A 72089-nucleotide genomic window follows, 5' to 3' on the forward strand; every position below is an offset into this window, starting at 1 on the left:
GGACGCTCAGTGTTGCCAGTCAAATCCCGACCTTTGCGGTACTCTGAAATTTTTTCAAGTGACTCTAGGGAGAAGCGCCGTTTTGCCACGCGCTCGCGCGCTTCGCAATATTTTGTGGGGGAGCGTACATGCCCTGTACATTTAACTTGGCCTGTATATACGCTGTTTTTCGTGTTCAACAACACACAAGCCCCATCTCTTTTACATTTCCCAGCAAATATATTTTTATATTATTGGATATGCCTTGCTTAAGCCAATCAGTTCATGATAACAGGGCTTTGTTGAAAAAAAGGTAACATTACTAGCATCACTAGCCAGTGAACACATCGCGTTAATTATTACTTGAACTTGAACTTGCTTCTTCATTATGATCCCCTAATCTTGCTTATTTAACCACTATGCTCTAATCAGTCCACAATGGAGGCGCTCGATTTATCTCACAAAATTGCAACTACAGCGGAAGCATTACGCAAACTAAAAAATATTTTTCAATTCTTTCTTTGAACACTTGTTATGATGTAGCACTCTTCTCGCTGTCTCACAAGTACGTTCACGGACGAAGGCCATCACCTATGACTCTGGCTAAAAGAATAGTCTGTGTGTCTCCAAGCGACAGCAAACAACATTACTTTTGTTCTGACCAGCTACGTGGCATTTTTATATATTTAAACTCTAGGTAAAAATAGCTGGGATACCCTGTATAAATCGGGTAACAGACTTTCACCACTAAAGTACAGACCCATTTTCTTAACTAGCATTCGCTGCAATGTAATGGATCATATATTATACCCGCAACCATTTACCATTCTTGAAAGTAATGCCTTTTTCACATTATCACAACATGGATTTCGGCGCTCGTTTTCCTTTCAAACGCAACTTCTTTTCACGCCTTCGCTGCATGCTCTACTATACCAGGGTTCCCGTGCTGATTGTACTTTTCTTGAATTTTTCATGGCAGTTGACAAAGTATATCATACATTACTAATGTATAAGCTGGCCTTGCTTAATTTGGATCTTAATCTACTGCTATGCCTGGAGTGTTTTTTTACTAATCGCGTTCAGTGTGTTACTACAAACGACCACGATTCACCACGATATGAGGTAACATCCGGTGTTCCTCGTGGTTCTGTTCTAGTTCCATTGCTTTTTAAATTTATGTTGATGACTTACCTAACCAAGTGCCTCCATTAATGCATTTATATGCAGACGAGTGCGTTTTTTTACCGCGAAGTCCATGACCTCAGTGACGAGCAGGTCTTACAAGCCTACCTTAATTTTGTCGCAATTCGGTGTAAAACTTGGAAAATGGAACATAACCTTACCAAGTCTAAAATAATGCGCGTTTCACGTCAGAACGTTTGTCCCTCCGTCTTATAACTTAAACAATATTTCACTAGAGACAGTATCTGCCAATAAGTACTTAGGAGTTCTCATATCTGCTACTCTGACTTGGATACCCCACATTCACTCGATAATCTCTAATTCTAACCGCACGTTAGGGTTTCTCTGGCGCAACTTCTGTAAAGCCCCTGTCCCTCTAAGAATACTCGCATATAAGACATTTGTTCCATCAAAACTGGAATACGCAGCTTCAATCTGGTACCCTTACCAAGGTAATCTATCTCAAACATTTGAACTTTTCCAGAATAACGCAACTCGCTTTATCTTTTCAAATTACAACCGCACAGCCAGCGTAACACTTATGAAAAATAGCTTCTTATTGGCATCGCTGCCATTACGGCGAAAGGCTTTCTGTCTCTGCCTTTTCCATAAAATTTACAATCACAGGTCTTTGAGAGACCAGCTCATTTCAACACCCACCTATTATTCGCCTCTGGTTGAGCACAAAAATAAAGTCGGCTGCATCCACTGCAATACGAAGACGTTATCTTATTTTTTCTCATTGACACTTTTAATCTAATTAAACTATTTGAGAAGTTGAATAATTAGATAAGACTAATTATCCAATTAGGCGGAATGAAAATAATATAATTAATCTCCAAGCGACGGCAAAGTAACGGAGCATATATTATACTCACAACTATTTACCTTTCGGGAAAGTAATGGCTTTTTCACATCATCACGGCATGGATTTCGGCGCTCGTTTTCGATCACAACGTCACGCGCAACTCACAATGTCACGAACAACTAAAGACTGGAACCCCCTGCCGGCTCTATCACCTGCCAGCTCTATTGCATCTATCATCGATAGTGAGCTTTTTCGCACATGCTTATTTGATTATTTTTCTTGTGATACTAACGCCTGATATTTTTTTTTTTCTTGTTCTAGTACGTATCATATACCTCTGCAGTAAAGATATACATATGTTCGCGTGATGCACTTTCACTGGGCATCTCACATTATGTACGCATCTGGCATATCGTTAACCACTGGTGTTTCTCTTCTTTTTTTCATATTTTTTTTCTTCTGGTTTACTAGATACGTACTTGTTTAATGTCAGGCCATTTTTACTGTTTGTTACAATTAATGTTTTTGAGTGTTCCTGTATTTCTTAACACTTGTACATTGTTGCCAATCTTTTTCTTTCTTTTCTAAATATTCATTTTTCAATTGTAACTTAACTCCCCTTTTTTGAAACTTCGGTCATTGAGGCTATTTATAATAAATAGATAAATAAATAAATAAATGAATAATTAAATAAATAAATAATTCCAGCAAATCACACTTCAACTGCCATCTATTGAATGAGGTTGGAATACGAGCAGTGACACCACTGGTACCCTATTATGCAGGAAAACGCACGAAACGGTCCAGAGTTATGACTTTAAATTGCAGAGGAATGAAGTATGGTTACTACATTTGCTGATGATCGTTATAGATTATAGAGGTACTACAAGCAGGTCACCTCTGTCTCAAGTCAACCATATCAGTGTTACACACGACGCCACTGTGTTCTGCGTAAAGACCGTCTTCATTCCTTTCTTATAACGCAAAAAAGCACATTCCACCAGGTATGGTATTATCTTTTTTTATCAATCTTTTCTACTTTGAGATACAGTCTTTCCAAGTAAATTCCAAGTAAAGAAAATAAGTATCTACTCTTTCACAGTTATCTCGTCGAAGATAATGAATCGTGGTGGAATGGCAACACTGCTACTACTGGTATTTTATAACGCAAAAAAAAAGGTTTATTGGACGGGCGAGAGTTATGATTTAAAAGTGCAGGCGGAGGGCCCTCACTGGGTTTTTAAGCTGCATAAGAGATAATCCACCAGGGATTTTGTTGCCTCAGTAAAGACGAAGTTTCCGTACTCTCACAAAAAAGACATCTGAAAACCTCATCAAAGCTTCCACTGAACAACGGCTGAATGGGAGGACTGCTTTCATCCTAAACAGCAAAATACGATCTAAAACCTATAGGGTTGTCTCGTAGTAGCAACTAATCTTACATATGCTGAACTATATTGTAGCCATGTAAGTGCCAGGTAAAGACAATGCGCACATGACACTTCTTCTGTAAGCATCTCGTTCAAAATACTACTGAAATATATTTGAATAGTTGCACATGTACCACCTGTTTTTTTTTTAATATGCAGGAAAATAATGAAATCGACCATAGTCGTATACATTTGCAGAAAGGAGTATAGTTGCTAAATCATTTGATGAAAGTTACACTTACGTGAGATACTAAATATAGCTCACCTTTGTGTCAACCATTTCAATATTTCCCACGTTGATACCGCCCTCAGTGGGAAGGGTGCCTTCACGGGGCACCTAAATTGTAGAAGAGACAATGCCTCACAGATGGCGTTATTTGCCGACGGTAACAATAAACTTTGCCTACTATCGCCAAACACAGACGTGGCTAATTATCTCATCAAAGAACAAGGGCTCAAAATGGAGGAAAGCTTCTATCTCAGAAAATACTGAAGACAATCAATGAGGTATGGCGTTGTTGCCTAGTAACAACCAACCTTGCATGTGCTGTGCTAGACTGGTGCGCCCCCCCCCCCCCCCCCCAAAAAAAAAGAAGGATGCCATGTGGAGACAACAAACATAAATGCTCATTGCCGGGCAAGTTGGTTTACGCTCAGTATGGGGAATCGTGCTGACGATGGCACCATGGAAACGGAGCACGCATACGTGTATGTCTTCTGTAATTTTACTGGCCATCTCTGCACTGTTTCTCGTGATGTCTAGCACGCACAGCTCCCTCCTTTCATAGATAAATTAAACAAAATCATGGGGTCTTGCGTGCCAAAACAACAATGTCATTACGAGGCGCGCCGTATGCCGTTGGACTCCGGATTAATTTTCACCACTTGGGGTCCTTTAACCTGCACGCAATACACGGTACGCGAGCGGCTTTTTTTTTCTCCCTTTTTTTTTGTGTACATTTTGGTCCCATCCAAATGCGGCCGCCGAGGCAGGGATTCGATCCCGCCACCTCGTGCTTAAAAGCGCATCGCCGAAGCCACTAAGTAACCATGGTGGATGCCCTTCTTTGATAATTATTATCAAATATACTATTGAATGAGTCATACTGGATAATACACGGCGCACACATTTGCCCGTTCTGGTTATTTATGTGCGCTGTTTATGTCTGACATGTGACATTACCAACTCACCCAAGTCGAAATTTTGCGGCAATTTATACACTGAGAATTGAAAAGAGTGCTAGCAACGTTTGGACCATTTCGCGATTTTTCTTGCATTTTTAACATAGCAGCGTTGCCATGTTAAATTGCAAGAATGATCATGAAACGGTACACATTATTCATTTTAAATTCCAAAATTAAGCATGGTTGGCATACATTTACTGATGTACATTAGCGAAGTACAGCAAAAGGCTCACTTCTCTGTGAACAGTGTCAACATTACATGCGATGCCATCGTGTTCTGCGAAAAGAACATGTTTATTCCGTTCCTGCAAAGTAACATCGAGAGTCCTCCAGGAAGGGCGTCATTTATCGTACTAAAAATAAAGGTTACCTACAGTCACGAAATCTAGAGGCAGGAAATAACCACATCAAAGGTGCCACTGACTAAAAGCCGAATGAAGAACTGCATCATCCATTAAATGCCAAATATAATCTATCAGGTACGATGTTGTCTCCATGTAACCACCAATCTTGCGTGTGCTGAAATGTAGTCGTACCAAGTAAATGTAAAGCAAAGAGAATGCACATATGCAACCTTTTATAAAGATCTCATCAAATATATCGGTGTTTGAATGGGGACATTGATGCCATTGGTATTATATAATGCGGGAAATTCTATGAAGCGGCCGAGAGATAAGCTTTCAAGTGATGGGAACATGGTCGGTACAGTCGATAATGTTATCCATATAAGTTACGCAGTAAAATCAGCTCGCCTTTGCGTCGATCTTGTCTGCAATATACACTGTGCCACAGTGCTCAGCGGTAAGTGGGCCTTCGCTGGGTTCCTCAATAGCAAGAGAGAGAATCCACCGGGAGTTTGGGTTTTTATCCTTGTAGAAACGAAGTTCGCATGGTGTCACCAAGCACAGATGACGCTAATTATCTGACAAAAGGCACTGCTACTGAACAAGGGCTGAATGGGGGGGGGGGGGGGGGGAGGGTACTGCTGTCATGCTAAATGCTTAAGACAATCCACCAGGTACACTGTCATTTTGTATTTACAACCAATCTTGTTTACGCCTAACTACAGTGGCACCAAGTAAATGCCAAGGAAAGGCAATGCACCTCAGCGCGCCTCTTTCATAATCATCTCACCGAAGAAACTATACTTAATGGCGGTTGTATAGGAATACTGCTGCCACTGGTATTTAAAAATGCAAAACAAGATTTAAAATAACTAAAATTTCGGGGTTCTACATGCGAAAACCACAATTGGGATCATGAGGCAGGCGGTAGTGGGAGGGCCCAAATTATCTTTGACCACGTGAGGTTCTTTAGCAGGGCACCCAATGCACGGCACGCAGCGTTGTTGGGGACGCCGCGGTCGGGATCGAACTGACCACCTAGAAATCACAGCGCAACGCCACAACCATAGGGGGTCACCGCGGCGAGTACGGAAAAAAAGTATAAAACCCTCCAGAGATATGATATTAAATTGGATAAAAAGGTATGCTAGCTATATTTGCCCGATAATCGCTGTACACAAAGGACGCAGTGTAAATTACAGCTCACCTCTGCCTCAATAATGTGCGCTTTTCCCACAGCGCCACAACGCTAAGCGGAAACATTGCTTTAGTGGGCTCCTACATTTACAAAAGAGGCAGTGCATTAGGACAGGCCTAATTTACCCAAGCGAAAAGAAAAAGAAAGAAAAAAGTACAAACTGTCGTCAAACGTAGACATGGCTGATTATCTCATCAAATGTGCCGCTAATGAAGAATGATTGAATGGAAGCACTGCATTCATCAAATGTGCCGCTAATGAAGAATGATTGAATGGAAGCATTGCATTCATCGTAAAATAAAAAAATAATCTACCGAGCCTGGTGTTATTTCATAGTCGCATCTGGTTCTTTCTATACTGAGATGTCTTGCAAATGATATGCCAAGCAAATATACATAGCAAATCTCTCTCATAATTACCCCATCAAAGATACTATTGAATGAGGATTTAGCGTAAACAATTATACTTCTGACATTTAAAAATGCAGAAAAGTATATGAACCGGCCCAGCGTTACAATCGACTTTAATTTGTAGAAAGTACTATGGTAGGTATATATTTGCTCATACATAATTGATGTGCTATAGATAGCGTACCTTTTCTTCGTCATGGCGTACGATGTCATCGGGCTGAGTGCAAAGGACACTTTCAGTCGGTTCCTATAACGCAAAGAGACAATTGACTGAAAATCGGATTGCTTACCCTAGTCAAAAAACGTCAGTTTCACACGAAAGACGAAGCATCGATTGCCGTTTCAAATTATTACAGCTATACAAACTAAGGAGAGCTGTTCTATCGGCCGCATAAACATGTAAATATTCCTTTACTAAATAAATTTTAAAGCATGGTGTCACGCACGCATAGGCAAGCAAGAACCCATCTCGCTCGATGACCGCGGAAGCTTCCTGCCAAAACGCTGGCGTGAGGAAGAGCGACCGCAGCAGTTAGCGCATTGCCCTTCGTGCTGCCTCTCACTTCAACGCGAACTAAGCGGCGAGAGCACAGCGCCCACGAAGTCATCAGCCTTAATTAAGCGCCCAGACTCTCTGTACCCACCGCAGATCGCTTTCAAGATGGTGCCCGCGTCGCCGCGCTCAGCCGCGCCATATGCGGCCGCCGCCGGAGTAGAATGCCCAACTTCTGCCTTGCGCGCGACGGTGTATGGCGCGCTTTCTCCCGAGTCTTACTCCCGTGCGCAGGCGAGATCGAGACACCATTCTTCTGGGCTCACTTTCGCAAGCTTTCACTCGCACCCTCAACATACTGCGCCCGGCCGCGATGTTACCACACTTGAACTTTATATGGAACATCCCGGCGACGGCGACGACGATGGTGGAAATACGCCTGGAGTGTCGATATATTTGCGCAATAAAACGAATTCAGTCTAGTGCCGCCAAAATAGACATATGTCACCCCTTTCAAAACTATTTCATCAAAGGTGCTTTATTTATTTATTTATTTATTTGTTTATTTATTTATTTAACATACCTACATTCGCCCCGAGGCATTGTTGTAGTCGGGTGTTATACATGAGCAAACGCAAAAAGTGCCAAGCACGGCATGTTTGGCGTGGTTACAGCAGTGGACACAGATAACAGTGGAACCAGCAGGTCACAGCGGCACACTCAATGAAAACAAATGAACACATGTTGCACTCATGCGCAAATGCTGCCAAAGCGCAGCAGAAAGCATTTCATTAGGGGTGGTGACAACAGTGTCGGGAAGGGCGTTCCACTCTTTAATAGTTTAGGCAAAAATGACGCCTTGAAAGCGGGCGTACGGCATGAATATTCGCTAATTTTATTGCTGTTGTCCCTTCGTCGCATACGTACGTGGGGGGCTGAAGGTACACATGTCGGTTTATTGCCATCTCTTCACGCACAATCTGTTTCACAAATAAACACTTAGAAAAGGTGCGCCGGAGTTTTAGAGTGTCCCACGAGACGAGACAGTGTGCTTTAGACCTCTAACGCTAACATCACGACAATACTTGTTAGTAACAAACCGCACAGCACAATTCTGTATTGCCTGCAACTTGTCCAAATTTTAGTGTTCGGGTCCCAGACCACTGCAGTGTATTCTAGAATTGACCGAACATTAGAAAAGTACAGAAGTTTTTTGAGATCTTGAGGGCCTTTTTTGAAACTCCTTTTAATGACATTAAGAACACGTCCGGCTTTTAAGGTGATGTAGTCGACATGTTTATTCCACGAAATGTCGGAAGAAAAAACACCAAGATATTTTGCCTGATCTACTTTTTCGGTTAAAACGTTGTCTAAACTCTAGTTGTGGAGAATGTTGGAGCGCTTTCTACTAAAGTTAATATAACTCCATTTACTGGGATTGAGGTTCATGTGCCACTTACGGCATCAAGCAACTATTCGGTCAAGGTCACCCTGCAGCGACAAAGCATCAACGTGACTGTCTATGTCCCTATAAACCACGCAATCGTCCGCGTATAACCGTATTTTCGATGTAATATTCGAGGTGATGTCATTGGTGTATATGAGGAATAAAAGCGGTCCTAAAACAGACCCTTGTGGTATCCCCGAAGTGAAAGCAGCATGTTTTGATTCATAGCCGCTTATAACCACCTTTTGTGAGCGACCCGACACATGATGCTGCACCCAGTGAAGCACGGAATCTGGGAGGCCAAGGTAAGACATCTTAAGGAGTAAGACAGTATGGGGAACAGTATGGAAGTCTTCATTAAAGTGTAATAAAATGCAGTGCACTTGCTTTCCAGCGTCAAATGACGAAAAATATCATGGGAAAATTCAAGCCGCTGGGTGACACACAAAAAGCCCGCACGGAATCCATACTGGGCCCTGTTGAAGAAGTTGTTCGCCGCTGAATGGTGAAAAATGGCCGAGTATAACACATATTCCAGTGTTTTGCAACACACACTAGTAAGAGATATGGGTCTGTAATTTTGTGCATGCTTACGGGTACCTGCTTTGTGAGCAGGTGTGACATTTGCAGTCTTCCAGTCCCAAGGAAGTTCACCGGAACTGAGGGACAATCTAAACAAAGGGACAAGGTACTTAGAAATAACGGATGCACCTGTTTTGGGGACATAGGACGGCATGAGGTCAGGTCCAGTAGCGGAGTTTGGCTATAGGTTACACAGAAGTTTATGCACGCCTTCATAGGACACTGAGATTTCGGGCTTTTCCTGGTTAAAGTTATGATCGGGCAAAGCATGGACGCCCTTAATAGGTGCAGAAAATACTGACTTAAAGTAGTTATTGAAATGATTAGCATTCTGAATTTCATCAATGATGTCACCCTGGGGATCAGATATTGTCGGTATTGAAACTTCCTCTTTGCCATTTGACTTAATAAAGTTCCACATTTCTTTGGGACATTGTTTGAGCTTGATTCCCAATGATGAAAAAAATACGAATATTTTGCTACCCTAATGTTTAGCCTAATTTCTTTTCCTAAGGTATCGAGAGTGCAGAATAACTCTTCACTCGTGTCAGTTTTATAACTGGAAAAAAGCCATCGTTTTTTATTTATTAGAGCTTTAATTTCTCTGGTGAGCCATGGGTTGTTGTTGTTTCTTTAGATGTATTAGGAGATCACTTTGGAAGGGATATAAGAATCAATGAGGTCAGCTAACTTGCCCTTGAACCATTTCCACAGCTTTTCAACGTTATATGTTAAGCTTAATTCAGAAAACACTTGAAAGTACTCCTCCAGGGTCCGTATCATTGGATTGTGGTTTCCTCTTTGGTACATGAACACTTTCCGAGGTCCTCAGATAACGGGTAACGGACGCTTGCAAAAAATTGTTTGGTTGCTACCGAAAAGCGGCTGAACTGTAGCAATGCGAATGGTCCGCATTTGTCCATACAATGAAAATATCGTTGAATAGGGATGAGGTTTATAAATTGTTACAGCGCAAACACATATTGCAACCACAAAGTAACAAAGACGAGACACAAGCGCTGTTACTTGTTACTCCCCGTTACTCCTTGTTACTTTGCGGATGTATGTGTTTGCGCAGTTACATTTTTTAAGTCAAATAAGCACCAACTCGCCCAGAAAGCAGTTTTAATGAGGAATGAGGTATGCACCCCTTATCTCTCCTATTTCATTGCCACCATATATGTCATTGTAAGGATGCTCAGCTACGGACCTGCTTTCATTAATCTCCTAAGATGCAAGAAGGAAGTAATCTTTACGGTTCGGCAAAAGCAGTTTTCATCTTAGATGTGCTATGGTCACTGTACTGTTGCATACGGCTGCCAAGCGCTGGAGATTATTATAACAATCTGCTCACCTCTACTATGATCATGTTATTATCAATGGTGCCACTGCTCAATGGGTCCCGGAAAACGCTAGTTTCGTTTTCTTCCTAGAATAAAAAAAAACGACAATGGAGTGAATCTGCCGATATGACTTCATTAATCCTGCTATCACTGGCAGGTAAAGAATGTACTTGTCTAACACTGAAGTATAGGGAAGCAAAGGCTACTCAGCTCTAATATAATCATATCATTGTTATCAATGGCATCACTTTCCCGCAATGAATCATGAAAAACTTCAGTATCACTTTCTTCCTAAAATAGAAAAAAATCAATATCGCACTTAGGTTTACTGCTATAATACCTGAAAATTGTGCTCTTTCTCATAAAGCTTTGAAGACAAACTAGGCGGTCAAAATAAAGAGAGAATAGGAAAACATTAAATTGTGTTTCGACTGATAAGAATAATTAAAAAATTACGGTCGATGTTCTATTTTTTTCCTTTCAAGCTGGAACCCGAGCACCGGTACATCAGTGTGACGTCACAGATGGCAAAGTATCTTTTCATTCTAAGGTCGTTATTTGTCAGTAAATGTTCGAGAAACTTGCGCAGCTTAGTCTGATTTCTTAAAAATGTACTGTAGTCCATTTTTGCCGATAAAAAAAAGTAACTGCGCCCGAAGCAGACACCATCAAAATCCATGACGTCATTGAAAGCTAGTTCAGGAATTTCAAGGAAGCGTCGCCACCGCCTTTCCATGACTCATTTTTTTCTGGCTTAGAAAGCATCTTCTCCCGGTATTACCAGTGTGTTGGCGCGCGCGTGTGGTATAATTCTTTTTTTACTGTAGCAGGGTAATTTACTAATTTCATTCAAATAATTTTTGTCTGTTGTATTTCTTAAATATACCGTTTAAGTGCCTCACAGCCTTAAGACGTGCCGAGTCTGCGTCATCCTTTGACGTGAGCGAAGCTACAGTGTGGAGAGGATCCACATATTCGAAAATATGTGCCAGTGCGCCTTTAAAGCCAGAATTTCCTTCCAGTTGTATTTTTTGCAGTATTTATCAAAAAATATTGACACGTGTACTTATCTTTATCGGGCAACCACGTTTCGCCGCCTAACAAATGTAATCGCACAGCGTGGGACGCGCCTGCATGTATCCGAAGTTTCTGGAAAGTTATCAATGCTTCTATCCGCTGTCTGTTGTCACCGAACCTTGTGTTATCTGATTTCATCACCTGACGCGAATGGTGTAGAACTTTGTGGAAGGCACGCGGGTCCTAACGATTAGTGTGGAACATTCGGCGACTGTTCTTTAAAAGCCGACGCGCTTGACCCGCTGATCAGATTTTCGACGATCGCCGACCGTGTTCGCCCCTATCGTTGTGCTATAAGTGTAGCCTGTTTTGTGGGCGCAGGTTCGCCCAATAAAAGTTAATTTTGTAGTTCACAGTATTGCTACTGTGTTATTCACCGTCACTACCACGTGACAATATTGAAGACCTCAATAAACATTTGCTCCCAATAAAACTATGTTTTAACCTCCTTGGTTAAATCAGTAAAACTCACCGAAGCTGCTTTTCAGCGACTGTCATGGAAACAGCAACACGATTCCTGCGTTTTAGATGTGGGCTGTTAGAGGGGAAAAACATCTAATCTTGGTCCGCATTTTGGAACGTTCCGCTTCCTTTTATTACTACAGCAGTAATGTGGACACTTCAGGTGGCTTTCTTTTGTCGGCGTCGCCGTCGCCGTGAACTTCCGTATCAAGTCCAAGGGCGATAAAATTGTTGCCGCGCGCCGTATCCTTATGTGCAAGTGAAAGCGCGCGACGGTGAGCCAGCGATCGCGGCGTAATCTCACGCTCGTGCGGCAGGGAAGCGGGGAGGAAGCACGCAGTCTTCCGTCGCGCGCAAGGCTCCGGGAGGAAGGTATGGAGGCGGGGCGCGCTTTATTCCGGATGGCCCGGGAGGGCGCGCGCGCACGGCCGGGCCGCTGTATTTTGAAAGCGATCTGCGACGGGTGCGGGGTCCGCGCTGCGCGGTGTTCTCGCGGCTCAAGTTCACGTTGATGCCAGCGGCAGCACTAAGGTCAATTTGTTCGCTGCTGCTGCCACGTTTCCTCAATGCAGCATTTGGACAGCGAGTTTGTGCGTTCATCGAGTGCGATGCCTCCACGTTTTCTTGTGCGCGCGTGACACCATGCTTGTTAATTTACTCAGAATGCCTGGGCTTACAAATTGATACGGCCGACAAAACTACTGTCCTTACTTCGCATAGTTGTCCACTAATTTGGTGTCGCAATCAATGCTTCGCCTTTCAGGCGAAACCAAAATTTTTTCAATCTCCTTTTCTTATCTTGCAGAGCGCTGAGTAGCCGGCTCCAGCAATAATGATGGGGAGATGGCATGCAATTTCAGGGCCAATGATGGAGGGCGAGAAGAACAAAAGGAAGCTGCTCTTTCGCCTTAAAGGCGACACATCGAGAGCGATAGCAATGTATTAGACAAACACACAAAGTAGGGTTCCTATTTTTTATTGGGCATATATAATGCAGCAAGCGTGTGCATACCAATTAAATTGGCAAGCGTGATGTCACGCGCACCTAGACAAACATGAACAGATCTGACTTGATGACTGCGAACACTCACTCTCAGTACACTGGCATGATGAAGGGCGCAAACAGAGGGGAGTGAACGCTTCTACTTCCTCTCGCTTTACCGCGTCTCCGAAGGTTGTAGTACCGCGACCTGCAGCGCTAGGCGCGCGGAAAGACAGCGCCCATACAGCTACCAGCCATCTCGGCTCGCCTAGAGTTTGTGCCCACCGGAGATTAGCTCCGAGATAGCGCACGGGCGGTGTACGTGCTCAACCGCGCGGACAACCACGTGCATCTATGACAGGGCTAGCCGAGACTTTCGCTAGCCCTGAGCCTCGCTAGTTAAGCAGGCGCACCGAGGAACGCCGCAGTCTGTTGACTGAGATCTTTGAATGATGTAAATACCTGCATAAATTTTTTCTTCCTTCCTTCAACTTGCTTTAATGACTGCCCCGGCACGACACCAGCTTGAGATCACATCGGCCACGCAACCCCTGCCCAAACAATATGCGCGCGCTTTGCACAATTGCGTATGCGCAACCGTACGATAGACGTGATGCCACAGGATATAGGTACGTTGGTTTGTCGACTGCAGTCTCACCGAGCCAATTGTAATAGACCGAAATACATATGCCTGTCTCCACACTCTTATCATTTTCAACTTGTCCTTGCTAAGTACACTTAGCTGCTGGCCGATTCTGTGCACTGCTGATTGATTCCCTGGACACACAGGCGTGCGCACACGGGCCAGAACTCCGCTACATGGAGTGTTATATGGTCCTGCCTGTGCGAGTGGTCTGGCCGCTCAATCGGATGACGTTAACTGGCATAAACATAGCGACAGTGAGCTGCGCTTGAGAGTTTTAGGCCAGTCAGTGCACAAATCATCGGCAGGATTCCGACATTGCCTAGGCCACTAGGCCTAACCTGTGCTGCGCTCCATCGGGAGTTGGCGGAAGCTGATGTGGTTTGTGGTGGCGGTGTGGTGCCGAGTTCGGCAACGCCAGCTTTTTTTCTGGTAAGGATTAAGTTTGCCTATGCTGTATATCAATAACCACCAAACATCAGCCGGGAGTGACCATGTACACAGCCTCACCTCGTTGACTTCGTAACCATGCTCCATGATGTGTCCATAACCGAAGATATCGCTGTATGCAGACTGGGTAAGAGCACCGCCCTCGTACGGCTTCTGGAATGCCAAATACAAGATCACTTGCCAGTTGTCCTAGTAAGGAATGAACATGTCCCGCCCCCTCCTTTTCTATGCTGTATAATAGAGAGTTATTCTCAGTGGGTTTATGGGTCAGCGGGCCCAGTGGGCAAGTGGAGATGCCACTGCACATGTGCGGTACACTAGGGCGGCCAGCGTGTTTACGCAGCGGGCATGCAGCTTGCTCGCTGGGATCCTCTCCCCAGTGGAGCGCGCGCAGCGTACGAGCATTTTTACAAAACAAACGTGCCGACCACCCGCAGGAACAGCGGCATGTCGTCGGCTTCGTCTTCAAACGCAGCAGTGGCTCGCCTGCAGACTGAAGAGGACCTCTGTATCCTGCGAGTGGTTCCAGCAACGAGACCGTTTGGCGACTATTTGAAGTGGGTGAGCGTGATCGAAAACCTGAAGCGAGCGTACTGATCTTTTGACTGTAACTCTAACCTTATTCGATAGATGGCGCAGCAAAGCGCTCTGCTTTAGTGTCCCTGTACATGTATATATAGAGGAGCACTACTCCGATCGACCGAGCGCGTGATCGCTGAGCTAAAGCATCCTTTCGCGCGGCGCTCCGCTGCCGTCTCCACGTGCACTTGCCTGCTGGCTCATAAAGCCGCTCAGCTATAACTCCCTAATATTTCTCACCAAACATTACACACGAGTGACGTGTATACAGCCTCACCTGTGTCATAGCGAATTCTTCATAATCAAAGACGTCATCGTACCAGCACTAGAATGCAAAAGATTACAGGGTCACTCATGCTGCCTTGCAATGGACTGTGGCTTCCACATGATCGATGTGCACAGAGCTTACCTCTTGCGGTGTTACTTCCCTTCCAAAGATCTTGCTCTGCGACAATTCATCATAAAGATAGCTGCATTCTGCCCCTTCTTCCTCGGACACGTCATTGGCATTGCTTGAACCATATTGTTTCTCGCTTATAGTGAGGAAGCTGTCACTGAAGCAGAAGAAAATGGATAAGCGAATGAGATTTAGATGCCCCGTGATGTAAAGAGTGAAATAGATTTTGGATAGTCCGGTGCTGTGCTGTTAAACCCTTAGAGTTGCTGTTTAACCCATAGAGCAAGAAGATTCACAGCCATAGGAACAAGTGATAGCTTGGATGGGGCCGCCGAGATTGTGCACATTACTGCATGACGTAGCGCACAGTTCCCATCATACCTGATTAGGGCTATGGAGCGCTTTGCTGCTAACCGTAAAATCCTATATGCGAAGCCAGCCTCGCAGGTTCAATTCGCAGGGCTCAAGGAGAGACCGCACGAATGTCGAAACCACATATTTTCGATCGCCACATTGCGGCTCTTCTGTGAGATCCTCAATACCTAAGAAACCAGTGTTGCAAATGAGGCGTGTGTGGTTAGATTGTAGGAGTCTTGCGAATAGCCGTTTGCCCTCTCGAATGAACATGGGCAGCAGCGATTACTTAAGAAGAAATAATGGGCGCTATAACGTAAAACTATTCCGAAATTTTATATTCCAATTCTGCAATCAGCCCTCCGCGATTGGACAAAAACTTTTTGGACCACCGCCACTTCACCTGTCTGTCACGCGACGTCACGAAAACCACGACAGGTCCCCATATAATATGACGTGTACACACTGGTTGTGCGTAACTTGACCGAACAAAACAAACATAGCTATTTCTGATTTGACGCCTTTTTGCCATTAGCCCGCAGCTATTGGTGAAAAGTTTTCGGGCTGCACCCACTTCACCTGCCTGTCACGCGACGTCACCAAACCGCGAAAACTTACAGCGTCAAAGTGACGCATACGCGTTGAAGATGCATTAATATGCCGAACAAAACTGAATTTTCTTCTGGGGCCCTCTAACGTAAAACTATTCCAATATGTTTCTATTCCAATCTCCTGACGTCAAATTTGCGCAACCACCGACGCAAGCACCGGGCGGTCACCCGCACGCTTGTCTGAACACACCAATAAAACGCTCTCCTCTTTCATAGGAGGTCACTTTTGTTTGCTTAAAGAACAAATAACATTGCCTACACTGAGCGGCTTGTCGTCCCTAATTGGCTGACAAGAGGCGAGGAGAACGCTCAAGTGGAGAGGGATTCGATGGGGCAGAGCCAGTGCACTGAAAATCGATAACCACATAAAGAGGGTGGTGCGGCGTCTGCGATTGGTCGGCTTTCCCTTGCTTAGCTTGCGGTGGCTGGTCGAAAATCGCGGCGGTGTGCAACGGAAGCTTAAGAATGACTCTAAAAGGGACACTCCGCAAAGAAGAGTTGGCAGAATGAGGTGGCAAACGTGCCGAAAGTGCTCGAAAACGTTGCAGGGCCACGCAAGAAGTTTTATTATGAGCAAATACACCCATGCTCTCCGGCAGGTGCGAGTATATCCAGCGCCTAAGCGATCGGCGGCAGCCATCTTTTATTCCTTTCAGAACGGAGCAGCCTGCGGCTATTCAGAAGAAAATTCAGTTTTGTTCGGCATAATAATGCATCTGTAATGCGTACACGTCACTTTGACGTGGTGAGTTTTCGCGGTTTTGTGACATCGCGTGACAGGCATGTAGCCCGACAGGCAGCCCGAAAACTTTTGACCAATAGCCGGAGGCTAATGGCGAAAAGGCGTCGAATAAAAAATAACACTTTTTCTTTTTTTCTGTCAAATCATGCATAATAAGTGGGTACGCATCATATCAGATGGGGAGGTATCGCGGTTTTCATGACGTCGCGTGACAGACAGGTGAACTGGGGGTGGTTGAAAAAAGTTTTTGACCAACCGTGGAGGGCTGATAGCAGAATTGGAATAGAAAAGTTTGGAATAGTTTTGCGTTATAGCGCCCCTGGATAGCCGCAGGCTGCTCTGTTACGAAAGGAATAAAATATGGCTGCCGCTGTTCGCTCTGGCACTGGCTACTCGCCCCTGCCCGAGTGCATGAGTTTATTTGCGTGTAATAAAACATTTTGCGCGGCAGTGCAACGTTTTCGAGAACTTTCGGCCCGTTTACGACCGCGTTCTGCCAACTCTTCTTTACTGAGGATCCATTTTAGCGCCATTGTTAAGCTTCCGCTGCATGCCGCCGCAATTGTCGACGAGCAACCGCAAGTTAAAAGCGGACCAACCGCCGACGCCGTCACCACCCTCTTCATCCGGTTATCGACATTCCGTGCAGTGGCTCTGCCCCATCGAATCCCTTTCCACTTTAGCATGCTCTTCGCCTCTTATGAGCCAATTAGATAAGACAAACCGCTAAGTGCAGGTAATGGTGTTCGTTTCTCAAGCAAACAGAAGTGTCTTCCTGTGAACGAGGTGAGCATATGATTGCTTTGTTCAGACAACCCTGCAGGTGACCGCCCGATGCTTGCGTCCGCGGTTACGCAAATTTGACGTCAGGAGATTGGAATAAAAACTTATTGGAATAGTTTTACGTTCTTCGGCCCAATAACATTATAACGGACGCGCTTGGCCTGAGAGTTGAGAATCGAAGACTGGCGATATTGCTCAGCGCTGTTGCACGTGACTTTTTGTGTTGCTCGTTTTTCTGGGCCTAAGTGCGCGTAATAAAGAGTTAAGTTCTCACCCCAGAGCATTGGCGTGACTTCGTTGTTTCGCGTCGCCGCAATGTCATCAAAGATTAAACGTAGAGATTGATTACAATCTCTACGTTTACACGTAGAGATTACAATTTGTTTACACGACAGATTACAATTTGTTTACAGCACAGGGTTACAGCGCTCTAGACCGCTATGATGGAGAAGACGGTACAGAGAACGTTGTTCTTCACTGCGTTGTACTGCATACGATGAAAATACTCTTGAGCAATATTACAACCAAAGTTATTTGTGCGATATACTTTTTTAAAGCTGCCGCTACTTAAAGTGAACACACACTTAAAAGTAGCGCTGCTCTCGGCGTTATGCGTCCAAACGATTTTGGTGGCATACGTGAAACCTGTCACGCTGCCTAAAACGTTACCTGTAGCCATCGCAACTACAAGAGAACAGTAGCCGTCAATGGCAAATCACTTTCCTAACTTTAGCACTTTTTTTATATTGCAAGGTGATTTCATGAAGGACAAAGTTATTTCATGATGAAGATAACTGGGATGAAGACCGGTGTTGGCATGTCAGCGATTATGCCTGCGCAAACATTCAATTAAGATCACTTGCCTGTTAGGCAGTTGCTTGCCCCATGACAAGACAAGGTGCGTCAGTGTGAGATTGGTGCAAAGACGCACCGCCATAGGATGCCAGTGAATACCGTCTTCAGCTCGGTATTCAATCATCATGCGAAGGTAGTAGTGAATGTCAACTACGTCAATTCCGTACTTCGCAGCGGTCTGTAATTACCCACAAAAGGAACTTATCAGGTTATGTAAACAATTTTGATATGAAGAAACAACTGTGATTTTTAAAGCGTGCTTGTGCTGAATGCCTGCTTTGGTATCAGAGTCATTATATATAACGGACATACAAGCTATAATGGAGCATCTCTAAAAATAGCAAAGCCTTCTTTGTGGATGAGACCAACTGTGTGTTGGCCGCCTACTGAAGAAGCCGCCAGTATTTCTTGTGCTTCTACTAAGTGCGAGTAGTAATTATATTTAAATCTTAATAACTTTATAGCTACCATTTCAATGCAGGCTTAGTGGAGTAATGTATTTAAAGATATATCACTTTGAATTCTTTACGACATGCAGCGTTTAGCATAGCTTTTTTTCCCGCAATAAGGAAAGCCGCTATGGCATACAACAAATGGGCCGCAATGGCTTTTTAATAGTATTGCCGGTTTCCTTTTAAGGAAGACGAGGCACTTTAAAAACTTTTTTTTATACAATTTGAGTAAAATTCGCACAGTGAATGCATTTTTACTAGCTGTTTTAAAAAATGCAACTTAATTGTTTTTATAATGAATATTTCTTACGATATTCAAAACAGTATGTTTTTTTTGTAACCTACCTAGCTAAACAACTTGCACGGTAACATACAGCACACATAATCGATTGTGAATGTACATAGTGTGACGTAAGCTATAAATGATTGTCGTAGGCCACTTTGAAGCGAAGTTATAGGTTGTCAAAGTTAGCCATAAAAAATGCCCACGTTGGTGATAGCAAAATATCAGTAAGGACATTGTTTATGACGAAGTTTGACAACCTAATAACTTTGATTGAAGATGGACTAAAACAAGACAAGACTTTATAGCTTACGATACACTACCACACTCACAATAGATTCCGTGCGTTGTACGTTGTCGTGCAAATTGCTGCTAATCAGCTAATTAGTCTCCAAACAAAGAACACACTGTGTTGGATATCATCAAAAATACTTATCATAGAAAAAAATAATTGCATTCTTGAAATCAGCTCGTAAAAATACATTACCTGCGAATTTCATTCCGATTCCTTGAAAAATAAAAAAAAAAAAAGCTTTTGAAGTGCCTCGTGCCCCCTTAAGCGTGATAAGAGAAGGTAACGCGCCGCAAGAAATAAAAAATAAAAAAAGGAACTGAGACGTCTTTTACATGTAGTCTGCCAAGCTTGCATCAATATTAAGACCATAATGTTGTGAAACAATGTTAATTACCCACTACTAATTATTCAATCAATGAGAACCACAGAAACACCGCAGGCTTCTCCAGGAGGTTGCTAAGAAAAAAACAATTAGTTTCGCTCATGCAAAATAAGTATAAATTTGCTTTCGTTGTTTCTTCGAAGCATGCTTCGAGTAAGTTGACGCACCTGGTACATTAAAACCATAAATACTTCAGCAATGTTAAGTGCCTCACAGCAGCTACATGTCATCAACAACAAACTATGCTGCCAGCTTTCCTGCCATAGCAGAGATGATCGTGGCAATGACGTGAGCACCCTCAACGAGTCGGAGAAATACGCTGTTAAGCACCAAGGACAAAGCCGAGTTAATTAAAGCTTACTGGTGCATGTAACTCCTATAATGTTTGCTATACAATTCAAAATTCTGTTAATTACGCATTATCGCTTCCTTCGCGACAACAATCTTCCAGCCATCTTTTTATTCAATTTACCCAGGTAAATACATTCTCATTTCGCCTGCTGACCTCAAAGACCTACCGCCTCGGTGAAGCCTACTGACTCCGCATTTACTGATGGACGGATACTCGCAGACAGTCTAACAATATATGCAAATTGATTTCTGCACCACTTCCTCACCCTATGCACCACTCTCCCACTGAACATCTTCGTTTACGCGTTCTCGAATACACTGATCTGGGGGCGTATTCGACGACAGTATCGCCTCGGCTGTCAGGCGCGCGCTGATTGGCTGGTTTACCAAAGTCGGATAAGCTGATTGGCTGCTAGACAACAACATCAAGCAAACTCGATAGTATTGCCGAAGTAATCGTATTGTATTGTATTGTATTGGGTTTTATGGCGCATAAGCAACTCAGGCTATCATGCGCCAAACACATGGTATAATATATTTCAAAAATTGGGTATCCTCAGCGAAGGTCCTTGTCCGGACAAGGACTCTGAGGAGCCCAACAAATCAAATGAAGACCTCAGCCTTCTTCTCAGGACTGAGAAAGTGGGTGAGGTGCATCATAAGATGCGTGGAAAAGCTGGGTAAGAATTTTTAGAATTAGTAGTTCTGTGATATATTATATTTCGTTTAGAATCGCTGCGTCTTTCAAAGAAAAAAAAAAAACTAAAAACAGATGATGTTCCTACAAGTGGTTTGTCTGCTAAAAGTTGACTGGGATGGAAGGGAATGCGTTCATTTTAAAATTCAGTAAAATATTTTTTCCTTAGCCGTTCGAGTTGTGTGCACGAGAATAAAATGTGATTTACAGTGAGTTCATCTCCACATTTCTGACATAAGGGTTTGTCTTGTTTTGTCAGTAGAAAGTTATGTGTTAGGTGTGTGTGTCCGATGCGCAGGCGGCATAAAATTACTTCTATAAAACGTTCCTGATTTCTGCATGATCTCCGTTCTCCTAGAATAGGTTTTACTAAATGTTTGTTATTTTCTTCGCTATTCCATGTACCCTGCCATTTCTCTTTAAGCTTGTTTTTTACTAACTTCATGCAATCTGCATAGGGTATATTTACAGTACTGACATCCTTATGGCAGGCTTGAGCGGCGCACACGTCAGCTCTCTCATTGCCTCTAATTCCATGATGGCTTGGTATCCAACAAAGCTTAATTTCCTGTCCTTGTGTTTGAGCAGTTATTATGTTATGGATTATATTTCCTATTAAAGGTTCCCTTACGTTTCTGGCTTTCATTGCTGTGATTGCACTCAGCGAGTCCGTGTAGATAATGCTCTTTTGAATGTTCTTCTCGACTATTTTTGATACAGCCACCGAAATGACATGACATTCGGCTGAGAAAATTGACGCGCATGAGGCAACCGGACTACCTTTTCCCATTTATCTTGCACTACAGCACTTCCGACGTAAAGTGATGTTTTAGAGCCGTCAGTATAAAATTCTGTGTGTTCTTTGTACTTTTCGTCTATCGCCAAAAATTCTTGTATTATATGTTCACGTGGAGTTTGCTTTTTACGAAATTGTGTCAATGTGTAGTCACCTACACAGGGAAAGGTGTGCCAAGGTGGCAGTGGTTCGGGTCTCTGGGCTACATCAGGCAGTGCGTCTAGAATACCTAATTCCTGGCAAATTTCTTGAAATGGGAGAAGAAGAGGTCTTATCGCATTCGATTTGTTGTTAAAAAGCTGCTTAGACGGGCACTTTGTAACTATGGAGTAGCAGAGATGTTTTGGCAGTGAACGGGTTTTTAGGACGTATGCACATGTGAGCATGGCTCTTCTACCTGCGAGGGCTGGTTCGTTACATTCGACATATACGCTGTTTATGCCTGTATGCCTCACTTGCAAGGCGCAGACCTGAGTTATGAACTGGATCTAATTGCTTCAGGTAGGACGGTCGAGCTGAGTTGTATACTATGCAACCATAATCGAGGCAAGAGCGAACTATACTGCGGTAGATGTGTAAAAGGCAGGTCCTATCAGCCCCCCAGCGTTTATGTGAAAGCACCTTCAATATGTTTAATGATTGGAAAGTTTTCTTCTTCAGGTTCTTTATGTGTGGCAGGAAGGTCAGTTTTCTGTTAAGAGTTATGCCCAGAAATTTGTGTTCACTTTTTACCGGCAATTCCGCTTCGTTCAGGTATAGTCTAGGATCTGTCTGTAGGCCACGTTTGGGCGAGAAAAGGATGGCCACTGTTTTCTGTCGGGAAAACCGGAAACCATTTCGGTCAGCCCACGTTGAAAGTTTATTTATTGTTAACTGCACTTGTCTTTCGCATGTTGCTATGTTTAAGGACGTGCAAGCTATCTGAAGATCGTCGGCATAGATTGAATACATAATTGACCTTGGAATTATTTTGCTGATTGAATTCATTTTAACAACAAAGAGGGTCGTGCTTAAAACACTCCCTTGGGGCACTCCATTTTCTTAAATGAAAATTCTCGACAGGGTTGAACCAAGGCGTACATGGAATGAACGGTTTGACAGGAAGCCTTTTAGGCAGTTTAGCATCCTGCCACGAATGCCAAGTTCAGCCAAATCGTGAAGAATTCCGTACCCCCAGGTTGTGTCATAAGCTTTCTCTAAATCGAAAAAAAAAAACAGCAAGACATTGTTGTTTATGTATAAATGCTTCACGGACAGTATTAATCGTCGCAGAAAACGTTGCCTAGCTTCAACATTGGAGAACTGCCCTTCAAATAACCATAAAGCTTTTCTCTTAAGTTGCAGAAGTTCTGCTTGAATAGCTGCTCGTTTTGCTTTAAGATCTCTTTTTTTTCTGACGTCCGATATTTCTGACGCCCGTACTTCCTCTCTGTTGCTGCAATCCGCTACTGCTTGTACGTCTGACTATGTAACTACCTTTTCTGTGGCCACTGCCCACCCCGTCAGCGTGTACCGTGTGTCCCAGCTAACATTAGTCAAGCTGTTCAATGAAAAAAAGACATTTAAAAATGGTCCAAAGTACAATTACAAGACCTACCGTGTTCGGTCGTCAGCGTTCTGAGAATCGAACGAGTTTTTAAAATGGTACCTTGCACTATGTTCCTTTAATCATTTTTTTTTTCTTCAGCAGCTTGGCTAACGTTATCTGGAACATCACGTATAGTATTTAACGTATAGTATTTTTGTTTCCTATTCTACGGTTTCATCTCTATTTAACAAGGAAGGATGAAAAGACAAACGATCCTGGTGGTATTTCTTTTCAATTCGTCTTCACAGCGCTGAGGGCATATTTACTCGCATTTCTTCAGAACAACGGTGCATTGGTTGAAGGGCTCCATCGGCGTAGAGAAGCAAACGCTTAACACAACTGCGTAGAGGCTTGGTGAGTGGGATTTGTCAGAAGAATGAACTATCGCAGACGGTTGGCACGAGAGGCATGGTTGGCGCCCAATGAAGCCAATTATTTATTTATTGCAACGTGAGAGCCCTGCGATGCATTACAGATGGGAGGGGCTCTGATAACATACACAAGCAAAATGCTGAAATGCATCATGGCGCGGGAGAACAAAACGAGCACAAACAATGTCACCTATTACCGTCATCGCAATTGGAGTTCACAACTTTGAGACGCAATTATATAAGCCGCAGTTGCAAGGAAAGGCCACGTGCGCAACCTAATAAAGCGGCGAATAAATGCAGGCGGTGATTTCGCTTGGGCAGCGCCAACAAAATTTGAACGAGACCACACACACCTGTTTGCAGAAGTAGTTGGCCTCGTTGACGTGAAATCTGAGTGAATACTTGAGGAAATCAAGCTCTGGCACCAGAAATCCACCGCGAATGTTTTTGGACAGCGGAGCTGCAGTGAGCCATATCACGAGGCAACTCTGGGGAAGGACGCACCTAAGTCTCCAGAAAAATCGGTGCAGATTTTTCTTGTAGTCGTCGACGCCCATGGGTCCCCACCTGTGAATAAGTGCGCTTCGCCATTAACTTTTCAACCGCAGGTTCTCCCGACTCTCCACGAACATAATTGCACACTACTTCCAATCCTCTTCAATATTATTTCGCGCGTGATAACTTGAAATATTCATTCCCGCTACAAAGTCGGATGTTTGCGGAACTAGATGGAAGTGGTGGATGGATGGATGGTATGAGCGTCCCCTTTGGAACGGGGCGGTGGGTTGCGCGACCAAGCTCTTGCTATTATACTGCCTAATGTCCCCCGTGTAATCGTATTTTGTGCGACACCTTTCGAGAAATTTGGCATTGATCCGATTCAGACCAGTGTGCGCATTCACGGGCCACGCAAAGCTTCCGTAAAGTGCGTTCCGAATAACACGAGTTGAGGTAAGATTCCAAGATGCAAGCGAAAGCTGTTTTTAGCATATCGAACATCAAAAGATTATTCTTTTGTTCCCGCAAATGGATGTGTTAATTCCACCATCTAGACGATGTATTTAAACAAGCAGTGTGTTTACCATGGGCCCTATAACGTAAATCTATTCCAATACGTTTTATTCCATTCTCCTGACGTCAAATTTTTGTAACCACCGAAGCAAGCACCGGGCGGTGACCCGCAGGGTTGTTTAAACAGACAAATAAAACGCTATCCTCGTTTATAGGAGGTCACTTTTGTTTGCTTTAAAAACGAATAACATTGCCTATACACTGAGCGGCGTGTCTTATCTAATTGGTTGATAAGAGGCGAGGAGCACGCTCAAGTGGAGAGGGATTATATGGGGCCGAGCCAGTGCACTGAAAATCGATAACCAGATGAAGAGGGTGATGCCAGCGTCTGCAATTGGTCCGCTTTCCCTTACTTAGCTTGCGGTGGCTGGTCGAAAATCGCGGCTGCATGCAACGGAAGGTTAAGAATGCCGCTTAATAGGATCCTATGCAAAGAAAAGTTGGCTGAGTGAGGTCGTAAACGTGCCGAAAGTGCCATTGGTGGCAACCATCTTTTATTCCATTCGGGACGGGCAGCCTGCGGCTATTCAGAGAAAAACTCAGTTTTGTTAGGCATATTAATGTATCTTTAACGCGTACGCGTCTCTTTGACGCGGTAAGTTTTCGCGGTTTGGGTGACAACGCGTGACTGCAGGTGAAGTGGGTGCAGCCCGAAAAGATTTGATCATTAGCCGAGGGCTAATGGCGATAAGGCATCGAACCAGAAATAACTATTTTCCTTTTGCTAGGTCCAACCATGTATAATTAGACTGTGCCCGTCATATCAGATGGGGAGCTATCGCGCTTTGTATGAGGTCGCGTGACTGACAGGTGAAGTGGGAGTGGCCCAAAAAAGTTTTTGACCAATTGCGGAGGGCTGATAGCAGAATTGGAATAGAAAAGTTTGTAACAGCTTTACGCTATAGCGGCCCATATTCGCGACCTATGAAATTCAAAATCATGTTTATTTTCCAAAGAAAATTTGGAACGAGGCCCGAACAAATAGTGGAAGCTAGTTCCCTTGACGAGGGTTCAGGCCCACTTTTACAAGGCACAGCGAACGTGACAAATCGACAAGCAAACAATAGAATCAAGTATCCAGAAGAAGATAATAACTAGTGCACAATAACACAGGCGTACAAATGAGAACATAATCTTGTCGGTGATAAGGGCACGCTTGAAAAGCTATTACGCACCTGTAGAGGTTTCATGTACAGCACACACTACAAAGGCTAGGGAGACCTCTTACAGTTAGCATTCGCTACCAAAGAGTAGCGCGTGGCATATGAACAAAATATATTAAGAATGCGCCATCTAATTAGAAATAAAATTAAGCCATGTCCTTCTTCGTCACAAAACATGACGTATTTGTCACGTAAAAGAAGTTGGAGATCTAAACCTGCCTACGACTACACGAGCAAAACAACTCATTTCCGAGACCCGCAACCACAACGCAACACATCACCTTGCGCCGCGACCATAGCGTAGTGCATCGCCCACTAGACGCACAAATATGCAAAATATCATAAAAAGCCAAGAAACACTGACACGAAGGACAACATAGGGGAAATTACTTCTGCTTAAAAAATGAAATAAAGAAACGATAAATTAATGGAAATGAAAGTGGATGAAAAAACAACTTGCCGCCGGTGGGGAACGATCGCCCAACCTTCGCAAGGTTATTCTGAAGCTACACATGGCATTAAAATACCTTCGTTATATGCCCATATCCACAAAGAACTTTATCTCTTTACTTCGTCATTTAAGATGATTAGTTAAAGAGAGGTGCGTTATAGAGATGTTAGATTTTATAGCTTCCTGGCTGTTCGCTTGGTGCGTGATAGTGGAGGTTTTGCCAAACGTTAGTGAATTTAACGAAAACACCAAAAGAACGGGTCAGCATGCTTGCGGCAGGCAGCTGTGTTTGCTGCATTAAGAACCTACTTTCTGTTTGTTTTCTCTTCTCCGTGATCAAAGACACCTCCTATCTCTCGCACTCAGGCCTCGCTGCATCATTGCGTGATGCCGCCGCAAACCATTAGTAACGTGAAAGGCTGTTATGCAATATTGGCAACTACGACTATTATAACCATTACTAATTGTTGTAATGACAATTCTGATTGTCTGCTGAGATAGCAATGATACTTCCTCATATACTTACTCAAAAATCCGAGGACACCTAAGTACTCCCTACGAGTTGTGAATGCGAAAGCGTCATTCTCCAATTGAACGCCGCTGATCGGTTACGAGCTCCTCGAGGGCGAGCGAGCGCGCTGACACGCTCGGCGCGTTTTGATTCGGCCTCACCGAGGCGCAGCTAGAAGGCAGACGAGAGCTTGCGTGGACAAGGAACGCGTGTGTAACACGGGCTACAGATAGCGAGGGTGATTTGGCGTGCGGCATCCTCTCGCGCAACACTTGGCGCGCTACTGCGGCAGCAGGTGTTCACATGGAGGAAGGAAAACGCCAGGGCAGAAGGCATTACGTCACGCATCCAGCCTTGGCAAGGAAACGCTCCGTGACGCCAGGCCCTTTGCTCAGCGTCGGCCCAGCACGCGACCTCTTGTGGGGTCCGCGTCCGGCGAGTGAAGTGATCGGACGCATGTCACCTCGGCTCCGTCATTTTTCGACAGGAGCCACGGACCAATTCGTCGAACCCTGCCAATTTTGCATCCATCGGACGCAGCAAGTTGCCCGGCACACAGGGACATCACTTTCATCCAGGTGGGCCAAATTTTTCGCCAATTTAGAGCGGACTTTCACTCGTGCTTGACGGCGCCGCCGCTAAGCCTAACGGCTGCACCGGCACCCGGCGTGGAAGAAGCCGCTCTCCGCACCAACATGGCGAATTCCCCACCTCAACGCGGCTACGACCCGGAGGCCATGGCCTGGTCGACGATTCCTCAAGCCAAGGAACCCAATTCGGCAACATCGGACCAGCTCCGGAACGAAAATCTCCTGCGTCTCGTTGAGAGCCGCTCTCAGCGCCGGAACGCCAAATTGACGGCAGACGCCACAACGACAACCGGCAAGTCGACCTCACCTCAGCACGGTCCCGTCTCGCGTGTGGCCAAGGACCGCCAACTTAAATCAACATGGAGGCCCAAACCTCTCCCCAAGTTCCAATCCGACGATTTCGTCGTGATCATCATGCCCTGAGCCGCTGTGGCCATCGGGAGTGCCTTCCAATATGGTGAGCTGGGCCTGGCCTTGCGTGCCTACCTCGGACCGCAAATGGCGGCGGAACTCAGCTTCGTCTTTTCCCGCGAGCAAAATCTACTCATTGCGAGCACCAAGAACGCCTACGTGGCGGACCGCCTGCTTGGTGATTTCATGATCAAAGCGGCTCAGGGAGACGTGCCACTGCGGGGCCATCTCAAGCAAAATGGCGAAGAAATTTGCTACGGCGTCATCACTGTGGCAAATCAAGAAACAGGGGAAACTCTGAAAGACGGCATCCAGTGGAGGCATGGCATCATCTTAGAAATTCGTAAATTTGGAACCTCCAATAAGGCTCGCCTGACTTTTGCCGGAAAAGTGAGGCCCCGGACAGTGAACTACAACTCGAAGATTGTCCAAGTGCAGCCCTACCTACGCACTATCCCTGCCTGTGGTGTGTGTGGCACCGTGGACCATAGAGCAGACTCGTGTCCAAATCCAATGAAAGACAAGTGCGGCCTGTGTGGACTGCAGGCTCCTTTCGTGGAAGGGTTGCGGGCCCCTCATGAGTGCAATCCGAAATGTGTGTTTGTGGTGGCGGCCATGCCACAAACTCCAGAGACTGTACTGGCAAGTACCGCCTCGACACCAAGATGGCCGCCCAAAAGGGCGGAAAACCTGGCGCGACGAGGAAGAAGCCAGGTCAGCAGCATCGCGCCACCGGCGGTGACTCAGCTCCCCGCGGTGACATCACCAACTCCAAGAAGCAAGCGTCCCCAAGCGGGCGTGACGCTAAGGGCGACCAAGCGCCACCACCGCCCCCACACGGCGGATCGGGGAAGCAAGCCCAAGACCAAGGCGAGACCGGTGCCTGGGCAACTGCGGTCAAAGAAGGAAAACAGGTGAGCGGCTCGGGCAGGGTTGCCTCCTCCTCCCAACCACGTTCTCCTTCCCCTAGCTCGACGACTGACGCCGAGCTTCACAACTTGGTAGCATCTCTCCGGGTCCAAAACGAGATGCTACTTGCCAAAATTGAAGCCTTAAAAGCTAAAACCGCTGCTCCCCCCCAATCTGCACCCCTAGCAGAAGTCATGGAGAGCGACGCGGCGGCGCTGGTGACGTCGGATGCCTTTGTGGCCAATCTTGAAGCCCGTCTTAACGCCAAATTCGAGACCCTTCTCGGGACGGCAATGCAACGCATCATTGCCAAGGTCATGGAGGCCCTTCCTACCATGATTGCCCAACATGTCGCGAATCTCCCCCGCACGTCTCGCAGGGCCGGTCCTCTTAAAGATGTATCCGGCCGGCCTGCCAAATCGTCGCGTCGAGCAATTGATCTGGAAGATGATGAGGACAGCTGCCCCCTATCAGGAGCTGAATTTCAGCCCCTGGTTGCTGGCTCCGGGACACCTACCTTCCCTCCTCTAACCCCTAAATCCGAACATGGCGGGACAACCTCGGTGTAGGCGTTCCCTCTTATCTAAATTGGCATATCCTGTCACTGTAACTCAATGGAACTGCCGAGGACTACGGTCTCGTACTAAGCGGGCCAACCTTCGGCTTTTCTTTTCAACTTTTGAGCATATGCCCGCCGTGGTGGCCCTTAAAGAGCCAGGAAGGGGCGCCACCTTAACAAACTATACGACGTTTCAGCAGGACCCCTCGTCTTGTATATGCGTTCATAAAAATTATACTGCAAATATGGTCGACTTAGACCTCCACCTTGAGTTTTCTCATGTAATGGTGACTCTCCTCCCCCTCCGCAAACAGGACTCACCATTGCACATTCTAAATGTCTACTGCACACCCAAATTGCCCAATGTATCATTCTCCGACCTCTTTAGTCGTGCGCTAAGAGTTGCGGGTCGGGACCCCCTCTTGATTGTTGGCGATTTCAACGCCCCCAGTCAAGTCTGGGGGTACCAGCGTGAAGAGAAACGGGGACGCAAGTTGGTGGAGCTTGCGTCAACGTTGGGCCTCACTCTTCACACGGACCTCGTCCACCCAACCCGTATAGGCAATTCCGTGACACGGGATACATGTCCGGATTTGACCTTTACCCGCAACATTCAGTGTGCTGACTGGGTCAACACAGAGGAAACCCTTGGTAGCGACCACTGCATCCTAAACACTACAATTCGGACCAAGCCATTAGCAAAACCCACAACACAGGCCCGACTCCCAGATTGGTCCAAGTTTAGGCAAAATTACAACACAGCGACATCTATACTCGAGCAAGGCTACCAGTCATGGTCCCAACAATTGGTTTCTAGCCTTCGCTCCACCGAAACCAAAATTCAGCTTTCCGAGGCGGTATCGGACGTGGATGACCACCTCCTCCACCTCTGGGAAGCGCGGCATTGCCTCGTCCGCCGGTGGCGCCGACAAAAGCATAACCGCAAACTTAAGGCTCGAATTGCCGAGCTCACCCAGCGGGCGGCCGAGTATGCGGCCCAGCTCGCAGACGCCAACTGGGTGGATCGTTGCAACATGGCGGCGCGGCAGATGTCCAGCAGGAATACCTGGCGGCTCTTCCGCGCCCTTATCGATCCAACGCAGACACGCACAGAAACTCATAAACATCTACAACGTGCCATACACAGTTTTCACGGCAACACAACTCAGCTAGCGCATAAGTTACGGGACCAATACTTGTGCACTACCCAGGACCCCTGCGGATCGGCGTACTCTTATGCAGGTTCGGAGAACGCTGAGCTGGATCAGCCGTTCCAGCTCCACGATTTGCGGGCAGCCCTGGCGAAAATGAAACGTGGCACAGCACCGGGTCGGGACAAAATTACAGTCAAAGTACTCGCTAACTTACCCGACCCGGCCTACCAGTCCTTATTGGATTACATCAATTCAATCTGGCTCGGGGACGCGCCACTCCCCAACGATTGGAAAACCGCTCTGGTCACTTTCATTCCCAAACCTGGCAAGGCCATCAACACGGACAACCTTCGCCCCATCTCTCTCACCTCGTGTGTGGGCAAACTAATGGAGACGATGGTGCGTGACAGGTTGTCCAAGTTCATGGAAAATCAACACATCTTCGCAGACTCCATGTTCGGATTTCGCCCGCACAGGTCCGCACAGGATGTTCTGCTACAACTCAATCGGGACATCCTTGACCCGGTCGAATGCCCCCACAACGATAAGGTCGTACTCGCCTTAGACTTGAAGGGGGCCTTCGACAACGTTACTCACGAGGTAATACTCACCCATCTTTCACAAACCGGCTGCGGACGCAACGCGTTCAGATACATTCGGCAATTTTTGACAGACCGTGACTCCTACATTAAAATCCAGGACACTGAACACGGTCCCTTCCGACTTGGAACCAGAGGAACACCACAGGGTGCAGTGCTGTCTCCTCTCCTATTCAATCTGGCTATGATGCACCTGCCGGCCCAACTGGGTGCTGTCGCTGGGGTGCAGCATGCGCTGTATGCCGACGACATCACCCTGTGGGCCACGCAGGGCTCACTCGGAGACATTGAGGCCAACCTGCAACAAGCGGCGACCATAGTGGACCGTTATGCTCGCCACTATGGCCTGCAATGCTCCCCTCAAAAGTCTGAATTTGTACACATACGCCCCTCACCAATGTGTACAGCCAAAATCGAGCTCTTTCTGGATACAGGACCAATTCCTGAACACACTGAAGTCCGGGTACTGGGGCTTTTCATTGATCAACATAGATGGTCGAACACTACCCTGGCCCAGCTCCGTAAGGTGGGGGACCAGGTGGGCCGCATGGTCCGCCGGGTTTCCAACAAACGCGGGGGGTTGCGGTGCAAAGACGCCTTGCGGCTGGCGCATGCATTCGTGACCAGTCGAATCTTATATTCGACTCCTTACCTCCACCTTCGGAAACAAGACGAGGATGCACTCGAAGTCATCCTCCGCAAAATTATTAAGAGAGCCCTCGATCTCCCCAAGAACACCTCCAACCAGCGACTCCTGGGTCTAGGCATGGTGAACACGTTCCGGGAGCTCCGAGAGGCTCACATAACTAACCAATACACACGCCTCTCTAAGACACTGTCGGGTCGCCGCCTCCTTGCCCGACTACACATCCAACACACCACCCTTATGGATGAGCGAGTACGACTCCCTTTCGAGTGGAGATGCGCCCTCCACGTACGCCCTCTTCCTAACAACATGACACGTGAGGACCATAATGGTCGGCGCCTGCCGCGGGCGGAAGCCCTGGGCCGCCATTGTGGGTCGAAACCCGGCACTTATTACGTGGACGCCTCCGGCCCCCACCATGGAGGATGGTACACGGCCGCAGTCGTCCACCAGTCCAAAACAGTTAACGGGCTTACATTTCGCGCCCGCGACATAACTCATGCGGAGGAGGTCGCCATTTCACTGGCTGCTACCCACTCTGATTCCAAAACAATTATCTCCAACTCGCGAGGGGCCTGTCGGAACGTCGAGCAAGGCTGGGCTCCATACTTAGCCTACCGACTACTTCAATGTTGCACCTACACCGGGGACCCCGCTCACCGGAACATAGTATGGGCTCCTGCTCATATGGGTCTCGAGGGTAATGAGGCAGCCGATGCCGCCGCCCGCGCGCTCTCTCTCCGGGCTTCCTTTCTCGACCCCCTAGATCAGGATCATGAATTCAATCCCGCGTATTCTTTTAAAGACATTGTCCTGCATTATCAATCTGGCCATAGCCTTTACCCTCGCCCGAGTAAAGGTCTATCTAAGACGGAGGAGCGGCTTCTACTCCGTCTCTATACGAACACTCTGATGTGCCCGGCAGCACTCAAACATTTTGATCGTTCTTTCACGGGCAGTTGTCCGCACTGTGCGGAGAAGTCTTCGGACATCTACCACATGGTGTGGGCCTGCCCATCTAACCCAGCTATTGCCCCTCACTCGGGAGGATTGGGGGGCGACCCTGCTCGGCTGCTATGACCTGCAGGCCCAAAGGGCCTTGGTCGAGCGCGCCCGGGCAGCGGCCGACGCCGCTGGGGTCCCGTATTAGGGATTCCACCCAGTATATTAAGGGCCGGGCCCTTAAGGACCGGCCCATGTGCGTGCCTCCATGTGCTTCTCGTCTGAGAGCAATAAAAGTTTTTCACCACCATCACCACCTCTAGTGTCGAGATCACGGTGTAAGAATAGGCTGTTCTATTCTTACACCGTGGTCGAGATCCCGGAGCAAGAATCCAGATTTGCCGAGACGTCTGGTTCCTAGTAGTTTTTATTCGGTGCGCACTTGTTTGGATGCCATGACATGGCTCTACCAAGCACTCCAGGGTAATATTAACCAATTAAAAAGCTAACGAATGTGTAGCGACAAACATAAGCACCATTCAAAATTGGAACGAATAGACTTGAACACTGGAGCCTGTTGTGTCTGTGATGTCTATCTCATCTTTATATCATAGCACATCATTGCACTTACTGTTATTCATCTTTCCGAGCCGTAATGACCAAAAAAAAAAAAATACGAGGAAAGCTAAGGACTTATTATAACGAAAGTTTGCTAACCGTGGCTTTTTTTCGTGTTTATATTTGCTATCATATAACTTCTTTGGTTGGTATTCAAGTGTTTCGCGCACATGTAATGTTTCCAACTTGTTTCCGTTGTGTCGTATCATGGTTCCGTCATGCTATTTTACGGTATCTTTTCTATTGCGCAGCTAATTTGTTCTCTAGGTTGTTCCTTTTGTTTGTCTATCCATCTTTGTTTGTTCAGTTGTGCATGCTATCTGCCCTCGCCTATGTAGTGGGCACCATGGCAGATCTTCAAATACACGTCATGCGACGCACTTGACAAGGGGCGATTGGACTTTTTGCCAGAAGCAAATCTTTAAAGATGTTTAAGCTAGGAAAGCGAAGCGGTGCATACAGTAAATTATTCCCTGCCATGTCGAGTAAGAGGCAGGTATTACCTCGGGGCTACTTACGATTTCCGAATTCAAATACACGCAACAAAAAACGTAGAAGGGCTTTTCCGAGACAACCACGGAGTAATAAAATTTGCTGCATTTGAGAGGAAATTTTACACTCTAGTAGCCTTATAGGCAACAAGGTTTTCATTAAGCTAGGGCATAACATTTTTTGTGAAAATTCACGAATTTGCAAGTTTAAAAAAACATCAAAGCGCGACGTTTGCCAATACGTCACGTAACACCAAAACAGACATCGCAGTTCTTTAAGCTGCATTCGTTGGAGCATTTAAAGCCGAAAAATTTTATATGTGAATTTACTGCTAGCATATATGTAAAACTTGTACAATGTGTAAGAGGGTTTCGGAAAAGTCCTACTAGAAAATAAGGTATAATTCATAGCGGTATATAATGCATCAATATTGTTCGCTTCAGAGGCGTTGTTTCGATGCAGGCGCAGTGTTCGCTGAGCAAAACAATTTCTCCATTCTCAAGCACTTAGATTGAAGCTGCCAAGCTAAAACTATTAAGTGCTGTCTGCAGAATCGTGCATCTGAACATCACGGTCATGTTCAGCAGTGCCTAACGCACACATTACTCATTAAAAAATTGGGGTCTTTGTATTCGGATGACTGAACTGTAAGAAATTCATCTCTCGCTCTTGCACTTGGTGTTGCTGAAATACAAGCTGACATACATTAATCGCCGAGTCTAGCACGCGATATACTGGCACTTGGTGTCCGTACTTTGTGCCTCGACCAGGCCTCTGCGTTCACTCCAACGCAGTATTGTGGCGCCACCTAGCAAGAACTCAATGAAAGAGTGCTGTTGACTCCACAATTACGATACATACTTTTCATGCCCCCTGTGCATTTTAGCTAGTGCATAAGTCAAACTTTTGTGTGATCTCCCATCTCAGAGTTACATATGACATAGAAGAAAAGGCTTCAGACAAGATGTTCTAACTAGCATGACAAGTAATCAAAAATGTATTGCGAAGACAGCGCACTCGTGCAAGTGCACACACTGCATAAATATCAAAGGGAACAGGCGTTCAAACCGTGGTTCGTCAAAATACACAAGACAGAACTGCTATTTATTTCGGCTTGAAAAATCTTCCTGATTACGTTTTTTTTTTCGATTACAGCCCAAGAAGAAAAAAATTGCCGGCTTTAATCGTAAATCTACTGTTCCCTTTCACATTGGCACTCAACATACGTGCAAATTACCTCGTGATATCCCAGAGGCACGAGCTGACGATGACAACGTCCGGCGGTGTATCAGCCATGCGTGCCATGATCGTCTCCACATACTGGCTATAGATCTTGGTCAGAAAGTAAAAGTATATCGTTACTTCTGAATCACAGAATATGCGCTCTTCGAGGTAACCTCTGCCGTTGTATTTCTTGCCATGGTTTACCAGGTAATCTCCATCATAACTTTCTTCCATCTGAAAGGTAGTTTTCTTGTCTCTTCTCGCATTTTTCAAACACATACCAGCAAAGCAAGCGCTTTCATCCCACTCATAAAAAAAGAAAGGACCAGTCACTCAACGTCCACGGCTGGTTATAATTCCAACGGAGCAGACCGAGAATGAGCCGTCGTGGTGGCTTAGCGGCTACGGTGTTGCGCTGCTATAAGCGTGGGATCGCAGGATCAAATGCCGGCCACGGCCGCTGCATTTCGGTGCGACGCGAAATTCAAGAACGCGCGTATACTGTGCACTGGGTGCAGGTTAACGAACCCCATGTGACCAAAATTAAGCCGGGGTCCCTCACTGCAGCGTGCCTCATAATCAGATCATGGCTTTGGCACATAAAACCCAAGCATTTAAGTAATCAAACTGAATACGTAGCCAGGGAATGCATGGGCTGAATGAAGTGTCGTATTAACTAAAATGTACATATAATATAGGAAAGCGAAATGACAAGCCAAACCCATATCTTCGGGTATCATTGCCTGTTTGCTTTGTATGGTTTTTCGTTTGCTCGTTTTTTTTATCCTAACAAAAAATCGAGTCCATCGGTTCTTATTCCCGCTGGAGCTACCGGCTGAACGCTGACAACATAACAATACGTCGACGTTCTGTGCATGCAACGGATAAAACTCCTTTTAAGGTATGACTGAAGATCCAAGTACAACCATTGTGTAAACCATATATCACTGCCTTTGAGAAAACAGTCCTGGCTGGGTGGGGCTGCTGTAACACACGATAATAATAATAATAATAATAATAATAATAATAATAATAATAATAATAATAATAATAATAATAATAATAATAATAATAATAATAATAATACCTTTATTTCCAATAATAAACTCAGTACATTCATGCAGGCCTGCCAAAGCCTTTGAAGGCTTGAGCGGCAGAGCCTGGCAGGCAGCAAATGCCTACACAGTACATTAATAGATTATTTATAAGCAGCGAACTCGAGTATAGCATATCAGAAAGAAAGTTATTTTAATTTATACAGTGTCTAATAAAAGACTTTCCATCGAGAATAATTAAACACAGAAACGCAGCAATGCGTGTGAATAAAGTGACCATGAGATAACATAATCAAACACCAATCTGACCTTCATGGTGCAAAGTAATTCCACAATCACATGCACGAACACAAGCAATAACGGTAAACAAAAGGAGCAAGCACGCCTTTACAAATAGATACGCCTTAGCAGGCTCTTTACCTTGTATTTCGTTTTTCCATCGGAGATGCTGGGGGGTAATTTATTGAAGTAGGTTGGAATATAATGGGCGCGAGGTCTAGTGCCGTACCTTGTGGAACAACGTGGCCTCCAAAAGAGACCCTGGGTCTTAAGCAACGGGAATAAGTGTACAGAACTAGGAATTCACTGGGGGGGGGGACCAGAAGTTTTTAAAACAACCGTTTGCATTAAAAGATCGTTGAAATTCGGCATAGAAAGTATTTTAGAACGGTCTGTGTCAGCATTCAGGCTGACACAGAGAGGGAGTGCAGTATTGCATTTATTCTGTTGTGCCAGCAAACAGCACAGTGCGCGTAAATTGTTAGTCCATACCGCAGCAGACTGTAGCCTAAAGCGTGCATTATTGTTTTCCTTACCGATAAGGACATGTCATATCTTATATTGTACAGTAGATATGATACAGTGCGAAGTTTTTTTGCAAACGTAAGCAAAAGTGGCTGTTCCAAGAAAGGTTGCTGTCAAGATATCGACCAAGATACTTTACAACAGATGAGTACTGTAATGGTCTACAAGAACAAGATAAACAATCTGAACAATGCAAAAGAAGAGGCTAATCAAGGGCTACCTTCCTCAAAGGATTATGGAAGCAGAATAATTGCGTCTTAGATACATTTATATCAATTAGGTTATTTCGAAACCAGTCCATAGCTTTTGTGGCAGCAGACTGTAAAGAAGCAATCGCATCGTAGTAGCTATGGGCAGAAGTTACGATCATCGTGTCATCGGCGTATTCATGAAGAGAGATGGGTATCATGCTATAGAGGTCATTTACAAAAATATTAAATAATAACTGGCTGAGTATGGATCCAAGCGGAACTCCAGCTATAATAATGGAAAAGGCGAACTTGCCCAACTGAGACGACCTGACGCCTACCGCGAAAGAAATTTGCTAACAACGACCAGAAAGCACCCCGAAATCCTAACAAGAAAAGCTTATTTAACAACAGACCATTATGAACACTGTCAAAAACCTTGCTACAATCAAGAAGGAGAGCACAAGCAATTTTATTATTATCGAAAGCTATATTCAACTGATCGGAGAAATCTTACAGAAGGGTCTGAGTGCTATTGCCGGGCCAAAAGCCATAGTGACTAGCCGACAAAATGCTGTGGGCGTCCAGAAAGCTTGTCATCGTTAATAATAAGTGTTTTTCTAGTATTTGGCCAATAGAAGGTAGAATTAAAATTGGGCGATAATATTCAATTTTATTACGCGCACCACATTTATAAAGAGGTATAACTATTGCTGTTTTCAGTTTTACTTCACCACTTGAAATTATGCGATTGAGTAGTGCTAGCAAAACCTCTTTGATATATTCATATGTTCTGCGCAAGTCATTATTGGAAATACCGTCAATTCAAGGAGATTTATTACATTTTCAACTGAACATAAGCGGTCTTAGCTCTTCCTGAAAAATTGAAGGCAGATATGCCGATTCGCTAATGCTGTGATGCAAAGTGCGCAGATCTACCTGTAAGTTTGTTTCTAATTATAGGAGAGAAGTGGTTGTTAAACTGATCAGAAATATTCTGTCTGCCGCTGGATAAACTGGACGGAAAGTAATTCATTATATTAGCTCGCGTATTAGCACCTCAAAAGCTCCTAATTAACGACCATGTAACTAGCAGCTTGAAATTTGTCTCCAAAATATATTCGCTTTGCGGAGCGGACTATGGCAGTAACTTTATTTCTCAACTGCTTAAATTTTACGTGTAGCTCTGCAGAATTTGGGGCACGCAAAGTAAGCCTTTTTCTTTTATTGCAGCAGTATGTCAGACCGACATCCACTTGTTATCCACCTTACGTTGTTTGACATGTATTGTTCGGGTAGCACTTTCTTTTACATTCTGGAACACTTCTACGAGGTTGTCATATAGGTCAGCCGGAAACACTATTGCTAAAAAAAGATTTCTAGTCATATTGAGCCACCAGCTTATCAAATAATCGATCCATCGATCTAGATTAAACCGTTTTGTGTGTAGTGACATGATAATAAGCCAGCAGATATGCATTTCATGGACGGCACGCCTTCCATCAGCGTTCTTTTTACATGTAAGCGAAGGCGATTAATCTAAAAAAGCTCCTGGAGGGGTATTCTGTAAGTTTGCACCTAATGGATATGTCCTCTTCGTCTGCTGCTGATGTTCTGATTGGCCGGGCTGGGGTACGCGTCAGAAGGACCCAGGTGTCCCTAGCCAATCAGCACTTCAGCAGCAGACGAAATGGACATGTCCACTACGTGGACATTTACAGAATACCTCCCCTTGTGCCATGCTGCGGTGAAGGAACGCTTTCAGTGACGTTAGCTTTAGAGCACGCCGACTTGATATATAATCAGCGACGCTACATGTTATGATTCCCAGGGCCTATACACTTCTTGCAAGGGGTATCGCGTTCCGTATAGGCGCAGTAACTCGCAAAATTTCACGCGTTTTCATTTCGTAGAGCGCCAGTTTGCCTGCGTCGACGAACCACTCGCCGGCTCTCGTCGCGAGGAGACCAAGACAGCTTTGACATGACGTCACGGACGCAGTTTCTCACCGCGCTGTTTTTCCAACGTGGCGGCTGGGATGACGTCAGTATAGCATGTTCACAGAAGCGCGTAACCTGCTTCAGTTTCACAGGGACGCGGTCGGAACACTACTGGCGTCTGCGCCAGATCCACGCAAGGACCGATAAAACCACCGCGCGAGACGCTTATAGACACAGCTTCCCATCGCGTGCTGGTGGTTGTCCAACACGGCGGCCAAGATGGCGTCAGTGCAGGCCCCCTTAGGTTGGTTTAGATTATCATTACGCTCCATGAACCGACTCTGAACTATCATAAATTGAAACTTGAAGAGCTATCCTGGAAAATTACACATAAAGTCTGCCATGTAGTCCTTCCGCAAATGCATGTCTTGCTGGAAAACTCGCATTTACGCGAGGCTTGCCTGCACCTGTAAGACTGGAGAAATGCAGCGTCTCTTGATCAATACTGGAAATTGAAGCACGAGTGCATATGAATTGAATGAGCTATCAAACTTGTTAACGAACGCAGGTGATCGTTGCATCTCACGTCGTACAGATCGTATGTGCAGAGCCAATTGAAGAAGTCACGAATGGACCGCTTCTCTTACTCCGATGCTTAGCGATCTCATTTAATCAATCACAATGCGCCCGAACTCAACGGTGGCAGCGGCTGCTTAACGGCTCAGTAGTAGGGTAGATGTCTCTGACAAAACCCTTTACGCAAATACGGCCCTAGAACTTGCTGCAAAAGCTGCGCTGCTAGGCTATGGGAAGATGGCCGGTAAGACGACGTCATTTGAAGGGCGCTGCAGTTACATGCGCTTCGTTAAGGCCAATTCGCGACTACGAAACCACAGATGATGCAAAAAAAAGGATACGCTGATGCGCTCTCAAAACGCAACGGTGGCGCACTAAATCATTTACGTTTACATCCGCTATAGCATCGGAACGTGCAACAACGCGTTGGGTTTGAATTAACGTGTAACTGAAACCGCATACCTTTTGCTTGAGCAAATCATTTGAGATGAGCGAATTCCTATGATACAAACAGATTAGATCCTTGTAAATGGCTCGAACGTCTGGAAGGTCGAAGAGAGAACAAGTTTAGCACATTTACAAGAAAATGAAGTAGAACGCCTGCACTTACTTGAGCATCCCAGAAATACAAGGCGCTTTGACCTTAGCAGCGAACGCACGCGTTCACAGGTGAATACGTGTGGCATTACGAGGCGCGAAATCACACAAATCAGAACTCAGACTGAGACATCGTACAAAAAATGCAGAGTTCGAAAAGCATACTACAGCTTCCAACGGTCTTCTTCTGCGGACGAGTGCGTGAGACTCATTCGAACGCTTTCGGAAGCGCATTGATGATGATGATGAAGCCTCAATCAATGGCACAAACCCACTATGGGGTATAGGCCACTAATGGGGTGGTAATATGATTGAATAAATAAAAGAATTTGGTTAATAAATAACTAACACAAAAAGTAAAATAAATATATAATCCAAGATGAAAAAAAAATTTTGTTGCGGGCGTGAGTATCACTCACACACACGAAAATCCGAAAAAAAACAACCCAATAAATAAGAACGTAAAATATTTCTTATGACGCTGATGATGATCGCGGCTTGGCCTTATACCAGTTGTCGTGCAACCTGAATATACGCGTATCAACTAATAATGGAGTTATTTACACGTTCAAGAAATCATTCTTTGATTCCTCCCTTACGGATGACGCGAATACAGTTACAGAATACAGAATGGGCGTTTCCTCACCACCATCGTCACGTACCACATGGGGCTGAGTAGCAAATTATTGATGCAGTGGAGAATTAGGCATTCGTAGTGTTCCGTATCGTCAACATATCACCGTATCGTCAGCGTATCGTCAACAATCCAACCACTCTTACAGCGGAGCGCTGCCTCTGTAGCGTGAAAACAAACCGCTGTTATCAATAATAGTGAGTTTCAGAATGAGGGCCACAAAGAGCTTTGCGGATATTAGCCTGGAGGCACGCAGGAGTGAAGAGCTTTCGAATAGGGATTTGCGTTTGCGGATAGTGTCTTGCGTTTGCAGCCCCACTACGGCGCCAGCGAAAAGATAGTAGAAATAGGCACGGCTGAGCTAGAGACGCGACGCGCACGCTTTTTCTTGCGGCCTGCGCGCCCGACGAGGTAACATAGGGTGAATTCTTGCTGGCTGGTTGCGGCGCTCGCCTACTGGGGGCGCGTTGAAACCATACCTCTGTGGCGAATGGACGTGCTTTTCGGGGTTCCGTGGCGGCGACGAAATCATAAGTTTTTGTGCATGCTTCGAACTTGCTTCTGTTTTTGATTGGCTGATTTTTTAGCCTTTAAATAGTAATTTAAATAGTGCGCGGGTGTGTTTCGTGTACAGTTGGTTTTGCAGGATGGTTAGAGCGTCCTTTCGCGCCACGTGCTTCAATACGTGAAGCCGGGTGGGACGTTGAGTGTTTGTACCCTTTAAATTGTAGCTTGGAGATGGCAACACTAATAGGTATTAATGGTTTTACTGTGTGTGTTTTTGGCAGGAAAGTGAGAGCATGGCCGCGTGATTGTGCGCGTGCGAGAGCGTGTCATACCTTGGATCTCCGCGGCATTGATTGCTTTTGAAACAGTGGTGAGAGTTGCTTTACGACATTTTGAGGACTTGGATCCTGTGCGTATGGGTTTTTGCTAAAAGGTACATGCTGTGCATTATTATAGTGTTATAGTATTTGCATTAGAAAATCCGGCCAAAACATGGCAACAAAGCCGGGAAAGCAGGCAGTGTGCGGGGGGTCCCTCAAGGCAGATGAGGGGATGGATGAGAATGGAGAGGAAACCGAGTCAATCAGCACACACAGTGATGTCGATGCGTGGCTGAAGAAAATGCAGACTTTCCAGGAAGAGCTTGTCAAACAGGTTGACGAGCCAAAGAATGAGCTAAATAGGGAGCGTGATGCACAGAAGGTAGTGGGAAAAAAAGGACTTGAAGCAGCCGAGGAAAAGCTGAACAGGGCCGCCATTGTGAACGAGAATGGTCGTGATAATAGAATACAGTCCCCCGACGTGAAAGGAGAGGGAGTGCCAGCAAATTACTTGAAATGCGTGCAACGTGGTGAGGGGTTAGCTGGAAAGAGCGGCACCTGCCTTGAGGCCGCCACGCGGAAAAATCAGGAGCGCACGGGTCAATGCCCCTTGTCAAGTCCGAATCACGCGGAAAAGGACAAAGGGAAGCCGGCAGAGGCAGGAGAGAGTGAAATGGTGATTATCGCCGGCGACTCAAATCTAGATAGGTGCTCAGAAGCAATTGTGGAGAGGGTGAAAGGCGATAAAAGAGTAGTGTTAGGGAGATCTCTGGGGCCGACGCTGGGTTCTGTCATGGAGCCAGCAAAAGCAAAGCTCGCGCAATATGCCCACGTGCGCAACCTCGTCATAATAGCAGGTTAGCTAAATGACGTTCTAAACACGAAAGGGACATGACTAGCCAAGCGCTTGGCCAAGAGGGCGGACGACTTGCGCGACCTGTCCACTCAGGTGAAGATCGCGGCGTTCACGGTGCAGGAGGTGCCTGTACGTGATAGTCACATACAAAGTGCCGTAGAGGCTGCTAATGAGGCGATATGGAAAATGAGCCGACATAAAGGCTTCGGGGCTGCCGAAGTAAACAGGGAAGTGAGAAGGTGTGGTGGTTTTCAACGAGACGGGATCCACTTCAATCCGTCTCTTTCATGGCGTGACAGCGCATGCGCCCAGCCCTAGTGGATGTTGCGAAACGTTTTGGAAGGGTCGCGCGCGTGGCCGCGGCCCGGAAGGTCCCCCGAGAAAAAAGCACTCGGATCGACGCACGCTGCTGCAAACACTCGAGCCGTGTACCGCGTTGAAACTCTACTGGTAGCTCGACGTCGGTGCGGTGCCGAAAACGTGCGTAGCGTAAGAACGCAACTCCACTTTAAAAGAGAAAGCGACCAGGGCATCGTCCGAGTTGTCCGGACTGCACCGTGAGCAAGGTAGTTGCCGCCTTTTCATGACGGGCTCGTTAATTTAACGAAAAACCCGTGCGTTACACTTGGGCAGCACTTAAGTAGATCACGTTGCTGACGAAGTCTTCTTTCAGCGTCAGTCCTCACTTGCTGGTGGTGGCAGCGCTTTCCTGACTGCACGTACTCGTAAGACACGGCAACACTGGGTCGATACGAGACCGACACGACGCTCACTCCAATGATTGACCGACTATTGTGCGTCACTGAAAGCTTTTTACCATGCCAGGGGCGCTATAACGTAAAACTGTTCCAAACTTTTCTATTCGAATTCTGGAATTAGCCCACCGCGATTGGTCGAAAACCTTTTTCGATTACCCCCACTTCACCTGTCTCTCACGCGACGTCACGAAAACCACGCTAGCTCTCCATCTGATATGACTTGTACACACTGATTATGCATAATTTGACCGAACAAAACAAAAATAGTTATTTCTGATTCGACGCCTTTTTGCCATTAGCCCTCGGTTATTGGTCAAAAGTTTTCGGGTTGCACCCACTTCACCTGCTTCTTACGCGACGTCACAAAACCGCAAATACTTACCGCGTAAAAGTGACGCGTACGCGTTAAAGATGCATTAATATGCCGAACAAAACTGAATTTTCTTCTGAATAGCCGGAGGCTGCCCCGTTCCGAAATGGATAAAAGATGGCTGCCGCCGATCGCTCCGGCACTGGCTAGTCGCTCCTGCCGGGCAGCATCGGTTTATTTGCGTGTAATAAAACTTTTTTACGTAGCCGTGTAACGTTTTCGAGAACTTTCGGCCCGTTTACGACCGCGTTCTGCCAACTCTGCTTTACTGAGTATGCGCTTTAGCGTCATTCTTAAGCTTCCGTTGCATGCCGGCACGATTGTCGACGAGCCACCGCAAGCTAAGCAAGAGAAAGCGGACTAGTCGCAGAGGCCGGCACAACCCTCTTCATCCGGTTATCGATATTAAGTGCTCGGCCCCGTTGAATCCCTCTCCACTTGAACATGTTGCTCGCCTCGTGTGAGCCAATTAGATAAGACAAGCCGCTCAGTGCAGGCAATGTTATTCGTTTTTCAAGCAAACAAAAGTGAACGAGGGGAGCATTTGATTGGTTTGTTCAGACAAAATCTGCGGGTGGCCGCCCGATGCTTGCGTCGGCGATTACGCAAATTTGACGTCAGGAGATTGGAATAAAAACATATTGGAATAGTATTATGTGATACTGCTCCAGGTCGACAACGACGCAATTGACGAGCGCGAGTTGTACTGTGACAGGCTTTCTTGTTGAAGGCACCGGCAGAATCAGCGTGCTGACCATCGTTCGACAGAACCCCGCGCGATCGGCCATCGAACCGACAACAGAATAGCGACAGCGTCTTCGCTTGTATATATAATAAATCGTGCTTAAAATGAGTCAAGCACGCCCACCAAGTTGAAGTGCACAAGCTCTAACCCTATCAAGCCATGCCCACGAAGTTTGAGCCAATATCGATCCTGTTCAGCGAAGGTTAACTGGCGGCGTCGAATTCGTGCACTCATTACCGGCGGACATGAACTTAAATGTCAGCAGTTAGGCCGAACGAAACTACTTTTATAGTTCAATTCTGGCCTTTTTGAAATCAGCTACACTTCGCACGGTGCGTGCACAATAAGCGGCAAGAGGCTACACAGCGCTGTGTCAACATCACCACGTCACTGTACCTGTAGGCTGTCGGCCGCATTCGCTACGGATATGGGTGGGCCTGTACCTGTTGCTTTGCCGACACATTTATCTCTTTCAGAGATGCACTGTTTGCCTCTGCGTCAAGCGGCAAAGAGACGGTGTATTCGGTATACAGCAGCATTAACAATCGCCTCGCTCATTTATACCAATGCCGTGTGAGCGATGGCATCCGCGCGTTTTCGTGAGAGATCATGGCCTACAAATGAGCACTTATGCGTGCACAGTTTTCTCTAATAATGCTCTATGCCACGCTAAAACTAAGTAGGGTGGAATTAAAGAAAAGCGAGAATGAGTTAATTAAGCGCACGTAATATATGTATCTCGATCACAGTTGGCGTTGTTTAAGTGGTTCCGCCGCTCATATTGATTCGTCTCAGGGTGTAACAACATGGCACGCATGCGCAGATATGCATGTTTTGCCACATTTTGACACTATTTCATATCAGTGATGAACCTTTTCTACAATATTTGACGATAACAACGACCTGCGGCTGTAGATGTCGATGTAAACAAGTGCACCGCTTTAATCGACGCAGAAGGCTGCGCTCGAATACTTTTGGAATATATGAAACGGTCTAAATAATGTGTAAAAAGAATACAAAAAGTGTTGTCCAAGTGCAGAAATCAGGGACGAATTCCAAGGCAGCCGTGCCGCCAAACAGAACTCAGCGTGCCTTTTTCCGCCGCACTGTTTGCAAAGCAACGCACTCAGGCCTGCTCACCCAGTCGTTATTGAGGGCTACATGGCTTCAGGAACGACATGCTGTCCCGAATAAGCCATTAATAAGGATTCGCGATCCACGTAACGCACAACTGACGCCCACTCAACGTGGACGCAGGCACACAAATCATCCGGCGAAAGCCCCGGGACCCTTATAAAACGTTTTCAGCGGCGTGCAGCCGAGGGCAGCACAGCAAAATAAAAGAGGCGGATTACGCGCTTGCCCGAGAAGTGGGCTGGCGATTCGCTGGTCGCGCTGTTGCTTATTTAGGGGGCCTACGGGTGTTCAGGAGGCCATAGAGAGTAGGTAGTAATAAAGAAAGTCCCCTAAGGGAACCTCAGTATAGCATTGCCGTCAATAACAGAAAAGGGAGGAAAGCAAGAAAAAGAGCCCGCCATGCAATAGGCTACATAAACATGCAGGGCGGCAGAAGAAAGGAAAAGTGGGCAGAGATTGAGGAGCAGTGAAATAGCGAACAAATAGGGTTGTATGCGGTTTCAGATACGTACCTTAGAGACTCGGAAAAGCCGCTAGCAATTGGGAATTATGTTTGGGAAGGGTGCAACAGAACTAAGTCGGAAAGAAAGGGAGGGGGAGTCGGAACGCTCATCCATCCGGGAGCCAAATGAAAAACAGCAAATTCAAAATGTCAAGAGCACCTTTGCTTATCAGGTACAATGAGTGGGAAAAAAGCTTGGCTGGGCGTTACGTATTTCTGGACCGGAAATAATTGCACAGAGAAGAGAAAAGAGTTAGTGGAATGCATAAGCGCTGATATTGAGGGTTTCGGGAATGGTGCTGTAATTGTCCCATTAGGTGACATGAATGCCCACATACAGGATTTAGATGGCTATACCGACAACAACGGGAAGTCAATGCTAGACCCTTGTGAGCAACATAACCACGTTATCGTGAACACAGGGCCTAAGTGTGAAGGGCAGATCACGTGGGAAGTGGGAAACCGGCAGTCGACCATTGATTACTGTCTGATGACAGAATGAATTCATGATAAGTTGAGAAAAATGGTCAGTGATGAGGAAGAGCATAGCAGCATAGGGAACATGTCCATAAACGCATCATTTTGAAAATGGGATATGTAGTTGGGAAAGAGAGCAAGGAGTGCAAGATGGTCAGTCCTAATTTGAAGTCTGACCAAATAGCAAATATAGTCACTAGAGTCGATGAAGAACTGGATGGCCAAGGAAAGAGTGGGAACATGGCGAGCTTCTAAGTACAATAACGACAGAAATACGGAAAGAGAAACAAGATGTTCGTTGGAGAGGAAGGAAGGAACCGAAAAGCTGGTGGAACAAGGAGATACGAGAAACCATCGCCCAACGACAGAAAGCATCTCTAGAGCACAGGCAGGCAAAGAAGGCGCAGTTGCCACAGGATGAAGTAACCAGTAAATGGGAAATATACCGGGAGAAAAACCTATGGTTGGAATACTGGTGCAAGCAAAATTAAAAGGTGAAAGTGAACCTTGGTTGTGTAAGGAAGATGAGGAACGTGCGCGCAGTCAGCAGCATCGGCAGCATCAAGCACGCAGCAGAGGCTCGAGCTCGGGGACTGTTCTCGGTGCATCGTAGAACCGGCGATCGCTACGAACCTCAATAAACCTCCTTTACAAGTGGTGGAGGTGCGGGGTAACGTTCCACTCTACTTCCTGCGCGCCATCGGCTTGCGGCTGTCGTCGACGAAATCCGAGGCTATCCTGATCCGCCCCTGCGGTGTTCGCCGCCGCACCGGCTGCATGCTCGTCGAAGGAGTGCCCCTGCCCTGGCGCCCGATAGTGCGGTACCAGGGGCTCACGATAGGTTCGCTGCTGTGCGCCGGCTGCGCGCTGAGATGCGTCGAGTGGATAGTGCGGTGCGCGGCCTTCTCGCCCGTGGCGACGGCTGCCCTGCCTCGTTCGCGGCGGCGCTCTACTCTGCGGTGGCACTGCCGAAAGTATTGTACGCGCTACCACTGTGTCGTGTCAGCGCCCGGCTGTGGAAGCTCATCGACAGCGACCACCGCCGAGTGCTTCGCATGTGCCACGGCCTCCCTCGCTCATCGCGGGTTGCGGAGACGCTCGCGGAAACCGGCGCGTGGCCCGTCTCTGACGGCTGACCTGCGTGCCCTCGGCCACCTCGAGCGCCTCTCCTGTGCCCCGGACGCAGGACCCATCCTGTCCCTCATCCGCTGCCTGCCCCAGTCACGAGTGGGAACAGTGTGCGAACTGTATGACAGCCTGGTGGTCGACCCCCCGCCCGTACCGCCGACCTGGCCACCGCCACACCAGCGCACGCCACTTCACGTGTGTCTCGACCTCCCGGGCGTCCGCTCCAAACATCGCACGCCTCTCTGCGCTGTACAGCAGGAGGCTGCTGCCAGGATTGAGGACGACCTGGGGGGAAGGACGCACTTGTATGCCGATGGCTCCGTCCTCAGCGACGGCTCGGCGGCTGCCGCCTGTGTTGCTCCCGAACTTGGCATCACGAAGCAGTGCCGGCTCTACTACCGGGCTTCCTCTACCACGGCGGAGCTAGCTGGACTTCACCTCGCAGCGGACATCCTCGAGGAGTCGCCGCACATCACCAGCGCGGCGATTCTCTGCGACTCGACGTCCGCGCTGCAGCAGCTGCTACTCGACGAGCGCGCGCCGCCCCTTGCACAGCGCCTTGCCGTCCGTCTGCACGCACTGCAGGGGCGATGCAACCTACGCCTGCAGTGGATCCCCTCGCACGTCGGAGTCGCGGGCAACGAGACGGCGGACCAGCTGGCCAGGCGCGCACACGCCCCGTAGACCGCGCTGACAGACCGGGTGAGCTCGCTGGATACAGCGCGTCTCCACTTCAGACGAGAGCTCGCACTCCGCCATCCCGACGACCGAGTTGCGCAGGGTAAAGTCCCTTGATAATTTTAAAGTAGCGACACTCTTTGAACTCTGCCGCCGCCGCGCGACCTCCTCGCCTCCTCCTCGCCCCTTGCGCGTTCCCCCGCGGCAACCAGTTTTGCCCCCGTTTTTCTGCACGACGATTGGTCTCCCTGCCGTTGCCCTTGGAAACGCGCGGATCTTGAGTTTTGCTTGTGTTTTAGAGCGCAGCTCTTTGGCGTCCGTTCCTGGGTTTCGCGTCGTCGTCGGCGTTGTCGTCGGCCTCGTAACCAGCTCCGCCCCCCTTTCATCGTCCCAGCGCTAGCAGCGACCGACTGATACCGCTGGATGCCGCTGACGCCGCTAGAGAGTCAAGATAACGTGACTGCATAGAACACCGTCGCCGCCATGCAGAAAGAGGAGGAAAGGGTCCCCCCCCCCCTGTTCTTGTGTGGCGGATAGGGTGCTCTTCAGTTGCCGACGCGCCGGTTATTTCACGTAGGCCCCGGCACGTCGACGAATACGTGACCACCTTCCCACGGCTAGACCTGGTTCTTAGCGCTGCGGAAGCGAGGGTATCATATTGTTTGTGTCGGCATCGGCGGCGTTGTCCCTGAAACCAACTCCGCAGCTGGGGTTGACTCACTATCGGCGTCAGCGGCATCAGTCAGTCGCTGCTATCTCTTCCCTCCTCCCTTTATCGTGTTGTCCGCTTGCTGCGCGCGCTTCTGCCCCCATCGTTTGCCGCTGGGTGTACACGCCGCCCCCCTCCCCCCTCTTCCTGCGAGTCTCCGGTTGTCAAAGCGCCGGCTCGAACTTAATTCCTTTCTTCGCTCCTCCTCCTCCAATGCAACCCCTGTGCGGTGGCAATCAGAGAGCCAGATCGGTGGCGGCGGATGTGTATATGTGCACCGCCCGAGCCGAAATTGCCGCTGCCGTTCGCCACTGCGAAATTATCTTGCTGGTAGTAGCTGCCTACTTCGCCCCTACCGCACTCACGAAAGACGTCGTGCACTTCCTGCAACTCGCATTAACCGTCCATCGATCCACACCGATGTTAGTAGTGGGGGACTTTAATGTTGACATAAAGACAAACAGCAATTTCCTAACACTTATGCGGGAGAACATCCCGTTCCTCTCGCTCGTAACGCGTCCCACGGCTGTGACAACCTCGCGAGGCACTTGTATAGATCTCGTCTTTGAGAATCAAGCATTGGTGTACCAAGTCGAACATATATCAGTCTATTTCTCCGACCACAAAGCTTCCTTCATGACTGTCAAGAACTGTTAGTGGAGTCTTTGTTAAAGGAATACGTGTGAAAAATAAAAAAAAAATTCTGTGATAGCGCATACATGTGTTGCTCGATTTCTTTGCCTCAATCTATCGAAAAGGTGAAACAGCTTATTTGCTGCGCTCAAATTTCGCATTAGGAAGTAACGTAATCGTCGGTAACTTTTTCTTTTTCGTTCGCGCCATTTTCCTCCTGAGCACGGCTGGTTCGGCGCTTTAGCTCGGCGTAGCGAACGTTGTACGCTGTGTTTCTGGTCTATGTGCTAGCGCTATGCCGGGCTGTTGCGCATATAACTGCAGCAAGAAGCCTGAAGATGGTTATGCCGTTTTTATGATACCACAATGAAAGCGCGACGGCTTGCGTAGGAAGCAGTGGCTGCATGACATTGGCCGAAAGAACTTTGTTCCGACAAAGAACAGCGTTGTTTGCGAGCTGATGAGTCTTTCTTATAGCTCGTAGCAAAGCATACCGTAATGCGGCATTATTTTTTCATTCTTCCGGCCTGCTCACCAGCGTTCTTGTTGCGGTTGTCCTCAGTATGCTTAATATTCTGGGGCGGCTCCATCACTTCGCACGTCGCTAACTGTTGTTATTCAGTCGGAAGTGCAGTATTATTGATTCCGCTTTGCGCCCTGAAAAAATTAGTGGCAAGCATGCCCGTAGTATTGCAGGTGATGAGCGTTAACTAGTCAAAATGGAGCTTTTTTTAAGTTTTAAGGCGAAAGCCTTTAGATCTTTATGTTTCAAGGTCGCGTTGTAAACGAAGTACCACGCCAAGGAAGGCCAGAGGGGACCCAAAGCATGTCCACCCCTGTATAAAAGAATGATTACCCAAGTTAATTAATGAATCATTAGTGGTTGACATAAGGTGGATTAGGGAGGATTAAGGTTGATTAGAGTGTATTAAAGTAGATTAAGGTGGATTAGAGTGCATTACGTTGGATTAAGATGCATGAATAAAGGTTAAGGTGCGTGGAGGAGGATTAAGTCGGATAATGGTGGATAAAGGTGAAGTGTTGATGAAAGGGTATTAAGACCGATTGGGGTGGGTTAGGGTGCATGAACAAGGATTAGGGAGGATTAAGGTGGATAAAGGAAGATTAAGTCGATTAAGGTGAATTGGGGTTGATAAAGGAGGATTAAGACCGATTTCGAAGGACTATGGTAGATTAATGTGGATCAGGGACCATGGAGCTGGATTAGGCTTGATAGAGGCGGATTAGGGTGTATTATGGTAGATGTGGACCATTAAGCAGGATTGAGCGGGATTAAAGTGCGTGAATAGGGATTAAGGTGGATTAAGGAGGATTAAGGAGGATTATGATGGATAACGGCTGATAAAGAAGGATTAAGACCGCATGGGGTAGGCTAAGTTGCATTGGGGGCGATGTAGGTTGATTAAGGTGGATTGGGAGTATTAAGGTGGATGAAGGAGCATTAAGGTGGACTAAGGTGAATTGGGGTTCATTGAGTATTAAGACCGCTTAGTCTACCACAATCCTCCTAATGCACATTCATTGACCTCAATCCTCCTTCATTCACTTTAATCCACCGTAATCCATGAAAGTACTCCTTAATGCACCCTAATCCACCTTCGTCGACCTTAATATACTCTAACCCTCCTTAATGCACTTTAATCCTCCTTGATCAACCGTAATGCTCCCTCATTAACTTTGATACACCCTAGCCCACCATAATCCTCTTTAATACACCTTAATACCTCTTAATCCACCCTTATCCTTCTTTATGCATTTTAATCCACCATAATCCACTATGATCGTCCTCAATGCACATCAACGCACCTTCATCCACCCTAATTAACCTCATCGACCTTAATCCAACCTAGTCCTCCTTTATGCACCTTAATCCACCTTCATTCACCCTAATGCACCTTCATCGACTTTAATCCACCTTAATCATCCTTAATACACGCGAATTCATCTTAATGCAATCACTAATCAATAATTACTTTGCTAATCATTAATCATCTCTCATACGCGGCTGCATATGCTTTGGTTCGCTTCCCGCCTTCCTTCGGTCACGTGATATTTTTTGTAGCTCACAACGGGACCTTGAAACAGAGGTCTAAGGCTTTCGCTTAATAAGCCACACACAAAGGGATGTGTCACAAGCAATACTAGATCAAACGCACGAAGTAAAGCGTCTGATCGTGTGGCAGAAAACTTGTCTGGAGTATAGAACTCGCCCCAAAACTCCCTTTAAACCAGTATACCCCGCTCATACGGCTTTAAGAAAAAACCAACCTTCTCATAAACGTTGCCTCCAGCATTATCGATGCTGTTATTAGCGTTTCTGAAAATTTTCGACCCCACTGGGGCGCGCAACTGGCCCGAAATAACACACCTCCATAGAATCCTGCGGCCCGTCCGCGGGAGCCGAGGAGGAATAGCGTGCCGTGCGCAGCCGGCGGGCAAGGAGAATCGAGGAGGAAAGCGCCGTGAGGAGGAGAGTGTCGCTACTTTCAAATTATCAAGGGGTTTTAGCGCAGAACCGCCCACCGCGCCATCTCCCGCAGACCAGATTCACTAGGCGCGAGCGCGCCTTCCTCCTCGCCCTTCGGACCGGTTCTGTGTGGCCCGCCGAGCGGCGACATCGACTGCGTGAAGCCCCCTCTCCCCTTTGCGGCGACTGCGGCGCGATCGAGACACTCCAGCACCTGCTCTGTGAGTGCCCCACATTTTCGCTCGCGCGCGCGTCTCTCGCCCGTGTTTACCGTGGGCACGGCCTGCCGTGCGACACCGTGACTGAACTCCTGCACCCCTCGGGCTGCCCTTCACGACACAGGACTCTACTACGTGCACTCCTGGCATTCGCCGAGGCTGTCGACCTCGCCGACCGCCTTTAGCTCCATCACATTTCCGCGGCGTGCTGCTGTTTCTGCTGCTCTTTCTCTCCCTCTACTTTCATTCCCTACCCCCTCTGCAGCGCGGTTGAGGTGTCCTCTGCTGAGAGACAGTTACTGCGCTGCACTTTACCCCAACCTTTCCTTCCCATCATCAAGAATCTCCTTCTCTCTCTCCACTCTATCATCCTGGAACTCCGTTCTCGCACGCTACCCTCTGCCATGCCGGACGCCGACCAGCAGACTCTTCCATCGCCACCCGTCCCTTGCGCTGGCACCGTTCGCCCGCGGGAGCCTCCCATCTTCAGCGGAACCGACGACAACGACGTTGAAGAGTGGCTGTCGTCCTACGAACGGGTGAGCGTTCACAACAAATGGAATGACTCGGACAAGCTGGCTTACGTGTCATTCTACCTCGCGGGCGTGGTCAGTCTCTGGTTCAGAAATCATGACAGGGATATCCGAACGTGGTCGGCGCTCAAGACGTCGATTACAGAAGTATTTGACCGACCCGCCGTCAGGAAACTCCGAGCCGAGCAGCGTTTGCGTACACGCGCACAGGACACGAGTGAGACATTCACCAGCTATATAGAAGACGTTCTCGATTTGTGCAGGCGCGTGAACGCTGCCATGACGGAAGCGGAAAAGATCAAGCACGTCATGAAGCGAATCGACGATGACGCGTTCCAAATGCTTCTGGCCAAGGACCCGCGCACTGTTGGCGACGTCATCAGCTTGTGCCAGAGCTATAATGAAATGCGTAAGCAGCGAACTCTGACAAGGCGACATGCCACACCAAATGCGGCATCACTCTGCAGCCTTACCACCGGCCCAGAACAAGCCTCCCTGATAACGCAAATCAAGGATTTCGTCCGCGAAGAAGTCGCACGACAGCTATCTCTGGTGTCCGTCACTCAGGAGTCTGCCAGCACTTTGCCGTCTCATTTCCGTAACGTGATCCATGAAGAGGTCGCGGAAGCGCTGCCGGCTGTTCACCAGCAGGATGTCGTGGCTACACCAGTCACTTATGCTACGGTTGCTGCAATGGCCCCTCGCACTGTTCCCGTGTGTCGCTTCCAGCAGCCTGTGCACCGCCCTCCACCTCCCGTCCCCTGGACCACCACTGCCGTCGCTAACCCGTGGCGTACGCCGGACAATCGCCCTATATGCTTCGCATGTAGGTGTCCCGGTCATGTTGCAAGGTTCTGCCGCCGCCACTCGCAGGCGTTCGATGACGATCGCCGAGCGCCCTATGTGCCGCCTGATTCAAATGCGCCTTGCGGACCTTTCGACTCATCACCAGCTCGCTCCCAGACTGATCGCCGTCCTCGCTTCGAACGCCTCCGGTCACCCGCCCCACGTCGTCGATCGCTTTCCCCTATGCGTCGACGACCCGTCTCTAACGAAGAGGGAAACTAGACGACGCAGTACCTGAGGCAAGAGCTGCGCAAGTGTCGACATGCCGAAGTTCTCCTTTACCTGCCATTGTCATTGATGTGCTTATCGAAGATGTCGCTAGTCACCTTAGTCGATACCGGTGCCGCTATTTCAGTTATGGATGCCAGGTTTTGCCGATCGCTTCGTAAAGTGACGACGTCTCTCTCTGAATTGTCGCTCCGAACGGCGAGTGCTCAACCCATTCACCCCTACCGCTGCTTGTACTGCCCGTGTGATCATACAGGACGTTTTGTACACGATTGAATTCATAGTTCTTTCATCGTGCTCCCACGCCGTTATTCAAGGATGGGATTTTCTGTCACGTCACAATGCCATCATCAATTGCGCTCGGGCTGAGATTGAACTTTTCCACCTTGGTGACCTGGCCTCGGTCGATGCTCATCCTGCCGCTAAAATTGTCGTGAAAGAAGACACCTGTATCCCCCCGTGCTCGTCAGCATTCGTACCAGTCTTCTTTAGTACCATATCCGATGGGACGGTCTTCTTCATGCCCTCTCATCACTTTGTTACCCGAAAAGCGCTTCCTTTGCCCTTTGCAGCTCTTGACCTTGCCGCCGGTGTGAGCACGATGCCCATTAACAATCATCTTTCATCGCCGCTATCACTGCTCCGCCGCGAATGCCTTGGTTACGTCGAGTCGTTCGATTCAACACGAATTGTCTCCGTCCTCGACGAAGTGTCTTCTACTGCCACCCATGAACTGAGTGCCCTCTCCGTACCAGACTCAACATCGACTGGTGTGTTCAGCCCATTCATCGCTGAAGATCTGACGCCTTCGCAGCGATCTCAACTTGTCGCAATCCTTCAGCACTTCTGCCTTTCTTTCGACGTTGCGCAAACCTCTCTGGGCCGTGCATCGACAGTCAAGCATTACATCGACACTGGCACTCACTCACCCCTGCGACAAAGACTATATCGCGTGTCCGCTACGGAACGTCGCGTCATTGCAGACCAGGTCGATGACATGCTCCGTCGAGGCGTCATTCAACCTTCCCAAAGCCCATGGGCCTCTCCCGTGGTCCTCGGCACAAAGAAAGACGGTTCCATCCGCTTCTGTGTTGACTTTCGGCGGTTGAACAAGATCACGCTGAAGGACGTCAACCCATTACCACGCATCGATGATGCTCTGGACTGTTTGCAGGGAGCCGAGTTCTTTTCTTCGCTGGATTTGCGGTCAGGCTACTGCCAGGTTCCGATGGCAGAGGCCGATCACCCGAAAACTGCCTTTGTTACACCAGACGGCTTGTATGAATTCACCGTCATGCCTGTCGGACTTTGCAACGCACCTGCTACGTTCGAAAGAATGATGGATAATGTTCTGCGTGGCCTCAAATGGAAAATATGTCTTTGCTATCTTGACGACATTGTGGTGTTCGCCCCTGATTTCGCAACACACCTGCTCCGCCTCCAGCACGTACTCACTTGATTGACCAACGCCGAGTTGCAACTTAACTTGAAGAAGTGTAAATTTGCTGTTCGTCAGCTAACAATTTTAGGTCATGTCGTGTCAAAGGAGGGCATTCGCCCGGATCCCGAGAAGCTACGTGCTGTTACTACGTTCCCAAAACCTACTACTATGAAAGAGCTGCGCAGTTTTATCGGCCTCTGCTCTTACTTCCGGCGATTCGTTCGAAACTTTGCGTCAATTATATCGCCTCTCACGCAGCTCCTTGGCGGCGCTAGAGATCTCTCATCATGGTCTCCAGAGTGTGACGACGCCTTCACAACCTTGCGCCGTCTTCTCACGACGCCACCCATTCTTCGCCATTTTGACCCACAAGCGCCAACCGAAATCCATACCGATCCAAGCGGTGTAGGCCTTGGCGCTGTGTTGGCACAGCGTCAACCTGGCCACCCAGAATACGTCGTCGCATACGCGAGTCGCACGTTAACCAAGGCGGAGACCAATCGCAGCGTTACAGAAAAGGAGTGTTTGGCCATTGTGTGGGCGCTTGGCAAGTTTCGCCCATATTTATACGGCCGATCTTTTGACGTAGTGACCGACCACCACGCAGTATGTTGGCTGTCGACGCTCAAAGATCCATCGGGCCGCCTTGCCCGCTGGGCATTGCGAATCCAAGAATACGACATCCGCGTGGTGTACCGTTCCGGGCGAAAGCACTCCGACGCTGACGCGCTATCCCGATCACCGCTTCCCCCGAAGGCCAGTGACGACTCCCCCTGCGAGTGCACATTACGCTCTCTGGACGTTGACACTATCGCTGCTGCACAGCGTAATGATCCCTGGACTGCATCTCTGCTCGACCTTCTCTCGGATATGTCGAAAGTTCCAGCGTCACGTACGCTTCGGCGCCAAGTGCCTCATTTTGCGATTCGCGACCAGCTACTGTACCGACGCAACTATGCCCCAGAGGGACGCACCTGGTTACTCGTCATTCCGAGAATCTTGCGAGCAGAGCTGTGCTCCTCGTTCCACGTCAACCCTCAGTGTGGCAATGCGGGAGTCTTCAAGACCTACGAAAGACTTCGCCACCGCTATTACTGGCGGGGAATGTATAATTTCGTTCGAAAGTTCGTCCGCTCTTGTCATGAGTGCCAACGCCGGAAAGCGCCACCGCACAATACCGCCGGTCAACTCCAGCCTTTACAATGCCCATCCCGACCCTTTGATCACGTGGGCATAGATCTCTACCGGCCGCTTCCGTTGACTCCTGCAGGCAACAGGTGGATAATCGTTGCGGTAGACCACTTAACCCGTTATTCGGAGACTGCTGCTCTACCAAATGCTACAGCGCAGGAGGTCGCCAATTTCCTACTTCGTCGTTTTCTCCTTCGTCATGGAGGTCCACGTGAACTTTTAAGCGATCGAGGCCGTGCCTTCTTATCTGAAGTCATCGAACAACTGCTTGCTGAATGCGCTATTCATCGTAAATGCACTGCTTATCATCCACAGACTAACGGTACCACGGAACGCTTTAATCGAACTCTTGGTGACATGCTCGCCATGTATGTCTCACCTGATCACTCTAATTGGGACCTAGTTCTTCCGTCTGTCACCTACGCCTACAACACCGCGACTCAGGCCACTACCGGATTCTCACCCTTTTACCTTCTTTACGGCCGTCATCATTCGCACACCATCGACACCATTCTGCCCTACCGGCCGGACCCATCTGAATGCCTGCCGATCTCGGAAGCCGCCAGACAAGCAGAGGAATGTCGCCAGCTTGCCCGCCGATTCACCTCGGACGACCAGAACCGCCAAAAAGCCGTTCACGATGCCCAGAACTCGACTCCCACTTTTCTCCCGGGCCCTCTCGTCTGGTTGTCAGTGCCACACCGCACGCCTGGGCTCGCTTCAAAACTCCTTCCGAAGTACGACGGTCCATACCGCGTTCTCGAGAAAACATCACCCGTTAATTATCTGGTTTAGCCGCTAACGCCACCGTCCGACATGCGACGTCGTAACCGCGAAGGGGTTCACGTTCAGCGTGAGAAATACGTGAGAAAAAGAAGGCCGCACCTAGAATATTTCGGATTCACATAAAATTATTAGGCAGGAAGTCAACAACAATACAACAACATATCCTAGACGAAGATGTAAACAGAGTGGTAGGAGAAGCGGCAATAAACTACATCCGAAAAATAACAGCCGAATCTTTACAAGCCGATGACGAGGTTGTATTCAAAGAAAAAAAGAGCATGAAAAAGACCCAAGTGGAAAAGGAGCTGGTGCTGACAAATTTCAACTGGAAGAAAGCGGAAGAGAAAATTCCTAAGCGCACAACCACTGGGCTAGACGAGGTTCCCGTTTGGCTGATAATGAACTAGGACCAAAAAGTAAGGAAACTGGTGAAAGCAATGGAAAAAACTTTACAAGATGGACGAATACCAGACAGTTGGCGAGAAAGTAGAACGAATTTTATCTATAAAGGTAAGGGGGAGAAAGATAGAATTAACTCGTACAGACCGTTGACCATTACATACTTCAGAATGGCTTCAGAATAGGTAGGCGTTTAGATGATAACTTATTTGTTTTTACTCAGTGTATTGAAATATCAAAAGGGGAAAGCATATCGCTATATGTGACCTTTTTAGACATTACAGGAGCCTGTGAAAACGGAGACCGCAAATTTTGTGCGATATTCTGGAAGGGGAAGGCTTAGGTGACGATTGTCTACAGCTTTTGAGAGAGATTTAACTAAAAAATACCGTTTGCGTTGTATGGGAAATATTGAGGAGCGACGAGAAAGTTCATATCAACAAGGGATTGCGGCAAGGGTGCCCTTTATCCCTGCTGCTGTTTATTATGTAAACGGTGAGGATGGAGAGGGCGCTAGCAGGAAGTAATATCGGGTTGAATCTCTCATACAAAGAGGCGGGTACAGTAATAGAGCAGCAGCTCCCAGGTTTATATTAAGCGCACGAGTTTGTGTTGCTAGCTAAGAAGCAAAGTGATTTGTAACGTCTGGCTAATATTTGTGGACAGGCAGGCAACAATTTATGTTTGAAACTTAGTGTTAGAAAATCACGTATTATGGTATTCAATGAAAACAGTGAACAGACAGTGGAGATACAGGGCGAGGAAATACCTCGGGTAACAGAATATAGATATCTTGATATATGGATAAATGAAGGCAATAGATACATGGAAAGACAAGAAAAAATAATAACAGTGCAGGGGAAGAGAAATGGCAGACATAATGAAGCACAGAGCGCTATGGTGATACAATAGGTACGATACGAGGTCCTCCGAGGTATTTGGAAAGGTGTATCGGTTCCATAACTTACTTTTGGAAATGCGGTTGTTTGCTTTAAATCAGGTGTAAAATCAGGACTCTACGGGAATCAAAGATCAGTGGGTCGCCTCCCATTGGGCGCTCACGGGAAGACTACAAATGAAGCTGTGCAAGCTGATATGGTCTGCACTATTTTTGAAGTGAGGGAAGCTCGCAGTAAAATTCAGTATGAAGAACGACTGAGAAATATGGAAGAAAGTAAATGGGCTGGGAGAGTGTTGAGGTATCTGTACAAGAAATAGATTGATTCACAGCGGAGGAAAAGAACTAGGAACTTTACCAGCAAGTACGCGGCCTGTAGGGTGGGCAACACAGCAACCAAGAAAGTCAAGTGGAAAGTCAGAAAGGCTGAAATAATCTCATGGGTGGCGGCAATAGAAAAGATGCCTGCCATGAGTCACCACTTAAGAGGAAAAAAATGAGAGCAGGAAAGAAACAATTTATGGAAACTCAAGGGGAAGCTCATTACATTTCGAAGCGAGATAGGGACGCCGTAGAACACACACCTATATAAAGCGATATATAAGAAAGAAGCATGTGCTTGCTCTGGTAAAGCTAGGGAAACGATGGAGCATGTTTTATTAGAATGTGAAGACGCTTGCCCAGCGGTCGGTTGAGGCACCACTGGCCTCCTTGAAGCCCTTGGTTTCAGCGAGAGCAGTGCAAAAATAAACATGTCCGCAATAGTCATGAGTATGAGGCGATTGGAGGACTGGTGGAAGAAAAGTAGGGAAACGTCAAAAAACGGAGACGTACAAAGGCACAGTTCGAAATAGGGGATGAGAAAATGTGGGTTGGGTAGTTCATAGCGTTTTTTTTTTTTTATTGTTTAACCTAGGCAGGACAGTAGGCAGTATAATAGCAAGAGCTTGATGGCGCAACCAACCGCCCCGTTCCAAAGGGGACGCTCATAACTTCCATCGATCCATCTGATCTAAAGAGCGGCTAGACAAAGCTGTGCTGCGCATGTGTAGTGAACCGGCTTTCCGCGTTTCATGTTGTAAAAATAGTTAGCTTATCGTAAATATGTCTTGATTTGTACTCAAAAGTGGAGCAAGGCCCCAAGGAAGAGAGATTGACGCATCGTGAGCGAAGAACAGAAGCGATGGATGCTTACGCTGCTCGAATCTCGGCATGTTCGTACTTTCAAACTTCTGAATTTTTCGCTGCGTGGTGCGCGCTTGTGTGCTCGTCATGTGCCGTCATAGCGCGGAGATATTCGCGCTGAATGTGTTTGATTTCGTCTACGAAACTCTGCATGCTGCGGCACCAAAGAAGTTGTCCTGTGTTAGGGTGCACGTATGCGCTTCGGCACGCGATAATCTTGCTGCTCTCAACGGATGTTCAACAGTCTGCGCGCGCTCGTAACTTGCTCACGAGGCAAGCCCATTTTAATTTAATTTGGTTTGCAGCACGTAGGTGTTAAAATGATGTATGGTAAGTCGGCGTCGCTAACAGAAATATTGTTTCGAAAGGCCACTAAGTAGCCTCTTAAGAGGAAGCTTTAGTTCGGGCCCAACTCCGACGCGGCCTATTCAAATACATGTAAAAACGCAAAAACGTTTTTATGAGATAACCCTTGGACCGATTTTGATGAAATTTGTTGCATTTGAAAGAGAAAGTTAAATTCTAGTGACTGTTGGAAGCGGAATTTCGATTTATGGCTTGAATTTTTTTAAAACGATTTTCAAATATTGGACCGTTTGAAAAAAATAGAAGCACGAAGTTTACAAATTCATAGCTCTGCATCAAGAGCTGATATCGCGGTTCTGTAAACGGCATCCATTAGATCATTCAAAGCGGACAAATGCAATATGTCATTTTACATCTTACGTGAATTTGTTACGTTGGTTACAACGGTTTTGCAAAAGTTGTATTTCCCTACGATTAAGTTTTTTTTATATTCATGTGTAACATATCAATTTTGTCCGCTTTAGATGTACTATTAGATGCAATTCACAGAATTGTATTATCGTTTTTAGTAGTTGAGTTACAGAGTTGTAAACTTGATAGTATCGTTTTTTGAAAATTTTCAATTTTGCCAATTTTTAATAAAAAATTGACGACCTAACTCAAACATTCGAAACCAACAGTCACTAGATTTTAAGTTTTTCTTTTAAATGCAGCAAACTCCGTCAAATTTGGTGGAGTGGTTGCCGAGGAAAACGAATTCTCCTTTTACATGTATTTAGATAGGAGCACCCGAGCTAAAGCTTCCTCTTAAGGGCAAAAATGACGCAGGAATGGGGAAAAGGACCACTTATCTTTTCAGATCGATTTCAATGGTAGCGCGATCGACTCGATCGTGATCGCAATTTTCCGTGTGACACTTCTAACCTCTTGCTCACTTGCGGTAAAAAGCATAGAATAAAACTGGATTCATTTGCGCAGTTCTATTGGCGCTTGTACCGGCTTGAGAGCATGCTGTGTCCGATATGGCAAGAACTTCTGTTAGAATACGGAACTAAACGTTCGAGATAATAACAGTGGCTCGCTACGTGTCCGTCCCTGTGGCCATCGGAATTTAACCCAAGGGAACACAGAAAAGCTTTGCACAAGGAGCGCACATCACTTCTAAAGGAAGTACTCGCCAATGCCTTCGCCTTTACCCCTCTTGCTAACCTCTCGCGAGAAGACAGCGCTATTCTCCGAAGGCTTCAAACAAACTCAATAGTGACTCTTCTTCTCCGTCAATATACTCAAGACCTACCTGGGCCATGAAATGCCCGAACCGCATGGAATATGAGTCCCTAGAGCATTGCCCTTTCACTCAACCCAAACTGCTCTCCACCATTCCCACTAACATCCAGCCACGGTCATGGACGGACTGGCTCACTTCCCTCCATGGAACTAACATTCTCCTGCCGGTGCTTGTCCCGCACGTCAGAGAGCTGTTGGGTCAGGACTGGTAGCTGACCAACGAGAGGTGAGCGCCGGATGCTGGCGTAAAAATAAAAGTTTTTTCTTTCTCTCTCTCTGTTTGGCTACGTATGATCGTAACTTTCTTGCTTGCATGCACATTTTTTATTGTCGTGACCAAAAAAAGTTATTCGTTCTGGCTGCTATATCGGCCTTCCGCTCCCTCAGCTCGGGATCTTCTTTCTCGTTCCTGTCGGACTGCCTGGGCTCTGGCGATGCTAAACGCGCTTTTATAGTGAGACACGCCCGGCGTCGTCATACGCCGGGCGTGTAGGAGTGAATTCGCTGCGTCTGGTTAGGTTGGCATCGCCAGTGCATCAAATCATCGAAGTATAGACGCTCTTGTTCTCACCAAAGTGACGTGTTTTGTGCGCGCGTTCTCGCTAAGTCGGGCCTTACAGGGTGGGCCGGCGCGCCGACGGCGAGCCCTTTCACAAGCGAGCTCTCGCCGCGGCTCGTCGAACGCTGCCAGACCCTCAGGAGAACGCACAACACGTGGCCGTGCCATCAGCTTTCCGAAAATTACCTGAAGAGAGAAGTGGTTCTTGCGGGGCGGAAAGGAGGAAATGCTGGCACTCTCTTGTGCAACGCTTGAGGGAGCACGGCTCAGAATGAACTGAACGGAAATTGAATCCAGCGTATCGCGCGCGGGCTCCTTTTCTACACTTTCCCTCCCCGGAGGGAACGAAACGGCTTTGACTGGACGCTTCGACGCGACTTCTGAGGCAATACAAGCTTCGCTTGAAAAACACGCTAAAGGACGCGCGCAGCTTTGAGCGCCTATATTTGGCGGGAATTAGTGCAAAGAGCTGCAAACACGTGCATAGTTCACCCCATTTTCGGAATGAGCATCCTGCAGCCTTCCTTTTGTTTTACCTGTCTCTTCCTGAAGATACGATTCTATCACAGGAACATGGCAGGGTTGCAGCTTTTCTAAGCTATGTTGGAAATCCGACTTCAGCTTCTCACACACAATAAATATCTCACTGTCTTTCCTGGAAGCGCTTTCAAACGGTCTTCCTAAATGGTAAGAACTGCGGCTTCTCATTTATTTACCGCTAAATACATTCAATGGCGACTCTAATGTTGACAGATGCCTTTGCATTTGAACGCAAATGTTTGTATCTGTCTTATATATACGTGACGCATATATGCCTATTTATGCGATTGAAACGTACAGACAGTATTTTATGAGTTAATATTATGCAGTTTCTCAACAATCTGTATCACATATTTGGCCACATTTCAGGTAACGCGAAACTTTGCAGAAATCCGTTACAACTATAAGTATAAATGGCTTCCGAGTAAAGGGCAGGTGGAAGAAGTCCAGCAGATGTCGGCCAACAAATTAAAACGGCGCTTCTACATAGCGATGACCACTTTGCATGTTGATCCCAGTAGGAAATCACGTAAGCGCGATTTTTCTATTTCTCACCGGCCCTATCGGGAGCGCCTTGTCTTAGTCCCGCTAACAATGAAACACTTCCGTTCATACATGACCGATATCTTAGCATGGTGGTGTTGAGGAACCGCACTCTTGTAAGCAAGGTGCTCGTGCTTTAAAACAAAGCCTCTGCTCCACCGCACACTTTGAGCGAATTTTCATTCTCTCTGCAGATGTTCCCCCATCCCCCTCCCAAAAAGAAAGAGGCATGGTTACCGAAGAAAACCCGAAAGAGAATTTTAATTAAGGGGTGCAGATACCCCATTGGAAGAGCAAGGCCAGCTCGCCCTTGATACAACATTTGTGCAATGGCGGAGGAGAAGAGAGTGTAGAAAGTAACCTTAAGGTAATCGATTTCTTTTTAGCAATTTCTGACTTCTTTTCGTGTGGCCGGTATTGGTATAACATTAATCAATAATATTTCTTAGAGAAGTCATTGTGATCGCTTACTTTATTTGGGTAATGACTAATAGTCTGGTGATCACACACCTACAAAAACAATGAGCCGAAAACCATAGATACTACGGCCTATTTGTCATTCTTCATGTGTTTCTAATACGCACGGTTCACATGTTCTATAGTATACGCATAGGTTACGACTTCAGCGTACTACACGCGTACTTGTTTATATTTCTCGGGTGACCACTTTTCACCGGCTAACAAATGTTAAACGTATTTCGCTCAGCGTCGGACACGCCTGAATGCATGAGAAGTTTCTCGAATGTTATCGATAGTGGTATCTGTTTGCCATCTGCGAAAATATTGCTATTGTATACGCGAAGCGAACTGTGTAGAACTTTCCAGAAGATACGGGGTTCCTGCGGTTTCACTGGAACTCCGTCATGTATAAAAGGCTGCGCGCTTGACTCGCACATCAGATTAGGACGATTTCCGCCTGTATCCACCGTTATAATTGTGATTTAGTGCTGTTTTACGGGAACGAGTTCGACCAATAAAGACTTGGCTTCTATACGCGCATTTATACCACCATCTTGTTCTTCAACGTCACTACAATGGCACGATATGGCTGATCATTTAGGAACGTGCGTCGATACCAATAATGAAGCCGTTAGCTCCTGAATGAAGCGGTTGTTGCATGTTCCTGTATTAAAGGGGTCCCCGCTGGTTGCCATTTTGCGATCAGAGGCAAACAGTGCATCTCGGTAGTTAAATCATGAGTCAAGTGAACTGTAAGTAGAACTATACCCACGTACGTAGCAACATTAAGGAAAGTACCGTAGAGTACGACTGCCAGCCTTCGAGAACGGCAATGTATACCTAAGCGTATAGTGCGCCATGCCGCTGCTTCTACGAAAGTGCGCTTTCCGAAATAAAGAATGGTTTATTCTTGATCCGTGCGGTCAAAACTGAACAATGTAAAAGATAAAAGCATTTTTTCTTCTGAATGGCTTATGCTTCAGATCACATCCGCCAGTAGCACGCGCACTTGAAGACTGCGCTAGGCCTAATCTTATAGGATCAACGTGATCGACATTGGCTCAAACTCAGTGTGCGGCTCGTGAAGACTGAGGCGTGTGAATCGAGCAACAGCTCCCCATTTTTCTGTCATCATTTTGCCGTTCACTGGGGGTAACTTATCGCGACAGCAACATCTAACTCCAGAATCTGCCTCACGATTGTCCACTTTTGGACGTTGTCGTCTGCCATTAATTTCCAGCATGCCCTGCCTATACTGCTTTTTACGCCATAGCACAATGTGGTCAGTAACCGTTTAGAAGACAAAGTAGCTGGTTTCAGGCAATTCGTGAAGTTAATTTGTAAAAAAAAAAAAAAATCGGCACAAATCTCAGCCAGGCTCTCTTGAAGATTTCACCGAGGTGCTTGTGAAGAAAAACGTCTCTAGTGAATTTCACTAACATCTGTTGAACTCGAAAAAGGTTTACGTTAAGCAACATATAATCAATGAAGTTCAATATTCAGTGGTGGTGGTATCTATAGGACATAGTAACTATTCTATACTGAAAATGTATTTTTCTTATTCTTCGTTAATGCCTTGCACCAACTATTAGACAGTTCTCTTTGTGAAAAGGAAAACAGCCTAAAACGTAGCATGTTATTTCTATATCAAATGTAAATAAGGAAATCCTGGTACCTTGCATGGTCAATTATTAATTGCTGTGACATAAATATTGAAATATGTACTAGCTATACATGTGAAATAAGCTAACCAAACAATTATAGCCTTCATAGTGAAAGTAAAATTGAAGAGGTAACTAGCCCTACTTCCGTGGTACCCCGCACCAAGCATTCCTTTGAATTAACTTGTGTTGCACTTAAAACTGCTCCAACAAGGCTCCGTCGAGTAATGCAAGACAAAGTCAAGCGGCACACCTTTGTTCTTAGCGACAGATTATGAGGACGAATACAGCAAAACACGTGCTAGCCTCACAATTTCTACTAAGCACACCAACACTGGCGCTGACCTTACAAATTTCTGCAAGTGAAGGATGAGCCCACGAGAGAAGAAATAAAGTACTACATATTTGGTATTTCGATACATAATTACAAATTACTAATTGTACATTTCCGCAAGAAAATATATTATCCGCAATGCGTCGTTTCAAAAAACTTTCGTTCTTTTGGTTTGAAACTTGTGGACTGTAGACGAACGTAGCTTTAATATGATTGCGCCAAATAACACCAATGTTATATCTCTACCTTACTCACTTGCAGTAGAAAGAGCATACTGAGCACGTTGCAGATTTCAGCTACTGTGTTTTTGGTGAGCGTGAAAGAACCGACCTGATTACTTTCTGTTAGGCAATTGTTTGCTAAATATCGCAACCACAAAAATCAAGAATGTATGAGTTCAAGTCAGTTTGAGCGAGTTTACAAACAAACATATATCTGCGAAAGCTTTACTTTCGTCCACTAAGTGTGCCAAAAGATAGTTCGCTCTGCAACCTAACGCTGTTTCTTCGTAAGAAACAAACTAAAAAGGAGGCAAGGTTCGGCGTTAAGACAAAGCCGTAGGAGAGACAGTTGAAGTCCTGTTCATTTGTGGATAACTTTGCGACACCGTTCTTTAATTAAACACTTACTTCTGGAAGCAGTGCAATTCAAATGCTATAAATAGCAGCATCTGAGTTCCCGCACTGATAAGTGAATTTGTGTACATGTTTTCACGTGAAACGAAAGTGATATGAATACAAATGGCGCACGCGCTGCGCGAGTGGAGCCGGAAGCCTAAATAAAACGCCACTAATGCTACGTAAAAGAACCTCCACAAAGGCTTTGGGATCTATGCATAACGTTCTCCTAATATCCCCAAAATAGGTGGTCATATGCACAAGGTGAGGAAATATTGCTGAGTAGAAATATCGGTAGCACATGTTTTTATTTTGGTGTTTTCTTTTTGCCATTGAAGAATGCTAGTATTTTTTTTCAGTGCAATATGCGTTGGCTAACCTGCTATGTAGCTTGATGGAGCGCTAAGGTATGACTGCCTAATGGTTTTTACTGCTCAACTCGTTAGAGGAAAAGCTTTATACAAAAGCCGAAACCGCAAAGGCACCGGTTTGTTCCTACGATTTGATTTTGTAAAGCTACAAATATTCAAAGAATTACTAAAAGAACATTCATTTACAAGTAACAGGTACCTGTGGACAATGTGTAAAAAGCGTCTATATTTCGGAAAAAGTGGATGTTCCTTTATAGAATTGTCACGTAGTATTTACGATTGATTGATTGACTCATTGATTGATTGGTTGAATATTAGAAATACTTATTACAAGGATGGCCTGAGGCCAAAGATAGGGGTAAAGGATCAGGTGAAAGGAAGGATGTGTACCTCTTTATCGAAGAACAGCATAGCGTTAACTCTTCTGGTGGCGTCTTCTTGCGGTGCGACCAAGTCTTAGTACGACTCGCCTCTTAGAGGTTGGGTGTGCTTGTCACTGAAGTTCACTGTAGCAGGACAGCAACAGATCAGATGTTTCATGTCGATGTTGATTACAAGGCTGTTGGGGCATTTCACTTGTGCTGCTCTACACTTGCTCAGGGGAGGAGAGTAGAAGAAACTTTATTAAAGCATAGTCCGGCAGTTCTTGCTGTGGTGGCCTCAGGTGACGGCTCGAAGTCCTTGGACTCGAGCGGCATCTTGGGCTTGCCGGACGGCCCAGAGCTGGGCTGCCAGCTCTGAACTTTTCATAGCCGCCTCCCAGCGGCGGCGACGCCTACAAAGAAGGTCCCCGGCGACAACCGCATCCGGGGCGGCGTCGTGAAGAAGCGAGCTCGAGCCTTCTCCTACTCTGGCAACGGCCGCGATTATGGACGCGTCGCGAACGGAGCTGGTTTGATTACCGTTGTTGCCAGCACATTCCCAGAGCATGTGTCGCAGCGTTGCTCTCTGTCCGCATGTTTTACACGCGTATGTTGGATATAAACGCGGATAGCAGTGGTGTAAGATAGCGGGGCTAGGGTAGGTGTGTGTCTGGAGCAAGCGTAAAGTTACGGCCTCGTTCCTGTTCAATTTATCGTGCGGTGGCGGGATTGTGCGTCTTTCGAGTGTGTAGTGTTGGGTGAGGTCCCTGAACGTGATTGGGCGATCGCCCCACACCCAGTGTGTTTCTTGTTGCTGTGTTTCTGTTGTAGTGTCCCGAACCGGCAGATCCGATGCCCAGAGGCGGCCACATAATAAGCGGCGGCTCGGCATGTGAGACCTCGAGCCGTGGTGTGGGCTGCCTCGTTGCCCGGGAGTGGAACATCGGTGTGTGCTGGGGTCCAGAGGAGGAAGACCGTAGAATTTTGGGGCTGCCAGGGTGGTGACGAGTCGCCGTCGTCAGAAATAAGGAGTATGGGGGCCGCTTCCCGCGAGACACGACTGCGCGCGAAGCCGCGGATTGCCGCCTGCGAGTCACTGGTCACGATCGCAGCGTTCGGCACCGCGACGAGTGCTAGGGCTATCGCGGCTTCTTCGGCCGCCTCCGCGTGTCCCGTGGTCACCGTGGCGCTCGCGAGGCACTTACTCGAACGGTCTACAACCGCTATCGCGTGTGCGCTTCTCCCTCCTCCATATCGCGCCGCGTCTACGTACACCGCCTCGTTGCTGTTACCCAACTTCTTCTGAAGGTCGCTTATTCGTTTGTTGCGTCTCTCGGCCTGGTGCGTCGGGTGCATGTTCTTGGGAAGCGGCGGGATGATCAGGCGGTCGCGAACAGAGGCGAGAACCGCCGTCTTTTCTCCATGCTGAGTGTGGTACGCGATGCTGAGCGACTCGAGGATGCAACGACCTGCCTTTGACCTCGATAATCGTTCGTACTGCGCAACGTCGTGTGCCTCGATTAACTCGTTAAGGGAGTTGTGAACTCCTAGCTCTAGAAGCTTGTAGGTGCTCGCGTACATCCGGTGCAAAGAATGCTTTAGCTCTTGCCTTGAAGAAGAGAAACTGGGCTCCTCTGCTAAGGCGAGTTCGAATTGGAGGAATCCTGCTAGGAGTGGACTCATACAATAGAGCCTTACTGTCGTGGTTCAGTTCACGTCTGGCACAATGACGGATGACGGGGAGCTGTTAGTATGTTCATTCAATGGTACGTTCTCTTCATTGCTGCGATGGCAGTTCTCCCTAATTTCCCCACCTGCAGGATCATGGGCCACCCTGTTCTTCTCTCCGCTCATGCTGCTGGCGTGTGTCCAATATATGAGAAAACGCACGCGTTTATTATGCCGCTGGTGGCGGCAGGCTTTTTTTATGCGGTGCGCTGTAGTAGTGGTGTAGGATCAGGAGTTCAGTTGCTTGAGGAGCTCTTGACTGTCGGTGTACTTGTGAACCGGGGCTTCGGTGTGCCCATCGCAGAGTTTAATGGATAGTTCGATGGCTTGTAGGTCAAATTCGGTGGCAGTCCTGTGAGCATAGCCCCTGTTGTTCACGGTGCGTGCTTGCCCGTTTTCTATGTAGTAATCGCTAGTGGCATACATTTTGCCGGAACATTCATAGTACTGTAAGGCTACGTCAATGCATATTTTTGCTACTTGGGGATTATCTTGCGCGCCTGTAATGCTCGTTGTTGTCGTTGTTCGCTGCTTTCGCCTTTGATGTTCGTGAAGATGTGTCTCGGTTCCGTAACCTTTTTATCGTCCCAGGGTGGAAGGATTTGGTGCCGCTGTGGCAGGTGCAAGTTCATTCCATGCCATCTAGATAGCTTTCGCGAACCATTCCACGTGTTCTTCAGTCTCAATTTGTTTACGGTGCTTGAAATAGTGCGTTTGCAGGAGCCTGAACAAATTTACTACACCATACAGAGGAAGGCTTCGTATCTTGTTGGTTGCACGTCTCGTCTGAATCGCATCTCGCCGTCTGCGCCTGTGCGCTTGCCCAGAGAACAAACATGGCGGCGCCCTTGCAGTTGCCAATTCGAATGCATGGGCGCCAGGAGGAACTTATCCACTGGAGTTGATTATATTAACTCTATGGCTACACGTTTCAGAATAGCTAGTGTGATAATCACCGCAACAGCTTGGTGGCTAACGCGTTGTACTGCTGAGCTCAAGGTCACGGCAGCGGAATTTCGAAGGGAGGAAAATGGAAGAAAATAAAACAAAGCACTCGTAATTAATTTTTATTCAGGTTAATTAGCAGAAACGGGTAACATTACTCTAGAATCTACCATTATCGCGTGCCTCGTAATCAAATCGCGCATTCGGTACGTAAACCCCGCAATTACAATTCTAGCGCGACGCGTAAACAACATTCCAAGAGTGTCAGTTTCAGTCATTCTAATAATTGAGGGAGAATGCGCTCTAGCTTGTTATCCGATGTTTATCAGCCATGTTTCCTACACTCTAAAAACTAGGAAGGGTATCGCAGGAGTGAAGCTGCCGGTTCACTCTTCAAAGCGTCGTTTTACTCTCGCAAAATGTCGAGGAGAGTGAAATGCATTGTTCACTCTGTCACCAAGGAGAGAGTGAAATGTGCTTTTCACTCTCCCCTTCAGAGAGAGAGAGTGAAAAGACTTGCGACAATAGAAAAGAGACACTCTTGCGGCAATATAAAACAAAACGTAGCGTAATCTTCTGCTTCAACTGTAGGTGGCTGGCCCCGAACATCGCAATGTATCATTCATGCACGCTGAGCAAAGAACACATCGTTTTGCTTCTAAGAGAACAGGCCGCCGCAGTTCAAAGGAACGCGTAGCGAGCGCTCTACTTTTTCACTCGGAGTGGCTCCACCGCGCGCGCGCGCGCTCATGATCGCGGAACAACACAGCACCGGAGAAAGGTGATCCGTCCAGCGTGCAAAGGCCAGCCGAGGGAGATCGTGTGTCAGCCATCCGCATCGCCGCGAAAACACGACAGTCGTTCGTCATTCTTTGGATACAACAACAAATCCTTGACAGTAAGTGTATTCTGACTTAAGTGCACGTTCTGCGTACATGACATGCTATCGCCAGGAAGTCGTCGCTGCGCTTAGCCGACGCGATTGACAAAGGACTAGGCGTACGCGCTGTCTCACGATGTCAATCGAAAAAGCCAGTCGTCGCGATAACTGCATGTGATTTTATCACTTTGCCGTTGTCCGTAAGAGCTTTAAAAATCGCAAACGCTGCCAGAACTATGGTATGTTCAATAAGACGCCAGGCGAGAGGACGCTTAAAATGGTTAGTTCACCAGCCCGTGATTCCGAGCCTATGCGGAGCGTGATTAGCGTGCGTTTTGTGTGTTTGAATTTATTCAGTTTGGCAGTCTACTGTGTACGGAACGCTGTTGAACTAAGGAATCACATAACAGAAGGCGTCATTTTGCTGGCAGCATGCTTTTTTTTTATAAATAAACCGCGCGCTTGACGGTGTCTTGCGCAGGGGGAATCTGCGACCACTGAAGTTACGTGCAGCACCAGTGCTAGTTAGAAACTTTGCCGCAGGCATTCAGCTGCATGCTGCAAGAGGTCAGTTGGGCGCGTTATCTTGAACTTACTGAAAACGCATGAGGAATCCATGTTTTATGCTGCAAAAAGTATAAACCCCATATAAGCGATCTTGCGCGCGGCAGCTACAAGCGACGCGACGGAGATGGCTGTCGCGTTCGCTCGTCGCCTACAAGTCGTACTCCGTGCGAGCGACGATTTTGAGCGACGCCTCCCCGGTGTTGCCGGCATGAGGGCTGCAGTCACGCGTGACGCGTGCTTTAGTAATTTACGTTGATGTATTTTACTATAAAAAGTAGCATAAAATATTTCCGGAGGTCTTGCAGTACGTTCTTATCCTTGCACGTATAAAAATTGAATCATTTGCTCGTTCCGCGCGACAATCGGTAGTATTTGAGCGATGTATGTACATCCATTTCCGGCTTCGCGCTATTGGCTAGTCGCTCATAGCACTTCTGGGCGACGAGCGACGATTTCTAGATTTCCAGAACCAAGCCATCTCTTCAAGCGACGGCCCGTTTTGTCGCTCGAAGCCGTCGCTCGTCGCCGTCGCGCACTAAATCGCTCTCACAGTGTTTATCCCTAAGACTGAACTGTTTTTGGTCATGTTGAAATGGTGTGATTATAGGTCTGGTTTTCTCTCCTGTTGCGGTTTTCGTGCACGGTGCGAAACTGAAAGGATGCTTATGTCTACGAACTCGGTGAATTGTCGAGCAGCTAGTTACGCATCGGCATCGAATATAACGGCTGCTGTGTGGAATTACAATTGCAGGGGCGCTTTGCATAAGCTTATTGTTTTGGACATGCCTGTGCATTTGCTAATATGAGTTGGCGTGTCAGAGTTATGTCATATGAACAGCTAAATCAGCCTTCATCTGGGGGTTACAAGCGTAATGTGTGCATTTTGCTATAGCATGGCAGATCAAGGTGTGTTTATCGCTTGAATATTTTTAGTAGAGAAATAAAATATCAAAAAAAAATGTTGCTTTAATTCCGTGTTACCAGTCTGTCGTACACAGAACAATAGGTTGGTCTAATAAACTAATAACTGCGGTTTAACTGCAACTTTTACATGCCTACAAGAATCTAAAATGCTAGATTTCAAACTGCAGCAGTAGTCGGGTCTGTCAAAAATGAACTCCACTGTGCACCTCATGCATGAAAATAAGTTCATGCCTTTTAGTAAGCTTAGATGCAGGCCGCAGTGAACTTGTTAGTATTGAAATGTGGGTA

General features: G+C 47.0%; 1 protein-coding gene across 1 annotated transcript; it reads right to left on the minus strand.

The window, feature by feature from the left end:
* Positions 1-14946: 14946 nt before the first annotated feature.
* On the minus strand, positions 14947-40207 carry LOC129385919 (PC-esterase domain-containing protein 1A-like). Its single transcript, XM_055073081.2, has 6 exons — positions 40065-40207; positions 39917-39996; positions 34905-35125; positions 23905-24118; positions 18345-18514; positions 14947-15148 (listed from the first exon to the last, which is right to left on the minus strand). The coding sequence occupies exons 1-6, from the start codon at positions 40138-40140 to the stop codon at positions 14947-14949; spliced, it is 963 nt and encodes a 320-aa protein (XP_054929056.1). The 5' UTR covers positions 40141-40207.
* Between the last annotated feature and the right edge of the window lie 31882 nt (positions 40208-72089).

The sequence above is a fragment of the Dermacentor andersoni genome, chromosome 7, assembly GCF_023375885.2.
Source record: "Dermacentor andersoni chromosome 7, qqDerAnde1_hic_scaffold, whole genome shotgun sequence".
In the NCBI taxonomy this organism is placed as follows: Eukaryota; Metazoa; Arthropoda; class Arachnida; order Ixodida; family Ixodidae; genus Dermacentor; species Dermacentor andersoni.

What these genes read in the sequence shown, in the direction of transcription:
- LOC129385919 (XM_055073081.2), bottom strand. Translation starts at nt 40,140, where the DNA reads ATGCCACACGTATTCACCTGTGAACGCGTGCGTTCGCTGCTAAGGTCA. An exon ending in TGTATTTCTGGGATGCTCAA is followed by an intron (nt 39,997 to 40,064) that starts GTAAGTGCAGGC and finishes TCGACCTTCCAG; the next exon opens with ACGTTCGAGCCATTTACAAG. An exon ending in CCAACTACTTCTGCAAACAG is followed by an intron (nt 18,515 to 23,904) that starts GTGTGTGTGGTC and finishes GGGTAATTACAG; the next exon opens with ACCGCTGCGAAGTACGGAAT.